The sequence below is a fragment of the Lygodium microphyllum genome, chromosome 12 (genome assembly GCF_053477565.2).
Source record: "Lygodium microphyllum isolate KBCC chromosome 12, Lygodium_microphyllum_v1.1.10, whole genome shotgun sequence".
NCBI lineage: Eukaryota > Viridiplantae > Streptophyta > Polypodiopsida > Schizaeales > Lygodiaceae > Lygodium > Lygodium microphyllum.
Window position 1 is genome coordinate 53,824,577 of NC_141146.1, and position 72,089 is coordinate 53,896,665.

At 41.5% G+C, this 72,089-nt stretch overlaps 1 protein-coding gene and 1 pseudogene across 1 annotated transcript; one reads left to right on the top strand and one right to left on the bottom strand.

Moving 5' to 3' along the window:
• Window positions 1-39,356: 39,356 nt before the first annotated feature.
• LOC148027776 (uncharacterized) lies at window positions 39,357-43,021 on the top strand. The gene is made up of 2 exons (XM_087689479.1): window positions 39,357-39,712; window positions 39,805-43,021. The coding sequence occupies exons 1-2, from the start codon at window positions 39,569-39,571 to the stop codon at window positions 41,749-41,751; spliced, it is 2,091 nt and encodes a 696-aa protein (XP_087545605.1). The 5' UTR covers window positions 39,357-39,568; the 3' UTR covers window positions 41,752-43,021.
• A 29,040-nt stretch (window positions 43,022-72,061) lies between these two features.
• The window catches only part of LOC148027777 (uncharacterized), a 1,339-nt pseudogene continuing 1,311 nt past the window's right edge, over window positions 72,062-72,089 (bottom strand).

Genomic DNA, 72,089 nt, shown 5'->3' on the forward strand with positions numbered 1-72,089 from the left:
TAGGTAAAACACAGCTTGACCCATGTTGTCCACGTCAAAAAGTCATATGAGATTCTCTCTTTCTCTCTATCTCTATCTATCTCTCTTCATCACTCAAGAGTCCAATATCTCATAGGCATTCAAACTTAAAGCTCGATAGTTAGAAGGGAGTCTCGATCCATGTTGCTATGCCAAATGGTGTTATATGCGAAACTTGGTAAATTAGGTTCTCAATTCCATATCATCCATATTTTAACTTTTTAAGGTAACTTGATAGGCACCCTAATGCTTGGATAGGGCATCGAGCACTATCACATATAGTTATACATGCATCATGTGTTGTTGGGACTTAAATACCCATGAACTTGATGTGTTAAGTAATACAATTACATTTCACATGCACACTTGGAAAAAAGGAATAGAGACAAGGTTTTTGGAACTTGCTGATCCTATTACATATCAGTCTTATTTTAATATATTCCAATTCAACTATCATCCAAGTATGTCTTTATTAGGCGATGAAATCTCCCTCTTTTCAATATAGAGTTGGCTTACTATTTTCTTCTGGTTAAATGCAATATATATAGTTTGATCAACATAGATACTTGAGAATCAATGAGCCAAGTTGAAGCTTAGACATGCAAATTGTGAATGTGTGATAATGTATCGACATTCACTCAACAACATGCTTGTAACAATTAAAGTAGATATACTCTTTAAGGTGTGTGTGTGAAAGTGTGAATACATATAGATAATCAGTTGCAAGCGTTGTTTGTATGTGAGCCACATTTGCATATTTGGCAATTTCTAGAAACATTTTTCTCATAGATGTAGCGTACTCAAAAAAGTAACCACCGTTCTAGAACCCTAGAAATAAAACCCGAACTTGAAGCATAAAAGCTTTGAGCTACACACATCATTCTCTCTCTCTCTCTCTCTCTCTCTCTCGCACGCACGCATGAACACACACACACACACACACACACACACACACACACACACACACACACACACACACACACACACACACACACACACACACACACACACACACACACACACACACACACACACACACACACACACACACACACACACACACACACACACACACACACACACACACACACACACACACACTCACTCACTCACTCACTCACTCACTCACTCACTCACTCACTCACTCACTCACGCACGCACGCACGCACGCACGCACGCACACACACACACACACACACAAGCCATCAATTTGTGCTCCCAAATACCAAACATTGACTTAGTACATAAGGAAGTATGATAGTAGAAGGTATGAATAAAAATTAGAGTCAATAACATGCTTAAAAGTCTACCAAATGCTCCATGTTTAAATTAAGCCCTACCTACCCCCTGTGTAAGGCCTCCGAAGAGAATAAACATTCTTCCAATATACAATATAACAAAAAATATAAAGGCCAAGGTTTAGCTAACAAAAATGATGAAATACTTTAGCATAATCACATTAAAAAATGTCATCATGCTTTAAACAAAATTCTCTTTACAGAGAAACTTTGAAACAATCATAATTATGGATTATACCAACCCCTCTCTCTCTCTCTCTCTCTCTCTCTCTCTCTCTCTCTCTCTCTCTCTCTCTCTCTCTCTCTCTCTCTCTCTCTCTCTCTCTCTCTCTCTCTCTCTCTCTCTCTCTCTCTCTCTCTCTCTCTCTCTCTCTCTCTCTCTCTCTCTCTCTCTCTCTCTCTCTCTCTCTCTCTCTCTCTCTCTCTCTCTCTCTTTCCTCTTCCAGAATTTACATAGTATTTAGCCACCATGACCCATTGTTCATAACAATCTTAATTGTTGCATACAAAACCACCTCGAAATTAAGCTAGGTCTCTCTCCTATCTATAGCAAAGTCAATGGGAAGTTGGGCATGAGTATGAGCTAGCAGTATAGGTAGTGGTGGCAATTGGTAAGGGAGAGTGGGATGGTGTTGAAGAGAGCATGTTGGTCCAGTACTACTATTGGTATAGAGCCAACACTCACATGGCGATTGCAGTAGTGGTTATCTTCACGATAATGTTTGGGGTGGCGATTCATGTGGATGACTCTGTGGCAGTCTTCTTGCATGCATAACAAACTCTTAATGACTTACTGTATTGGGAAAAAAAGAGATTTTACTAGTTAGCTTTGAACGTAACTAGAAAGAGTCTAAACTAGGAGAAGTCAAACATTACTAGATAATGAGTCTAGTAAATTTTTTCCTATATAGCAATTTTCTCGACAAATAACTTACTAGGTAGTAACTTTATCAAGTATAGTTCTTATATAGTAATATTGTTTTCACACCATCTCCTGTATAGTCAAATAAAGAATTAGCTAATATTATACATTACATTATACATACATGGAAAAACAACAAGATGTTAAATAAGTATGCAATTCAACGTTAATATTTCAATATGACTTGGAAATAATTAAAAATATATCATTGGTTTTGTAAATAGTCTAAAAACAAGGATAAATTTTGCTCTAATTTCTCTAGCTCTAAAAATGATAATTAAGGTAACTATAGGTGGATGTCGATTTTTGCAAATAATATGCCCTTACAAGGTATCAATTTCCAATTAACCAACCCTCAACAAGCATGAGTTTGAATTTTTGCATCAATATGGTATCAACCAATGAAATGGTGAAAGTGATTGTATATCATAGTTCCAACATCATCACAAGTGCTCTCTACTACTACAAGCACATTATTTAACAATACATGAAAACCCTACATTTTTATTGTTGTTTGAATGCTTTGTTTCCTTAGTAGAAAAAAGGTGCACATCTCATTAGAGTCCTACCTTTTTCCACCCATGTTTTTCTCTCAGATAGTTTCAAGTCTATCCATATCTTGTGTGGCAATATCTGCATAAATGTTACTTGAACACACATAAGCTTCTTCATTTTCTTTTCATTCAATTGCACTATAATCTTCCCAGGTTTAGATTTTCACATTATTTACAACCCATTGGTATTCTATGCCACATAGTAAAGTAGCAGGAAATGGGATCCCCTTCATTATTGTTGCCTTCTCCAGGTGCCCTATGTGGGCAAAGAGGATGACCATGCAAATGTGGTGCTCCATGTCACATTGATCCCATAGTAGGTTCTCAGACTATAAAAATATATGTGTGCCTTATTCGAAGGCCTTTGTACTACAAGCATTGAGCACAATAGTGTAACATAATCAAATCTTGCCTTATCCCTTCCTCTATCATTTCATCATCACAGTAGAAGTTTTCCAAGTAGTGCATATCATAAGCTTATCGTGCATTTTTAAGAAGGCAACATTTGGCACGCATATACCAGTACATGGTTGACAACATTGTAGCAACCCCACTTTTTGAATTGCAATGTTGATTAGTTGTCCCTTGTTTGTAGATATTATGCTACCATAGGCTTTTAAGATATAAGCCAAGGAAAATGTGACAACAAAAAGGCTGTCATCTTGCATCTAGTCAAAGAAGTCAAAGCTCTCACCTTGACCATGCTGGACATATACTGAGATAAGTATGTTTGATATGATTAGGTTATGCATATAGAAAGCTTATTAAACACTTCTTATTTCTTATCCTTTAACTATAGATTCTAAGCTACTACAAACTTCCAATACATCTATTCAAAACACCTTGGTTTCTCTCCATCACCATAATCGATAGATCTTGTTATTGGCACATTCCAAAAGACTAGATTTGAAGCCAGCAGCTTATCAAACACTTATTGTGCTTTTGCAAGTAAGGAAAGTTAGCATACATAATCACCAACACAACGACAAATACTATATCATATGTATTTCTCGACCCTTGTGTGTATGCAACTTCTATGCATCCACACCAAGATGTAACAAAAAATGATTCGATCAATATAAAAATCTTCCAATTTCATCTATTCAAAACCTTCCAAAGCTTGCTTAGTACCATAACCATCTTATACATCTTCTATAATTGGTACATTCACTACAAGATACATGCCTCATACTGACGTTCAAAGCGACGAAAATGTTCATTTAAAAAAAATACGCCCATTGTTGCTAAAAGCGCTAGTATAAACATCTCTACAAAATCGTCGCAGAAACTATCACTATTTGTGACATGCATAGCATCGGTAATAGCGATGCGCATAGAGAAATCATCAATACTAATAGCGACGGTTACAATAAAAAAATAAAAAAAATACTACCTTGCCACATATAGCACCATGTGCTATATAGTATTCTACAAAGAAATTACATATTGGGTATGCAATGGTTGTCAAGACAAGCCCAAAAACTACTTTAACCCACAAGACTCATAATTCATAGAATAAGTACAAGACTAGTGATGAAAACTCATGATATTACATGGAACCATATGGAGAGAGAGGAGAGGCCAAACAAACATGAAATTCTATTAGCAATTATCGCAAGATGCGATTTAATACAACGGATGCTAAGTACATCTAAGGAATAGTACATGGAAGATGCCTACACAGATCACATGACCAAAAAAGAAGAGGGCGTAGATCCTTGCCATCAGAAAGATCCTCCTAACGCAAAGGAGCATCGAATGGACTTTGCAAAATAAATAACTACACATTAGTCCACCATACATAATACATTAAAGAAAAATAGTGACTACGGACAAGAAAGATGATTGTCTTACTAGGCCCCCGTGCGCATACAATCTATTTGAGTGCAGTGAGACTATGTCTCTTTGCATATCGAGTCTCCAAACTTGTGGGATCACGGTTTGTGATGGAGTGCTCCAAAGAAAACAGAATACAATTGTTAGAAACACGATTGTTAATATAAGTGATATTGCAAATAAGAAAACGAGAAGAATAAAAAAAACTTACAAAGTCCTCCAGATAAGTCTTATGGCCGCCACTCCCCAAATGATGCATGACCCCCTACCTCATATCGTGCCCTCACTGCATTTAATCAGCATGTCCCATGTCAATGCAAACTCGCAATTAGACGAAAATACCGATTGTCTATAGAATACATACGATGCTTTGGCGAGTTTCAATCTGAGATCATTGATTAGGCGAACTTGGATTTTCAGCAAACGGTAAGAAAAGTTAATATTAATCATGCATTGTGCTCGCAAGCTAATTGAATACCATATACAAGAAGATTGGGTGTGGCTGGCAAATTTTCTATCCAGGGAGGTGACGTCTCATCCCAAGGAGGAGTGCACCCTTTGCAGCCAATTAGAAGAGTTCGTTTGGACGTGTGATGGATGAAGTGCTTGAGCCAATCCACGACTTGGAAGGTACTACCCAATCTATATTGTCAATACTAGAGGAGACATGCAACCTTCCAGACCTACCTACAATCTTAAAGCCTGAGATGGAGGCAATGATCGATGCATTGATTCCCATGGATGTCGATACTTTTGATCTGCTTAGAGAGGAAGCATCCACACCATTATATGATGGGTGTTGAGTATCTCACCTGAAGACACAGCTTGCACTCCTAAGTGTGCAAGCAAAATACGGGTGGAGCGATGCGAGTGTGACCGAGTTGTTCAGGTACCTGGTACATATGATGAGTTGATTTCTTTTCGATACTATCATTAAAAACATTTGTTCTTTTTCAAGGTGTTTTATGATTTTTTTAGGTTACCGAAATATCATATATTATCACCTGTAAATACCATACCTGAGTCTCGTGATGATACACGATATGTTTTACAAAAGCTTGGCATGGACTACAATAGCATCCATGCATGTATCAATGGTGATTGCATACTGTTTCGAGGAGAATACGAGACTATGGAGACATGTCCAAAGTGTGGTTCCCACAGGTATCGACAGGAGTTGCAAGGGCAAACCATCCCTCAAAAAGTTCTTAGACACTTTTCGCTTATCCCCCGTATAAACCACATGTTTCGTACGTCCGGCATGGCAAGCTTGACAACATGGCATACGTAGAACAGGTCCACAGATGGAGTTCAATGAATATCAGCAGATTCATGTGCATGGATCCACATTGGCTCTACCTTCCCAGGGTTTGCCCGAAAACCAAGGAATCTTTGGCTCGGACTTGCAATGGATGGCGTGAACCCATTCGGTCTGCGCTCAACTTCTTACAGTGTATAGCATATAGTCCTTGTCAACTACAATATCCCTCCATGGCTTTCTACGAAGAAAGGACATCTCATCCTTAGCTTACTCATCCGTGGCCGCTACAAAGTAAAAAATTTGGACATGTATCTTTGTCCATTAGTCGATGAGATTAAGATTTTGTGGAGGGGGTCACTATGTAAGATATGAGCAAGCGCGATGGTCGACGGTCTGCCAATATTCGAGCCATTCTTATGTGGATGATGCATGACTTTCTAGGATTCGAAGAGTGCTCAGGTAAATAGGCTTCCGTTCTCGTTGGTAATATCTATCATAGCTTGTTCAAGTTTGTATTCACTGGATAGAGGTGTTGGGAACATGTCTGGTTACCTCAGGTTATCATGCATGTCCGTTGTGCAGGCCATAGTTAGACTCCTAAAGGTCACGAACCATGAAGAAGATGGTATATCAAGGGCACGCCGCTTTCTTTCCAAAGGGTCATGAACTCAGGAAAGGTTTTCTTGGACGACCTCCAACACATATGAATGCCATAAGATGGTATGAGCTGAAAATGGTCCACGCGGAGTCACATTCAAACGGAATGCGATGGTTCTCAGTTTTCTACGAGTTTCCATATTGGACCCACTTACAGATCAATCACTTGTTGGATCCCATGCATATTTTCAAGAATGTGGGCAGCTTGCTATGGGACCACATCATAGGAAAGAGAGGCACTATAGGGGTACGAATGGATTTGAAGGAGTAGGTAAGATGGAGGCACTTTGGCCGTAGTCGAGTGTTGATGGTCGCGTGCAGCTACCTTACGCTCCTTGGGTTTTTTCCACTAAAGAAGAGTGCATCATGAAGTAAATAGTCAAGTCTATCTGCACTCTGACGAGTATGATGCATTCTCTCAGGTTTGCATTTTCTAAAGACAACCAATTATTAGGGCTAAAATCCCATGACTGGCATAAGATATGTAAGGTTTGTACTACGAATAGATTGTAATTGGCGTGCACATTTTGCTATTTGGAGTGTAGCCATTGTTCATAATGCTTTCTCATTTGTGGAAGTTTGTACTACCAATCGCGATCATAGGATATCTTACTCCAGAAATACGCGGGGCCATTTATAGGTTGTCAAATTTAGTGCAATGGATCTAACAGAAGGAGATTAAGACGTCCTCTATTGAATCTGCGGGGCAGGGAGCAGTGGAGATGGTCTGTCTCTTTAAGAAATACCTGCCTACCAGCATGCTTACGATACAAATCCACCTTCTTGTGCATCTTGTAGATGAAGTGGAGATTGTTGGGCCTGTCCATACACAATAGATGTTCTTCTTGGAGCGCTTCATGAAAACCCTGAAAGGCTTTGTGCGACAATGATTTTGGCCAGAAGGTAGCATGGCTGAAGGTTGGTTGGTGTCTGAAGCACTAGTGCATATTTCACAATGGCTACCAACGGTGGATCCAGACAACAAAATGCTATGGTCGTTGAAGGACGACGATAGACTGAATGGAGATGTGGTGATTGGAAATGGAGTATAAAAAAGAATGGATGCTGCAATGGAGGAGAAGGTGAATCACTTTTGTATGTTGCACCATGCCTCTATGGAGACGTGGCTCACTAGGTACTAGCAGGCTAAGCAATATTGAGAGGAAGTGCGATCTGAATTTCGACGTAGTAAGCGCCATCGACTGATTCGATATCCCGAGGGCATGGAGAAGATGTCACGGTTCATGTCAAGGTGATGGTTACATGGAGCTTTGATTGTAGCGTCTCACGAAGGGGCGGAGGTCTCAATCAAAAAGTGGGAATTCTCGAGGGAATGTAGTTCAAAGGTGATGACATGTTTAGGATTTCTCATATCTATATTTTATATACGACAACTAATTTGAGTGTTTCAATGTACAGTACAAAATATATAGTGCAGCATTGTCGCGTGGAGCATATTCACAAAATGTGCTCCACAACGGACTATGGTATCATGGCAAGGTTCGAGCAAGAGAGCCGACGAAGAGCAACAGATCCAAACACGGTTATAGATGAGATGGAGTATTTTGGGAACTTGCAAAGTATTGTTATGGTGGATTACCGTAACAATACTTTGCAAGAGAGCCGACGACGAGCAACAGATCCAAACACGATTATAGATGAGATGGAGTATTTTGGAAACTTGCAAAGTATTGTTACGGTGGATTACCCTAGCTTCTCCATGATACTATTCGATGTGCAGTGGTTCAAAGTGGTACTTGAAGGAGCTGGAGCAACAGTTCGACTAGGTCAATTTGTATTTCTCGAAATAGATTTTGAAAAAAAATGGATGGATTTGCGTGACACCTTTGTGTTGTTGGCCCATTGTGAACAGGTGCATGAACTCATTTGTTTGTTAAATGTATTACGACATGATACATGTCACAATAGTTTAATCTCTCTTGTACATGTTTATAAACATGTATTCTTCTATCCAAATCCCCGATAACCTTGATGGTGATATGTTATACCTTCAGCTCCCCGAAGTGCGAGAGTATATGATCAAAGCAATGTTCCGAGCATAGATGAGGACAATATGCAAATAGAGGGGTCGATATTGCAAGGGGTGGAGACCACCGAAAGCTTGGAGCATGTAAAGGATCCAACATCGGGTAACAATGATGGAAATACAAGAGTCCAAGAATTCTTTGAGAACGAGGTGGACTCATCCTTTTGTGGTGACATGTCTATCGACCTTCCAGTGTATGCAGAGTTGTGTCAGGAGATTGACATGAGACCATAGGATACTTCATACTTGGAGCATCCACTTACTCAATTTATTGACTAATCACTGATAAGGGTACATAAGATATGCATTTTAAGTGAGATATTTTTTTAGGATTTATATTACCATGCTTTGTATGATTTAAATTAATTATGCTAACATCATTTTTTGTTTGTGAAGGTGACCTTTTTGGATACTTAGATCATCAGGATGAGTCGAGGGATGAGTGATGAGGAGTTATAGGATATCTTCATACGCATGTCTCCAGATCAAATGGCGAGATTTAGAGAAATGGTAGACCAGGAGATGTCTCAGACATCGTCATGCCACTCTATTAGATCTACTTCAGCGCTATCAGATGCTTCAACTTCAAGCAGACGAGATCGACGCTTCAGACTTGGGCCAGAGGGGGGAAGTGCTTCAGGTTCGAGGGGATGCTACAAAGATACGGAGACAGTGAGCCCACAGTTGGAATGTGATACAGGTGCTAATCCTTGCTCTCGTGGCGGTTCCAGGGAGTGTGGCTCAGGTGGTTGCTGTGGAGGCACAGATGCAGTGTCTCCATCTCGTTGTTCTGTTGGAGTTGCGTCATCTCTAGGATTTGTCACACCTGTGGGAACATCTACTCTAGTTACTTCGACTTTTTCTCAGCCGTCAGTACCCCCGCCAGTATCTATTGGTCGAAGTACCCCCGTCAGTATCTATTGGTAGATACTACCCCGGTCAGTACACCAAATGTACAAGGGTCTCCTAGATATGCCCAGGACGCGTAGTCACAGGTGGGAGAGGACCCATATTAGGCATACCCCAAAGGGATATGCCTATCTTGTCGATGATAGGTCAAGAGCCATCATCATGAATGATGAGGGGAGGAGGGTGATGGCTCGCATGAGAGAGTTGTGCCATCAAGTTTTTTGGCACAATGTCTTAGATCATTGGAAAAATATACCATAGGGGAGCAAGGGCTACATAGTAGCATCCTTGTATGAGGAGTTTTCGGTACAAAGCCACAGTAGATAGATTTTCTACGGGCTGGATGATGGACTGCATGCATGCATATATGTCACACAGACAATCGAATGTACGCAAGGCACTCAAGAGTGGGGCTGCAAAGCCCAAGTGGGTAGATGCGGACGACTGGCACCGACTGAGGGAGGAGGCTACAGATTCTCTAAGACATTGGAGTCAACAGCACGAGGCGGCGAGGGCATGACTAGAGACCGTTGTGGTCCATCATCTTGGGAGTGGCGGCCACAGGACATATCTGAAGGACTTTGTAAGTTTTTCTTTTGTTTTGCTTGCTTTTTTTTTGCAATATCCTTTGTACTGACAATCATGTTTCTAACAGTTAGTATTTGTTTTCTTTGCAGCACTCCATTACAAATCGCGATCCCACCGGCCTTGAGACTCGATATGAAAAGAGGCATGGTCTCATCACTGCATTGATTGATCGATTGTATAGACGCGATGGCCCTATAAGTCACTCATCTTTCTTGTCCGTAGTTTCCATGTTTAATTAGAATGCATTATTGTATGGTGGATTGATGTGTAGTTGTTTCTTTTTTTGCAGAGTCCGTTCGATGCTCCTTTACAGCAGGACGAGCTTTCGGATGGCGAGGATATTTAGCTCACCCTTGGATCCCTGAAGCTCACACACCCTTCTTTTTTGGTTGCCTAATCTGTGTAGACATTTTCTATGCAGTAGTGATATCTTGCTATGATTGTACCATTCGCTTTCATTATATGATCATGTATTTATTTCATGTATCAATGTTATGATTTAAGTAAACTTTGTTTTTATTTACACAAGCATTGTACACAATGCAGAAACTATTTTGTATGGCCCAAATAAAGCACACAGTGCTACCCTGCCACAAATTTTTTTCCCCCGTTATCGTCGCTATTAGCATCACAAAATTGCCTGCATGCATCATTATTGGTGTCATTATTAGTGGCGTAGAGCGTCTTATCAGTGTCGTTATTTGCGTCAGTATCAGCGCCGCATTTGTGATGTTGATACCGATGCAAATAGCTGATAACGACGCTAATACCGACTGTTCTATGGTGTTGCCAATGACGACACTTTTTGTAATGATGGAGGTAAATTTCTTTATTTACATTTTCGTCGCTTTTAACGTCTGTATAAGGCCTATATCTTGTAGTATAGCAAGACCTAAGAAAGAACATAACTCATGCACATTTTTAGGGATTGGCCAATTCAGAATTGCTTCTATATTTTTAGGATCAACTTGAATACCATCAGAAGAAAAAATATGTTCTAAATATTCAATTTGGCTTTGAAGAAACTCACTCTTTTCAAGGTTAGCATATAATTGATTCTCTTTCAATAATTTGAAAACCAAAGATAAATGTTCATAATGCTCATTCTCCTTTTTACTGAAAACCAATATGTCATCAAAGAAAACAATTACACAATGCTGATTCTTCAAAAATATTCGATTCATCATACGGCTGAATGTGGATAGAGCATTAGTCACAAACCAAAAGGCATAACAAGGAATTCATAATGACCAAATTGAGTTCTAAATGCAATTTTGAAAATGTCAGGTGTATCCAATCGTACTTGATGATATCTAGATTTGAGATCTATCTTGCTAAAAATAGCGGCTCCTTGTAGTTTATCCATGAGGTCATCTACCCTAGGGATCGAATATCTATTCTTGACAGTGATCTTGTTTAGGACACGATAGTCAATGCACATCCTATAGGTATTATTTTTCTTCGTAACTAATAGAATAGGTGCACCTAAAGGAGAAGTACTGGGCCTATTGAGTCCTTGGGTTAACAGTTCTTCAACTTGGGATTGTATTTCTTTCTGTTCAATCTAATTATGTCTATAAGGTGCTTTACATGGTGGTTGAGAACGTGGAATTTAATCTATTTTATGGTCTTCTAGACGGGTACATGATAAACCAGGGGGTAAATCATCAGCAAAACAATCTTTAAATTGTGAAAGAAATTGTGCGTGCCTAGGATGCATTTGATTTTCCTTAGCTTCAATTTCATTCACCCATATTAAATATGATTTGCTACCTTTTCTCAATGCACATTTAGCCCATGTGTGACTAAGCAATGGAAAATTATCTAAGGTGTGTGTTCTGTTGAGATGACAAGCTCAACACATGTGGACATTGATGATGGACCGCCTGGTTAGATGGGTCCAGACATCTACACTTAGCACGTCGGTGGTCATTATGACTCTCACATGGCCACTGACTCATTACTTATTATATTCAAGTTGTTACACCTATTTACAGGCTGGCATAGTTATAGCACCAGTCGACTAGTGTAGTCAATTATGCATTGTTTGACTTAGTAGGCCACTTTCCTTTATGTTGTATCTTATCTATACTTTGTGTACATTGTAAAGTGTGTGGAAGAAGAAGAAAAAACCAGCAAGAAAATGTTTTGGCATCCATCTCTCTTCTTGTCTCTTAAGTGAGCTTCTCCTTGTGCATTCTGTGTGTGTTCGGTGCAACATCTTGAGCAAGTCCCCCCACCACGCGATTCTTGACATGTTCCATGTAATATGATTTGTTTTTCGTTAGAATGAATTTTCATTGAATGTGTGGAATAATCTATGTTGGGATTATATTTATGACGCAAAGGCATTCCTAAAATAATATCACAAGCTTGCAAAGGCACAACAAAAAAATTTATGCGCTCGACATAATCACCAATTTTAATTTATAAATCATGAACTTCTTGTGTACCATTGTATCTAGTGCCTAAGAATGTAGCTTTTATGCGATAATGAGTTGGAACAGTATGTAAATTCAATTCTTTTACAACTTTGTAGAAATAAAATCATGTGTGCTCCCATCATCATGCAAAATTCGTGGCCATGTACAAGACATTTTATTGTTAATAATGAATGAGGATTTGGCATACCTGGTAAAATATTTGAAGCATCACTGATATCATCATCTTCCGTAAAATCTGGCATATCTTGATGGTATTTGTCTTCAATTGCTCCCAAGTAGTTAATTTGAACAGCTCGCTTCTTGGATTGACAATTCATTGCTAAGTGTCCAGGTCATTGACACTTGTAGCAAGCAAAAGTTAAATCTGATCAGGTCAATTGTACTATTCTTTGGACTAGTTTCAACAAGAACTTGAGAGAGAGAGAGAGAGAGAGAGATAGAGAGAGAGAGAGAGAGAGAAGTTTCTCAAGAATTTTTCATTGAACTTGAGGTTGGGATGGAGCACTCACAAAGGAATGTTATATTAGAAAAGAGCATACAAAAGTGGAGCAACAAGTTTCCACTCTATGATCCATTAATAATTGGATCAAATGAAACAATATGGGGACTTAGATAGAGCTTCCAAAGTCCACTCATGGCTAGTATTCGATGAGTAATAAATTCTCAAAATCATATTCTAATGCCAATAGAAAGTGATGAAACAATGTAACTCTCTTGTATCCATCAATAAATTATGTGTATCTCACACACAAATTGACCATTGCAACCATGGTGTTGTTTCATACAACTGGTGTAGAATCGCTCTTTTCAAGCTCCTACAAGAAGAGAGGAATGTAGTCCTTTATAAAACACAACTTGCTTATAGCAAACCAAGCCGATTAAAATCCTTAATCACACCAAATTTCTCTCATCACAAGACCTCTTCGTTTCCACATGAAGACATCCTAAGACTTATTACACTCCATCATCTTAGAACAAAAAGTATAGAAACATGGTAAAACTCAAAAAGAAGAAAGTGTTGGTTCACAACTATAGGATTCTACCATCTATGATAGATAATTCCACATTAAGATAGAAAGGCTCAAGAAGGAAAGAGAGAGAGGGATATTGACACTCCTATAAAGAATTGTATTTTCACATAGTTGGAAGAGAAAATTCTAATATGAATCCACTCTAGATGGCATAAGTTTCACTCCTAAAAAGGTAGGAGCCATGCTATTAATTTTACTATGAAAGACATGGATGTCAGCCTACAAGGAAGAAATCATAGCTCAGTTTGTGATTAATGGGCAATATCGACCTTTTTCTTTATGAAATTTCACTCCCAAAGATTAAAGTAACATTCACAGTTTTTGAATGAAGTTTTGTTCATTCATATATGCAAGATTGGCACCATATTCACTAGTTGAACCACCATTTGTAGCAACGTAAAGACTATGGGAGAATTTTAGTCCAAATGCTATTTATAAAAGGTTCTTTTGGTCACTGAGTTAAACATCTAGGCTTGAAACATTAAAAAATAGCCCGTACATACAAAAAATTACATATTTTGGTAAAAAATTCACCCAATAACAGCTTTAAAATATGGTTTTCTCATAACATCTGCCCAATTTTCTAAAGTCTTCACCACTGCAATGAGCCAGATATTTTCCCACCTATCTATAAAATAAAATCATGGAGGTCCCTTATTTTTTACCCTAGTTTATATGTGTCTCAGTGAAAGCATAAGCAAGACCAACTGAATCTGTAGCTAGAGTATCAACACTTTGGAAGCTTCATCTTCAAACTCAACCAAAGAAACTATGTAGAGTCCATATTGCAATGCCTTCAAAAAACTGAGTCTACAGCTTGTATTGAACCATTTGTCCCACTATTATTTTCAAACAACAAGAGATAGATTGCAAGTGCAACATCAAGGTCATCATCAAATTACCTTGAGTCGAATTCCTTGTTATTCATCTCAATTGTCTTCTATTGACAAGCCTAGGGGCAACCAATATCTCCTCCTAACTATCATGCATGATATGAATCCAATCAAATGGACATACCATTTTCACTGTTGTTAAAGCACAATCAATTGTGTTGCCAATCACACATGATTGCTACTAGGCACATAGTAAGATTTGTGAGATTTGGGGAGAGAGCAAAGGAATTTCCAATAGGACTTGACATTTATAGAGTGAGTGGGAAGATGAATCACAGAGATAAAGCAATAGATTTACTTAGCTGAATTTTTTATATATCCTATTTACTCTACAAGGATGAGGCATCAATGTTTTTGTGTGCCATTGTGATAAAGAAAATGTGGATGGAGTAGAAAAGATACTAGCTCTTGTAAGGCTTTCATTCTCTCTTTTATTCTCTCTCTATGAAGCCGCTCAGGAATACTATGGGATGATTCTCTTACATAAGGCCTTGTAGTCCTAGAAACAACTGCAACTGCGCCTTGATGCTAAACAACACCTATGTGCCACAAATACGCATGAAAACCCCTTGGCATCCTTGCATCTACTAACTAAGCCATCCGATTGGCTACTTGTCCTAATTGTGATTACTTTTCTTGAGTTCTTGGTAAGATACTACTATAATGACCAATGCTTCAAATAGACCTATGAATAAACCTTTAAGCAGTGCTTTTCAATCAAGCCTAATGTAACTTATGTCACCTCTACAATTATTGAGACAATTTGAGATCTCTTACAAAAACAAGCCTACTTTTAGTCATTTTGCTTTGTAATTCTATTAGACTTTGAACTAAACTCTATAAGAGACAACTAGAGATCCTTTGCTAAGCCCTTTGCTAAGGACATGGTTGATCATTCCAAGGAATAAGACATCATGAATAGTGAGCTATGTCAAATGCAAAAGTTGGAATGGTAAATAGCAATGAGCCCCAACATTGCAAATATTACTCTTTCCAAATTAAATTGAACTTTGGATATTTTGATAGTTTGGTTTGACAAGTAGTGATTTGAAATTGGACCAAATGTTTGGTCATGTATTTTTGGCTTTTGCTTTTAGTTGAATTCTCCATCTCTTTCTTGAAGAGGTAGGTACTATAGTATCTCTCTCGAAGAGATGAAGCTTTTGCACATACCCTCAATATATTCAATGCTTCCTTTATTTCTAGATCAAGTTGTTCTTTATGTGGATCTATTGTGTTTGAAAAAAGAGACAAGTTGTGTGGAAATTTCTAGGCAAGAGTAATAACTGTCCATTACTTTTAACCTCTCTAAGCTATGGTAAGACAATATCTAATCACAAATCAAGGCACCCACAAATAGTTTGAGTCTATTTAGTTATGCTTTGTAGAGTTTACATAGCATGTATACAATAATGTATATTGGGAAAATTGGTGTACTCACAAGCTAGCATGAAGGTTGAGATCTACTTGAAGTTTTGGTTTCTTTACAAGGGAGTCTCTATCAAGAATATTAAAAAACCATCAGGACAAATCTTGTTGAAGAATACTCTTGTAATATTGGCCCTAAATAGCACAGTAAAGGCAACATTATGATGTTATTCTTGGACAATCAAAGTAGTAATATGATGAACAATCTAAGCAAGTTGGTAAAGAGGAGAAGACCACATCATCAATAGAATCAACAATGTTGTTTTCAACTTAAGCAGGAGAACTAATGCAAAGTAAGGGTAGAACAAATAGGGTATACACTACATATGACATGCCACATGAATGCAGTTATGGCTCATAGTTCTAGCTCCCTTTCTCAATCTTGGTTTCAAAGTCACACTAAAATTGATAAAATTGCAACTCTAATTGATAAGATAGTTGCAAATAAAAGGGTGGACTTAGAGGACAAAGCAACACTTCCATTAGATATGGATTTTTATAATCATGTGTATGATTAGTAGCATTATGATTACTTGCAATAGCATTAGCATTCTCATGGGCATTATGAATAGGATGACCATTAGTATAGGTACAATGAACAAAGGCAATAGCATGTATATACTTATGGTCAAAATGCATATGATGGGGATACTTATTATGAGCAACATTATGCATCTAATAAGTATGTAAATTCTCATGGGTAGCAATGCGTGCGTGGGAAACAACATGCAATCATATATGAGTAGCATGGAAATATATATGGACATAATGCAAATATTTATTGATATCATCCTCTTGAATCATTTTTTATGGGCATCAAAGGCATGGTGATAGTACATAATCTCTTGGATAGCTTTATTCTCACCCATATAATCATCATGAGCACATTGGATAATAGTATGATAGATCTGTTGATGAACTAGACAATGATGATGTGGGAAAAATCTTGTCTAATTCTGTTAGAGCTAGACAATTAACTAGTGACCAGACTACTGGATAATTGCATATTCAATGGTTGTATTAAATATGTGATTAACCAATGTCCTCTGGTCACAAATCTCAATGCAAGGAAAAGAACACAAAAACATTGTTGGTTTTCAAATATTCTGATGAAAAGGATAAAGGTAGTCATGTTGAATAAAATCTTGATGCAGGTCACAAGGAAGAAGGGCCTAAACTAGTAGCCTATGAAGCTTTTGAAGATTATGTTGGGAAGTTACTTGAAGATCAACATAAGGAAGATTATGCAAATCATGACTAGCATGAGAAAGACCATGACCATGGGTTTTTATTTGATTCGATTGCTTATGATTTTATGGGTCTAAACGTACATGCATATGAGCCCATGGAAAATGATATCCATGGCTTGGTGGCAAATAATTTAGTATATGGATAGAATGAAACCTTTCATTTTGATCCTTGAGGATAAAGTATTGCATTGGAAAAAGCTCTTTTTAGACCAACAAGCATCTTGGAACTATTTTTATATCTTCAAGTACTCTTTTAAGAGAAGATTATGTCAATTTATGGGCCTCACTATAGCTATCTGTAAGACAATTCTGTAATATACCCCCACTTAATTTTTTAAAAAAATATTAACTTTAATACAATTTTTTTATCCATCTCCCTCTCCCTGCCGACAGTACGTCGGGGAGAGAGAGAGAGGGAGTGAAGTGAAGTGATAGGGGGACATGCAGCCCCCCAAGTGGGAGGGATGGCAACCATACCACCCTCCTCCCGCTCCTATAAAGGGGAGCCTCCCCCCTCCCTCGTCTGGACAACGCACCCCCTGGTCGTCTGCAGGCAGCACCAGCCCCCCGCCATCCTGGTCAGCAGTGCCCCCCCCCTCTAGCTTCATCCGCAGGTAGAAACCCCCGCCCCTCCCTCCTCGATGAACCGAAACCCCCTCGTGATCAGAGAGAGAGAGAGAGAGAGAGAGAGGAGAGACAGAGAGAGAGAAGAGAGAGAAAGAAGAAGAAGAGGAGGAGGAAGAAGGAGGGAGAAGAAGAAGAAGAAGAAGAAGAAGAAGAAGAAGAAGAAGAAGAAGAAGAAGAAGAAGAAGAAGAAGAGATAGACATAGAAGAAGAAGAAGAAGAAGAAGAAGAAGAAGAGGGGGAGAAGAAGAGAAGAAGAAGAAGAAGAAGAAGAAGAAGAAAAAGAAGAAGAAGAAGAGGGAGAGAGAGAGAGGAGAAGAAGAGAAAATAAAGAAGAAGAGGAAGAAGAGAGAGAGAGAAGAAGAGGAGAAGAAGAAGAGAAGAAGAGAAGGAGAAGAAGAAGAGAAGAAGAAGAAGAGGAGGGAGAGAGAGAGTAGGAGAAGGAGAGGAGAAAAGAAGAAGAAGAGGGAGAGAGAGAGAAGGAGAAGAGGAGAAGAAGAAGAAGGAGAGAGAGAGAGAGCGAGAGAGAGAGAGAGAGAGAGAGAGTTGGTGAGTAGAGAAGGTGTCGAGGGCCGTGTTCGAGGAGCTGTGTTCGAGAAGCCACTTTTCAAGCCACCCCCTTATCGACGAAGGTCACCTTACTCACGACCTTTCCTTTCCCAAGCCTGTCATCTTGAAGGCCCGTTAAGGTCCGGACTATCCAAACTCCGTGTGGTAAATGGCTCCCAAAAAGAGAGTTGCGGGAAGCGTAAGTGCCAGAGCTACCAATGGTACCGGTAATGCGGGAGAGGCGAGTGGAGCGACCAACGCAACAAATGCCTCTACAATCACGAATCAAACCCATGTCCTTTTGATATTCTAGGCTTTATAATTAATTTTGGTTAAGCATATTTTGTATTATTTCATGAAGAAGAAATAAAGGGGTAGCTACATGCATGGAACAAGAATGAGCCTTAGGATTTTTGTTTAATCCAAGTGATAGGTTGCATGCATGAAATGGTAGAGCATGGAGTTCGCATAAGTTTAGTGCATAGAATGATAGCTTTTGCACACATAGAATGATAAGGTTTTCGCCACATAAAATAATAGTTTTTAAACCAGTTCTTTGCATGAATAGTCATCTAGAATTCATGCTTTGCAATCATGATTAAAACAAACACATGAAATGTCAGTTTCCGTTTATAGGATGCAATTGTACCGATGGATAGAAACCTAGACTTTCATATACGCAAGTCACATGAGATCCGGTGCATTAGGATTAAGTATTCGTTGCCAAGTATGAATAGAGTTAAAGGTATTTTAGGATGTACTAATATATTAAATGCACCATGTGCATCATGGGTAAGTTTGATTGGAAAATTCTACATAGTACCACACTAAGAGGGATGGAAGGGATGCATGCATCTAGACTGTATCCTGAAGGCCTAGATGAAGAGTCTTGCGTTGCCTAGTGTGTTAACTGAACTCGGTTGGAGGGAGATGAGTAAAGAATTGGAAGAATAAAAGACCCTTCGTTGGGTTGTGAATAAGGCATGTTTGTTGCCTTGGTTGACCAATTAATGCTTTGAGTTAGGGTTCCGATACCATAAGGTAAAACCCAAGGGGAAGAGCAAGTCAAAATAAGTTAACTTACCAAGAACATTTGCTTACATGATCTTGTTTGAGATTATTGGGATCTCGCCAAGTCGCGAACGATCCAAGATCAAATGCTGGGAGCATCCAAGAAAAAGGAGTCACACCTTAGCAATTGGTTGTACAAATGGCCTCCGAAATGTTCGTGATTGTACACTTAGGTACATTATTTGAACTCCTTTTCTCAAGGAACTAATTCAAGAAAAAACACTTAATGCTTCATGTTAAAAGCCTGGAGGGAGAGGCAGAAACAGTTACCTCGACTGTCTGCCTGGCCCTATCCAAGGGGGTTGCTAGCTGCGCCGAGTATATGGACCTAACCCGTCACGAGAGGTCTCTCCATGGGTGTTTCTTGGAGCGGGAGGACGCTTGGCTGCCAGGGGAGGCTCTGGCTATGAATTCCTTGCCTCCGGATCCCGCACAAGAGGCCGATGTGACTCGAGATGGGATCTCGAGGCCCGTGTACTAGTCTACGGGTGAAACTTGGAGCAACAATTCTATAGATTTCTAGGATAGCCTTTGGGCATGATACTTGATGTACTCCATGATTATGATAAATAAAGATCAGATATTTGAAAAAGGAACTTACTTGACATTGTTTTTGTGTCAGTGCCTAAGTTACGTGAAGGAACCAGTGATTAAATTGATTAATTAAGGAAGCTTCTTTCACATGTCAAACATAATGTGGTAGGTAATTAGATAAGTAAGCAAACCGAGGAAAGTGTGGTGGATGTGACTTAGGTACGTCCTACGGAAGGGTGGTCTCGGTTAGCTGGGACCTTTTCTCAAAAGACAAGATAACGAGATTATGAAGACCTAGCATCAGTAGAGTCAGAATCCCGATTTATGATGTTTTAGGGGAAAGGAATGGGACTATGCCTTATGGCAGAGAGGTTGAGCTTCGCATCCCTCTCGTTTTTCATTCTCCATGAACCAAGTGTAGCATGAATCCGCTTCGACTCTATTATCCCTATGCAAAGTGGTTCATCTGGAGCTCGATACTAGCTACTTCCTAGAGACCTTGCTGATAGTAAAGGAACCCTTCAGGTCGATCCTAAGTGGGAATGGCCGGAAACTTCCACTCGGGGGCAGACTCAGGAAGTCCTAGATTGCAAACCCTGTGATATTCCTTGAGAGTACCAGTCGGAGCTTTGTAGACCCTCTTCCCGATGGGCTACTAAGACGTGCCCCACAAGCGGACACGTTACACTTGGTATCAGAACAAACCAACGAGATCCAAGGATTACAAGGGGAGTTAATGGAGAAAAATAAAGGGAGTAAGGGGATAGTCAGGGGAAGATGAGTGGAATAGAGTAGTGTTTTCTGTTGAAAACATTTCTTTACTCACTTATGGATGTTGGATTGCAGAGTCACGAAGCATGGAGCAAGTTCTTGGTGTTCCAGGTTATGTTCATGACTGCAATGCGTGCTTCGAATTATCGTCAGAGGCTAGGCATGATGAATATTCTGGACCGCATCTATAATACTTCACCCATGTATGCGGAACGGAGATGGACGTGAGTCTCAAGAATATACTACATAGCAGCCCACCGACTTGCGTACCTTCAGACCAACTTGAAGAGAATCAAGTGGATGGAGGATTCAAAGATCGTAAAGTTGTTCATCTTTGTTGAAGCTCACGTAAACGCAACTTTGCATGTTAGCGGTCAGCAAGTCAAGCAGAACAAGTATGTCTATGAAGAGTGACCTAGGTGATCTCTACCAACAGGATCAAAGTGTTAGGGCACTATGAGAAGAACAGGTATCAAAGGAAGGGATACCCCAAGCTTCCTATGACTTACCGTTTCCTGAAAATTCATGACCCCACTCCATACTATTATTCCGTCCCTATAGCCGATTATAACACAATCCTATTTTCCCCAATCTGATGTATCAATCAGCTTATCCTACTTATCCAAAATAAATGTACTCAAAGGGCTATGCCCTCATGAATGAATAAAACTTTTTACAATTGTCTATCTTGATCATAAATGTAGCTAAGGTGTTAAGTGATTAAATCACTTGGAACCACCATTATGGCCAGAGGGTGAACCTCTAGTGTTTCCAACAAGGAGCTGGACGATAAAGAAGATCCATCCATGGATGCTGATATTGAGAGGGCAACGATTCACGCCGCTCTTCACAAGAAGGGTCCAAATCGCCAATTCTCGGTGATTCAAACTCCATCAGATTATCAAGGTAAAAGCTTCAAAACCCTGATTGACTATGGTAGTACACATTCCTTCATCTCACCAATCTGTGCAAAAAGATTAGGGATAGCCATAATAGATGCCCCTACTTTACTTGTGGAATTAGCACATGGTCACGAGGTCACTTGTACTAGGCAAACTGCTAAGGTGAAATTCCTACTAGGTGGGAAGCCAACTTCGGTGAGATTCAGGGTAATGAACCTAGGTGTCCACAAATGTTTACTCAAAATGGATTGGCTAATACCCAATGATGCCCACATCAACTATGGGAAGGGCCAAGTCTCCTTCTGAAATTTTGAAGAGGAACTAGTCACGACTCAAGGAGAGGCTGGTAAGCCAAAAATACAATTGGAAAAAGCAATACGAATAATAAAAGGTGTTAGAAAGGGCCTACTTGTCTATTTGATTAAACTGAATAAGTTAGATTAGAATCAAGAATTTGGGGAGGAACCTTCATGGTTAAAGGAATACGCAGACGTATTTCCTGAAGATTTGACAGAACTTCCTCCTCAAAGGGAAGTCGACCACAAAATCAAACTTGTGTCAGGTGCTGCACCAGTCACGTAAGAGAGGCCGTATAAGATGTCCATTCTAGAAGCTATCGAACTGAAAGAGCAACTCAAGCAACTGTTAGACCAAGGCTACATCCATCCTAGCAATTCACCATGGGAAGCTCCAGTGCTATTCCAAAAGAAGAAAGATGGAATGCTTCGTCTATGCATCGACTACAGAGGGTTGAATCAATGAACCATAAAAAATAAATACCCCATTCCAAGAATAGATGAATTACTTGACCGCCTTCAAGGAGCAAAGATTTTCTCTAAGATAGATCTTAGATCTGGATATTATCAGATAAGGATCAAGGAAGAAGATATCCCGAAGATTGCATTCAATACAAGGTATGGACACTTCGAATTCCTAGTAATGTCATTTGGGCTAACGAATGCTCTTGCTACAACATATCTTCAGGCCCTATCTTGATGACTTTGTACTTGTCTTTTTTGACGATACCCTAGTCTACTCTAAATAAGAAAAAGATCATGAACCCCAGCTTTGCATTGTTCTTGAAACAATGAGAGCACACAAGCTTTATGCCAAGAAGAAGAAGTGCACATTTTTCAAGCGACAGATTGAATATCTGGGATTCATTGTATCAGCGGAAGGAATTTTAGTAGATCTAGCTAAGGTCAAAGATATTCTGGAATGGCCAGCACCAACTTCTGTCAAAGAAATACGTAGTTTTCTTGGATTGACAGGATGGTACAGGATTTTCATCAAAGATTATGCTTTGATTGCAGCACCTCTGGATTGATCTACTAAATAAGCAAGTAGCAATTGTATGGTCACCTGCCGAACAGACCAGCTTTGACAAACTAAAGCAAAGCTTTGTATCAGCACCCATCTTGAAACTTTCTGATCTTAGTAAGGAGTTTGAAGTGGTATCTGATGCTAGCGCACTTGCTTTAGGATGTGTACTTATGCAAGAAGGTCATCCCGTAGCATATTCTTCAAGAAAATTGAAGAGCCATGAATGGAATTATGCTACCCACGATCTGGAGCTGTTAGCTATCATCCATGCCCTCAAAATTTGAAGGCATTACTTGCTAGGTAACAAATTTTCCTTAGTGATGGACCACAAGAGTCTTAAATGGATCTTCACCCAGAATGAGCTCAATATGAGGCAACATCGATGGATCGAAGTACTGGAAGACTATGATTTTGAAATCAAATATAGGCCTGGAAAAGAGAATGTAGTTGCCGATGTACTCAGTCGTAAGGCATTTCTAAACTCTCTTATTTTGCAAGATCCATCAATGGCAAGGTCTCTAGCCACAAAGGTATCAATGCCAAACAACTCGATTCTTGAGCTAGCAAAAGAAGGGGCATACTTGGTGCGTTTGGGTCTAGGGTCTAGAGCTTGGCGTGAGACCTTAGTGTCCTTCTGTGTAGACTTGAGTGTAAGTGCGGTCGTAGTGATTTCTACCAGTGGCTTCACAATGTTGAAAGGGTCAGAACAGCCCTTTGCTGAAAGTCGTCACTATGTGCACATTGCCTATAGCAAGATGGATGCGATCTAGATTATAATCCACATTACAATTTGTCTGCTTCTTAAAAGTGCGACCTAATAGTGACATATTACCGGCCCCTTTTGTGTTAGGCAACACGTGAAAGAAAGCTGGTATACGGTTAGACTCGATAGAAATGACCACTTTGCACTTCCCTAAGAGCGTGTAAGCATTGCCCCCAAATGGGGTGAGTTTGGTGTTGGTGGGCTGCAGTTTAGGTTGACCAATGCATGTCCAATGGTCATGCATCAAGATATTGTAATCGGCACCTTCGTTAATCAAAGCATCAAAAGAATAGGTCTTTTTCGCAGTGACGGTGATTCGTAAGTAGGTAGGTGCCACTGCTTCTTCATCTTGATCTGTTATTTCCATAATAGTAGCCACGCAGACGTTGACAAGGGCTTCCAACATAGGTGGCTCATGCAATGGGTGGGAAGGAGGATAGTATTTTTTAATGCGGCTGCCATTGAAAAAGATGATTCCTTTGCCTTCAAGCATCTCTAATTCAACGTTGCCCGTTCGACTAATTGCACGTACTCGGAAAGGTCCCAGTCCACGAAATTTCATTTTCTATTTGTGACCCTTCACAGAGTATAGCAGAACGAGATCCCCCTGATCAAAGTCGCGTTGTTTGACATGCTTGTCAAACCACATTTTCCTCCGTGCTTTCTCACAAATCAACGCATGGGTGGCCAAGAGCCGGGTTTCCATGAGACGTTCTAGCTCTACCAAGCGATCTGTCCAAGCATCTCTTCCCTCCCAGCGCTCCTGCATTGCTATCCTTAAGCTAGGGACAAAAAACTCTAAGGGCAGTATGGCCTCCATTCCATAAGTCAACCTAAAGGGCGTCTGACCTATAGCCGTTTTATAAGCCGTACGATAGGCCCACAAGGCCGCCATTAACTTGTTGTCCTAGTCACTCCGAGATGTAGATACCACTTTTGTGAGTACATTGACTAGGATTTTATTGGTGGATTCTGCTTGTCCGTTAGCTTGAGGATAATAGGGCGAGGATTTTCTGTGAATGATTAGAAAAGTAGAGAGCAGATGCGATATCACCTCATTAATGAAGTGTGTGCCCTGATCACTGACTAATTCTATTGGACACCAAATCGTGAAATGACCTGCTCCCACAAGAACTTTCCAGTGGTTCTAGCGTCATCCTTCCTTGTAGCTCTTGCCTCTGCCCACTTTGTTAGGTAATCACCACTATGATGTAGCAAGCCTGAGAGTACTGTGCCGCGGGACTGATAGGTCTAATGAAGTCGATGCCCCATTTTTCAAAGGGTTGTCGGGCTATGACAAGGGTCAACTCCATTTTATCTTTGCGCACGGGCACCTTGGTTCTTTGGCATTCGTCGCAATGCTTCACAAATTTAGCAGCATCATAGAATAGGGTGGGCCACCATAGTTGGGATTGTAGCACCTTTCGAGTTGTATCCCCGCTAAAGTGTCCTCCAGCAATTCTGCCATGTGCTTCTTTCAATGCATCGTGCATCTCTTGCTCACACACGTATCTGCGCAACAAACCGTCTTGTCCTAACCTATAGAGTTGGCCGGCTATCAATTGGTATGGTTGGATTTTCAAAATAAGTCTCCTCAGTCTGGCCTTCTCAATTGGTCTCTCAGGTAATCCGTTCTCCAGCACTTGAACTACATCATCGGCCCAATACCGGGTCAGATCAGCTTTAAACAATTCTCTCTCACTATAGTAGACAGGCTAAAGAGATGAGCATCCGGTAAATTGTCAGGTATGCCTTGTCCAACGGCTTCTCCTGTGGGTATGCGGGGCATATGGTCAGCCATGTAATGCTGCTTCCTTTGCGTACAACCACAGAGAAGTCAAATTCCAATAGGAGAAGTAACCATCTAGCTATGCATCTTGTAGCACAAGGCTTGTTCACAAGATAGAGCAAGGCTTGATGGTCAATAAAGAAGACAAAGGGAGTGGCCAACAGATTATGTCTAAATTTCTTTACAGCAAATACCATGGCCAACCCCTCCCTTTCTGTGGTGGAATAATTCATCTCGGTCTTTATGAGCTGCCTGCTGGCAAAACTCACTGGATAGTCTAAGTTATGTTCACTAGGCTGGCATAGCACGGCCCCAATAGCAAACTTAGAGGCGTCTATGTGCACATGAAACGTTATGTTCCAGTCTGGGGCTCGTAAGATTGGTGCAATGGTAAGAGCCTTCTTCAACTCTTCATATGCATGCTGGCATTCCTCAGTCCACTCGAACACGATCAACAGCTTGTACAATGGTCTAGCAATCAGTGCATAATTTAGTACAAAGCAGCGATAGTATCCAATATGTCCTAAGAAACACTGAACTCCCTTGTAGTTATTGGGTGGCGGAAGGTCGACAATGACTCTGACTTTTGAAAAGTCCGTGGCGATGCCGTTCTTTGACACCACGTGCCCTAGGATACATCCGTGTTTTGTCCAGAACTGGCACTTCAAGGGGTTCAACGAGAGGTTGTATAACCGACACCGTTCAAAGACAGCTCTCAATTTCTCTAAGTGTTCGGCCCAACTAGAGTGTAGGCATAAGTCGTCTACAAACACCTCTAGTTCGCGCCTAAGCATACCTTTGAAGATAGTGCACATTAAGCGTTGGAAAGTCGCAACCGCATTCATCAGTCCAAAGGGCATGACAATGTAGGCGAATACACGCCATTCCGTGGCAAAGGCAGTCTTGTGCCTATCATCGGGGTGCACTTGCACTTGATTGTAGCCTGAGTTGCCGTCCAGAAAACTGTAGGCCTCTTTACCTACTATCCTCTCAAGCATGTGCTTGGTGTATGGTAAAGTGTAGTTATCCCTCTTCGTAGCAGCATTAACTTTCTTGTAATTAACGCACACTCGGATTTTTCTGTTCTTCTTCATCACGATCACAATCGGTGATACCGAGTCCGTGTGCTCAATCTCATATATGAATCCCACCTTCATGAGCTTACCAATCTCCTCTTTTACTGCATGGGCATGTTTGGGATTCATGGGGTAAGGTCGTTGCTTTGTTGGCACTGCATTAGGGACCATTGGGATATTATAAGTCACAACCCTAGGGTCGACCCCTTTAAGTTCTTCCAATGTCCAGGCAAATACATCAATATACTCTTACAAGACTGCAACAAGTTTGGCCTCCTCATCCTCGGTCAAATCGTCTGCAATGAATACAGGTCTTGGCTTTTCGCCCACCCCAGCCAAGTTGATTTCCTTGACTTTGGAGGGTCCTTCAATCGGTTCACTAATTTGGCCCTACCTCTTCGCACCTAGCAGAATCACTACTCTGTCACCCTTTTTAAATTTTGTAAATCGTTTGGATAGATCCTGCGGTTTCTTTTGCCTCTCTGCTTCTGAGTCCTTTGCTCGCGTCCTGGCCTCCTCCTTTAATCTCCTGCGCCTTAGGTGGACTGGCAAGTCCCCTTTTGTGCGTTTGACCTTAGAGGGTTGGGGTATCTTGAGATCACTCTCAGTGCTGACTTCCAACTCTGAGTTAAACTTGCATCCCTTGCTCGAGGAAGGAGTTTCCCCAGGGGGTCGTAGTTCAGTAGGTGCATCCGTCTTGAGCACTGGGATTACCCATGGTCATGCTACTCTGGCTTGCTCGTAATCCATGGCTTCTATGTGTTCTAGCCAAGATCTATCGCACTCCATCCGCATGACTCCTTTTATCTTTTTCTTCCTGGGTCTCGAGTCTACCTTGATTTGTTCTATCGTTCTCCCTTCTGTGTCATATTCTACTGTATCTATCTCTTCCTCACTTTCATCTCCTGTAGAGCGGCATTCCTCATATTCCTCGTCGTTAGAGTCTTGCTCTTCAGACCGTTCATCATCGCCTAAGCTTTCCTCTTCAGTCTCCTTGTCGTTAGTAACTAAATCCCAATTGTATAACAAATTCAAATCGTGGATTTTGGTCCATTTCCATTCTGGCTTAGTCAACAGATCACGTAGAGACTTTAGATTGGCAGCCAAGTTGCCCTTCAGTGTGTCTGTCAGATACTCTACGATTTCCTGAAGCTCTAGCTTATTGCTGGGGATATGGAACGAGACAGGTTTCCTTGGGTTGAGTGAGCTTCCTACCATCATGCAGAGTGGCACAGTTGGCTTCTCTATTGGCATGGTTGCGGCTTTAGCAGCCTGCCGATATAGTTCTTCCTCATCTGAGAATGGTAGGTCAATGTTTGCCAAGACATGCATCCAATCCCACTCATCCTCAGGGCAGGGAATATATTTAGTGAGTGATCCATAGAGTTTGGTCATTTGAGTATCGCCTTTCAGCATGGCTGAGCTGGCATTTAGGTCAACGGGGGTCGTTTTCCAAGTGTCCATCTCTACCCTTACTGCTTCAGTTCTGCTCCCTAGGAAGATCAAACCATTCCCCCAATCTTCAATGACTCGAGCATTTCTCATCCAAGGTCGGCCTAGCAGTATGTCGTAGTCCACTCCCTTCATGACAATGAAGTTCACGGAAAACTGCACACCTGCAATCTTTACTGGCCAGTTCTTTAAGACTCCGAATGGCCTTACCTTCATTCCATTTGCTAATGTGACATTGAACCTAGCAGTCTCTACAGGAGGGTTTCCCCATGCCTCTAAAACTGCATGGCTCAGTACGCTAACACCGGCGCCTGTGTCTATAATTCCTTTCCGCGTCATATCTCCTAAGGCTAGAACAGGTAGGACTGCATGCATTTCAGTGCCTTCCCAGAAAGCATTGATGTGCAATGACTTAGGAGTTGAGTGTAGAGTTAGACTTGGGATTTGCGTAACTGCATCATGATCTTGCTGATCAACACTCGTAAGTCCTTTGTGTCCCTCCACCAAATCTTTTAACTCCTGCCATAAAGAGGATTCTGCCTAAGCAGGTCTTCTACGCTTAGAGTTACTGGGGTGGACAGCAAGGTTGCAAGGAGACTGTTGGGCTCTTGTCTTCCCCTAAGGCTAGCACTCCTGGGCCATGCATTCTGTCTGCCCTGGTAAGTCCCCCTTTGGCCTTGCTCCTGAGTTGCCCCCTGTGGTAAGGATACAATTTTAGTTTGTGGTTTTGTGGGTGAGACTGGTGTGCTCACGCTGGAAAAATTGTCCATTGGATCTAGTATGGGTTCAGCATCCTTGAGGTGCTCCTAGGCATCCTTGACCCACTCCTTGACTTTGGCTATAGCTTCTAGTTGCCGTTTGGGATGGGGATATTCCCCTACTTTGGCACTCCCTAGCTTAGCTGTCTTCGGGGCTGAGGTCTCTGCCTCTGCATCCGTGACTTTCTTTCCTATCACTAACGTCGTGGCTTCCTTGGTTTTAAGGGTTATCTTTGTGTCTGTTCTCTTTTTCCTTCTCCTTTGGCTTTTCTTTCCTATTGAGGCTGCGTCAAGGTTACTTGGTCCAGGCAAGGAGATACATGCCTGCCTTGTTTGAGCTCGCGTCATAACCTGTAGCGGGATAGGTGTGTCCTCACTATCAAAGGTTTCCACTCCAAACAACCCCAGAGGTACTGACGGTACGTTGGCAGAGCTAATTGATGGTTTCCGCCTAGGACAATCAGGAAACAGGTGAGTGATCCCACATTCTGTGCATCGGAGATCTGCTTTGTCCTTGTTAGCCTGTTCCTTCTCTAGGCAATGTGATGAAATGTGGCCTAGATGGCCGCCGCAGGTCCAGCATGTGATCGGATCTTGGCTGGCCCTCCAAAGCCTCTGCCTCTTCCTCTACCTAATGCCATCACTGGCACCCGGCCAATAGTCCATTAGGACTGGGTTGCCCTCCTCGTCATAGGATATGTACGGGTTGACATATGTCTCCTCTTCATTAGGCTCTTCCACATAGTGAACTGGAGCATTGCTCGGTGGGTGGGTTACAAAAGGCCCTGGTGGTCTTGGTATACCTGTTGGGTTGGGTTCATCTCCAGCCTAGGTACGGCAAGTCTTGAGTCATTTGGTGCAGGGAGTGCCAATTGGGCTCCCCTCCCAAAGAAATTGGGTGGTCTATTACCTAAGTACGGAGGATTGTACTGTTGTGTGTATGGGAATCTCCTTGGCATCCTGCAATGCAATGCATCATGCCCGAATCTACCACAATTTGAGCATGGCCTAGATCTAGGATCTTGGCATTCAGTGGGGAGGTGATTGCCACCACAGTATATACATTGTACATGCGATCGCGGAGGCTTCCTTATCAGTTCCTACAATCATGCAATCTCCATTCTCATCTCCGCCATCTCCTGGCCTTGGTCCATACTCTTTCCCTTTTCCTGCACACTAGCGGTTGCTTTTTCTCCCGAAATAGTTGATCTCCTTGGATCCCTCTAATTTGCACTTTCTCGGTTGGTAGTCCTCATGCTTCGTTCCCTAAGCTGATCATCTACACGTATTGCCTCTTCGAAAACTCTAGCTAGCACGTCTCGTTGTAAGGTAGAGTTACTGGCCAAAGCCTTGTAGAGCTCCTCACTCCAAATTCCGTTCATGAATATTGTAGACACTATCCTCTCAGTAGGTCGTTCATTGGCAAGGATCCTTTTGAAGAGGCTACGCACATGAATGACATAGTCCCTAACGTCTTCCTTCTCCCTTTGGCTGATATTCATCAACAGGACGATGAGGTTGTTAGAATACCCTGCCTCCGAGAATCTCTTGATGAAGAGGCCATTAAGGCAAGCAAAGTTTGTACGTTCTGCGTCATCAAGGCTAGAATACCAGATTCTCCCCTTATCGCCTAAGCACATGCCAAAAGCTTGAGAGTGTTGCACAAGGTCAGTAAGACCGTTTGCTTCGCATACTTGCTTGAACTGCTCCATGAAGCTGTATGGGTCATTGCTAGGCTCATACTTCGCTAGCTGTTTTGCTACGATAGGGATTCTAGCCTACCCTTTAGCCCCTTGCGTGACTCCCAATCCCGAGAGTAGTGCGGTGGCTAGGGTTGTAGCACTCTGCTCAACGGACGTATTGTCCATGAGTCGCTTGGCTACAAGTTTGCTCAATGTCATGTCAGCCTTTGCTGCCCGTTCCCTCTCTTCATTCGTTCCAAATTTGGCTGCCCCAGCTAGGTCTAGCACCCTTCTAGCCTCGTACATATCTACGTCTTGATGTAGCTTTCTAGCCCTTTGCTCGTGGTTGTAGGCAATTATGCCTTCTAGCGCTCTCCTGATTGCTATTCTCTCTTCTTTGAGGCTTGCTACCACTTCTTCTACAGGTCTGCCCTGGATCACGGTCCTAGTAAGTAAATCGTAGTCATGGACTAGTTCTTGTACTGAGACTGGGAATTCTCTTAGGTCTAGCCGGTCCTCTCCTCGGTCGCCTCTTGATCCTGACATTGTTTCTGCCTCCAATTCCACAAGGCCTTCGATCAGTTCGAGTAGTTCTGGCAGCGCCCGATCCTCTATGTTGTCCTCTTCTGGATCCTCGCGTCCACTTAACGTCCTCCTGGGTCCTAACCCTGTTTGTCTGCTAAGTCTGAGGGGTTCACTCCTATTGGTGGGTTCCTTGAATGATTATGTTCGAGTGTATTCCTTGTTATTACAACCAATCCTCAAATTATGTACACTCAGTGTGGTGTCTGTGCGTTCGGTGCGAAATCAGGCTTTCTGCTCTTATAGTGCACAACCAATGTGGCCTACTGTGTGTGCGGGATTATGGCACTCAAGTGCGATGTCAATGCTACCTTCAGCTCTTGGCCACTGGGTATGAGGTCAGCACACGGCTGCCTGGTTAAAATCTAGGTCTCTGCTGCGTCTCTCAGGTATGCGGGGGTCTGATATCTGGTCTGCTGTTGCGACTAGGCTGCGACAACACACTCTGCTAGGTTTCCTAGACACACGGCCAAGTTTTCTATGATTTTCTAGCACCTACAGGGTCGCACTAGTGTCGGCAACGCGGGTCTGGGCTTAAATTATTAAAATAATGTTAAAAAATGCATTCGGCTAAAATTGGCCCAAATGGCAGGGTCCGAATCCTAGAATCAGCGTCCGAACCGTCGAAGTCTGAATGTCTCGTTTGGTCGGGCCGAAGGCTGAATGGCTGAGTCCGAGGGCCGAAGTCCGAATGGCCGAGTCCGAGGGCCAAACTCGAGTTGGGCCGAATGGTCGGGTTCAAGCGGGCTGATTCGGCCGTTCGAACACCGAATGGCCGAATCCCGAATTCGGAGGGGCCGAACCGCCGAAGCCCGAACGATAAGGTCCAAATGGCTAGATGGCCTGGAGGCCGAACGCCGAAGCCTAAAGGCCTTCGTTTAGGCAGCCGAAGCTCGAAACCCAAACGGCACGTGGCCAAATGCTCGAAGGCCGAACACCGAACCCTAGGTTCGAGGCAGCCAACTGCCCAATTCTAGGGTTCGGACGTCTGAATGCGTCGGGGTGGCGCACTTCCGACAATGAAAATGGTGACGAATCTAGTGTTATGTTAATGATTAGCTATTCTAGGCTGTTAAATACACACAAGGGCATGCCGGGGAAGAGATTTGTATACCTATAGCACCCCGGAAGTGTGATCGAAGGGCGTCCGCTCCTCTCCTGTGCCTGTAGCTCTCTCACTCTCTCTTACTCTCTCTCAACTGAGTCAGAATGCAAATGAGCTCTTCTCCCCTTACCCCAGCCTTACATAGCATTGCCCAACCACTCTCTAACCTTAGAGCCTTTCCCCGTTGCGATTTCCCCCTTAAAAAACACAAATTTTGCCTTCTTTTTCTTATTGCAACCAGATTTACAGCAGCAAAAACCCTACCATTTCAGTTTCAAATCTTAATCCTATCCTACCTAATGCTAACAAAAAATCGCAAAACCAAGCATGGGTTGTATTTACCTACTCAAGCACTCATCAAAAAACTCAAAATACTTACTTGTTCCAACGATTAAACCTCCTAAATCTCCTATCTATCTCAAGCACTGTTTCGGGCAAAGGCCCTACTCCTATGCTCGATTTGATGCGCATGGCACTCAATGCTTGATTCTGTCGGTCCCAGCAATGGAACCAAAATGAAGGGGAGCTACAAGCTCTACCCCGAGACCTACTGACCGCTTATTGATCAAGCGTTTCAAGCCGAGTGGCCATGGCTACCTCTCACATAGCCGACGCGCCATGCCTACCTTACGAGTGTAGTGAGCGTACCTTGATGCTCGATCGAGTACCCTCCTCTCTCTTGCATACCAATAGCTCCACGATCTTTGTGGCAAGCTCAAGCAACCTCACTCCCTCTCCCATGAGCTCCATCCTCCATAGCCACGCGCGAGACAAGGGAAGAGAAGAGAAGAGAAGAAGATGGAGAGAGGGGATGGAGAGCTTCTTCTCCACGATCCCTCACTCTCACACACTCACTCCCTCACCCTCTCACACTCCCTCACTCCCTTTCTCAAGCACAAGCAAGAAGGCAAGAAACAAGAGAAGAAGAAGAAGAAGCTTTAGCCACACACAAGAATGAGCTTCTCATTCACTTTTGAACTTTATATACATGCCCTCCCTTCTTTGGGCGGTCATCCCCTTTTTTACATGGCCGGCCATTGGCCTAAGCCCATTTCTCATTTCCCACCATTCTAATTTATCCTATTCCCAACTAATGCATACAATTTGCACAGGAGCGAGCCTGGCACTCTTTTACAAGGATTCGGGAGCGTTTCCACATTTAATGGTGCGCTTTTTACTCTTTTGCTTTCTCGGGGCGACACTGAGACTTTCTGGGGGTCGTGCCCGAACATTTAAATTTTTCAGGGTCTGGGCACTGGTCAAGGTGCCTTTTCCTTCTTTTATCCTACGCCTTTTTCGCTATTTCCTTTTTTCCATTTTCCCACTCCTCTGTGCTGCAGTAAACACGGTAAACATCATTGCATCCAAATGTGATTTACATGGTCTTTGCATAAATTGGCTAATCAAACTAACTGCATAACTCAAATCTGACCTTGTAATGGTTAAGTAGATAATACTACCAATCATCTTTCTAAACATAGTCACATCTTCCACATATTGCCCGCCATCAATCATTTTGATGTTTTGATCCAAGGGAGTATCCACACTGGCTTACATCTTGTCATGCCATACTTCTCCAACATCTCCAAAGAATAATGTATTTGTACCAACCAAATACCATGAGGTGTATCAATGACCTCAATGCCCAAAAAGTATCTCAACAAACCAAGTTCCTTTATATAAAATTATTTATGAAGACCATGCTTAAATCTCCCTCTTAAGTGTACCTGTAATAATGAGGTCATCAACATAGATGATAACCACAACCATGCCATCCTATGTATGTCTCACAGAGAGTGAGTAATCAATCATACTCTACTGAAACCTCACGTTGCACAAGAATCTACCAATCCTCTCATACCAAGCTCTTGGCACTTGCTTCAATCCATACAATGCCTTGTTCAACTTGCATACATAATGCGGGTATTTAGGATTCACGTACCCTTCAGATTGATCCATGTACACTTCCTCTTCTAAAATCCCATTCAAGAATGCATTTTTCACATCCATTTGATACAATTTCCAGCCATACATAGAAGCCAAAGCAATCAATAAACTAAATGTAGTCATCTTTGCTATTGGACTAAATGTCTCCTCATAATCTAATCCATATGTTTGTGCATAACCCTTTGCAACTAGCCTTACTTTATACCTTTCTAGAGAACCATCCGATTTGCACTTGACTTTGTATACCCATTTGCAACCAATTGATTTCTTTCTATGAGGTAAATGCACTAAATCCCATGTCTTGTTTTTCTTCAATGCATCCATCTCCTTATCCATAGCTTGTCTCCATTCTTTCCTTTCCACTGCTTCCTCAAAGCAAGTAGGTTCCACATGCACATAAGAAACCATATAAGCATAATGCATCTTCATGAACCCATTATATGTCAATCTATCAACAAGTTATCTAACCCTTTCTTATCTCCTCAATTGAGGTGCACTACTTGGTGTCTCAACTTCTGTAGCATGTGGTGGCACATATTTTTCTGCACTTCTAGTACCCGGTGTTTTTACATGAGAAATGCCATACTCATCATTGATAGATTCATCCTCTGAACTTTCAGTCATAGGCCTCTTGCCTTTTGCAATTTCCACACTCTTTTGTGAACTCCTCAACCTACCACTCCATGGACTATAGCTACCATTGCTTTCTACATTGTCTTGAGGTCCAGACATACCTTCTAAGTGCTAATTTCCAAGCTTACCATTTGCTAAAATTTTCTTTCCATGAGCATCATCATCACTACTCTCATAGGAATCCAAGTCCACTGCAATCTTGGGCTTGTGCCATGATTCATACTCATTGAATCTGACATCCCTACTAATGTAAACTTCCTTAGTCACTAGATCGTAGCATTTGTAATCCTTCTTCTCATCAGGGTATCCAAGAAAGATGCACTTTATAGCCTTTGGCTCCATCTTCTTCCTCAAATCATCAGGAACATGAACATAACAAACACATCCAAAAACCTTGAAGTAGGCAACAGTGGGTGTCCTACTACCATACATCTTCTCATACGGTGATACATGATGAGTCAATGTTGTAGGTGTCATGTTCATGATATGTACTGCAATATGCACTGCCTCTGCCCAATATGTCAATGTTATTTTCATTTGGTTCATCATTGCCCTAGCAATCTTTGCAATGATACAGTTCTTCCTTTCTCCCACACCATTGTGTTGAGGTGTATACATGCATGTCACCTATCTTTTGATTCCATGATCTCTCAAAAAATCTAAAAATTCATATGACATGTACTCTCCTCCATTATCAGACCTCAAGCATTTTATGTAACAACCAAACTGTTTTTCAGCCCCATAGCTTTAAACTCTAAAAATCTTTCAAATGCTTCACTTTTATGCTGCATGAAATATACCCAAGTCATTCTGCTAAAGTCATCAATAAAGATGATATAGAACCTGCATTTCCCACTCAATGAAACATTTTGACATGGACCCCAAATATCAGAATGCACCATTTCCAAAGGATAACTGCTGATTCTCCCCCTCTTTGGAAATGGTAATCTAGCTTGCTTGCCAAACTGACAAGCCTCACATACATGATCATAATCAACATAACCAAAATGGGGCAAACCATGAACCACCTGTTTAGTTTGCATTTGTTTCAGTCTTTGTAGGTTTACATGTCCAATTCTCCTATGCCATAATTCAACATCCTTATCTTGACCATGCCCACTTTCAACATACATAGAATTATGAATGATGGAAGTACCTGCATCCAAGGCAAATAACCTACCTTTCTTCTTCCCTTTTGCAATCAATCTGCCAAGCCTTCCATTTCGAAATTCCTCAATGAAACATCCATATCTATTGAATCTCACTTGCATTCCTTGGTCAACCGACCAATTGATGCTACGTTCTTAGTGATTATAGGTACATAAAGTACATCCCCAAGATTATTTTCAACTCCATCTCTAGTGACAAGTGGCACACTACCAATATGAGTACTTTTATGCAAAGTGTCATCCCCAGTAGTCACATATTCTTCATTCTGCATTTGCTACTTTGTGTCAAACCACTCAACATGATGAGTCATGTGATTTGTAGCCCCTAAGTCCAAAAACCAATCATCTTCACTAGGAGGGTGTGTCATGCTCCCTAGTACATGTTTCATGGCAAATCAATGGCCTCTAGCTGAGGCACCTCTAGATCCATAACCTACACTCCATAACCACTTGCATAATGGTTATATTGAGTCCTTCCTCGACCCCTAGAGATGGCATTTTGCTTGTGATAACATTCTCTTTCAAAATGTATATAATGTTGAGAAACCCTTCACCCTTCACCCGCAGTTTGCATTTTTGTGTTTCTACGTTTTGCGTTTAGGGTTTCCAGCCCCAAAAAGGGGTGCCATCCTAGATTGACTGTGCCTATTTATAGGCCACTCTCTCATTCATTCCTTACGGCTAATTCATTCAGTCCATCACCTCTTCTCTCCAGCCTCTCCACTACCCTCACACCCCTTTAGGAGGACATTGTGGTTCGTGGTTTGTGGCTATCTTCATCATCTTCCCTATGCTACGGCACCCTTATTCCCTTGTATCACATTCACTCCATTCTTTTAGGGAAGAATTCATTGGGTAGGCCATCTAGCCAGGTGATTTTCCCTTAGCCAAGGACTTAATGGTGTCCACTATTTTGAAGTCTTGTAGATCAACATCCAAAAGATGAGCTAGTTTTTGTGGCACCACTTTCTTCTTGCACTTGGATACTTTAGCCATAGCCTTAGTTTGCAGGGGTGTGGAAGGATTCACCACACTAAAGATATTGAAGAAATGTTCATGACAATTGCAAGGTTCTTCTCTTGTGATTATAGGCCAAGGTCCTATCTACTTTTCTTAGGAAAGGGATATGCTCTTAACTTTGTTTTTGCTTGAGTAACCTAAAGTTTTCCTTAGTTGGCATGTTGGCCTTATCAAACCACATCTTTTGAAAAATTTATGGCAGCTCTCTATTGCAATTAGTTCTTCCATTTGTAGAGAGGCTTTGGAAAAAATGAGTTTTTCTTAGAGATGTCCTTCCCCTAGATCAACCCTAGCTTCTAGCTAGATAACCTCATGGTAGGTTTGAGCTCTTCTCTTTTGCCTTATGTAGATTAGGGTATGCTTAGCTCTCCTTAGGAACTCTTGAGAGTCCTTAATGGCTACCATCCATGCTTGTGAAGGGCTCCTTGTTGAAGGAAAATGATGCTTCTAGATTGCAATAATAGGTTTAGTTATGTAATGAAATTCAAATATGGTGGGGAATTCATGAAACCAACCAGCTCTTACAGTAGGATTACATGTCTAGCTTACGGTGGTGAGGATGGGCTTGTGGTTTGAGAGTGTAATTGTTTGGAATATCTTTTGCCGATTTTTCTAAGTAGGTCCCAATAACCTAGCGGAGATGTAGTAGTGATCAAGTTGGGCTTTGCACATATGAGGAGGTTTCTGATTTTTGGCCCATGTGGATCCTACCTATGTAGGGGGAGGCATCTACTAGAGCATGGTAGCCCTTTGGGTTGGTCTAGGCCTTTGATTCTTGTCCCCCTAAAGCCACACCTCGTCCCTCAAAGTGATCACGGAGAGATGCTTGAATACCTTAGAGCTCTAACTAAGTTTACCAAAGAACATGGCGGTGAACTATTGCACATGCTAGGAGAATTGACATACATGTATTAAACATACATATACATACGTAGACACATACTTACACATATACTCACGTATGTGCTTGTGTACACACAAAGCATAGGAAAAACAAGAATAGACAAAAACAAAAAAAAAGTATGTATGCCATTTGTATACATACACACACACACGTGTGTGTATATGTGAGAGAAAAATTGGAGAGAGAGAGAGAGAGAGAGAGAGAGAGAGAGAGAGAGAGAGAGAGAGAGAGAGAGAGAGAGAGAGAGAGAGAGAGAGAGAGAGAGAGAGAGAGAGAGAGAGAGAGAGAGAGAGAGAGAGAGAGAGAGAGAGAGAGAGAGAGAGAGAGAGAGAGAGAGAGAGAGGTGGATACATACTTATGAAACATAGACTTACATACATGCACACACACATTCCACACACAAATATATATATGTAATGTGCACAAGCACACACGCACACACGCACGCACACGCACACGCACACGCACACACACACACAGAGTATGTGTAGATGCATACACATGAGGTGAAGAAAGATGAGAGATGGGAGGAAGAAAGAAAAAAGAGATAATAAAAATGATGAGAGGAAGAGAGAGGACACACCTTTATGAGACTACATAAATAGATACACATATTAAACATATATATACATATTTATAAGTCCACATAAAAATATGTACCTATTGAACACACATAGATACATATATATGTGCATGTACACACATATATACAAAGCATATGAAAAATAAGAAGATGCAAAATTGAAAAAATGTATGTGTGTATATGTATACACACACATATAAACATGTACATATGAGAGTGAGAGAGAGGGGGGGAGAAAGGAGAGAGAAAAAGAAAGAGATAAGAGAAAATTAATGAGAGAAGAGTATGCATACTCATGAAATCACATAAACACATGTACACTCGCATACATCTAAACATATATATGAGTGAGAAGAAATGGAGAGAGAAATCATAAAGGAGAGAGAATGAAAACACAAGTAAAAATACACACTTATAAACATGCACACACCCCACATATATAGATACATACATCCACACAATAATATTTACATGTACATATATGCAATGCATACACGCATGTGTATACACATACACACATGCATACATAACATGCACACGTATGAGATGAAGAATGATGATAGATATGAGAAAGAAAAAGAAAGGAGAACAAATAAAAATGATGAGAGCAAGAAAGATGACACACATTTATGAGACCGCACAAATAGACACGCGTATTCAACACACACACACACACACACACACACACACACACACACACACACATATACACATATATATGCACAAGCATACATACACGCATATATATGTGTATATGTGTGCCAAAGATTTCGAAGTTTGGATTATGTTCCTTTTATCAACCTCCCATGAACCCTCTTGCCACATGAAACACGCTTTTGAACCCCAGTGCAAAGCATCGGATGAACATTAGCGTGAAACGGCAGTAGAATCTAGGTGTGTAGAGTGCCAAGTGTATATAAATCACACATACATAGACAATTGGCCTTTTTGTAACTCAGCCACCTGCGAACCTTCTTGCTACATGAAATGTGCATTAGGCTGCAAAGTCCCACGATTATTAAGACCGGTCCTTCCAACCCCCGGAAACCTCAAAAGAACATAGTGACACTAGGTAGAATTACACAAGTTAGTATGATCCCTCTAAGGTTCTCTGAACGTACATGGTGCAGGTGGTGCAAAAACCTGTGTGATTTAGGGTTTTGGGAGTCTTGGTGAAGCTCTGAGGATCGGGGAGATGCAGCTGCGCAGGCCTGTCGGGCGTCTATTACTGCTGCTGGGACGCCGTAACTGCAAGGGCAACGTGCTGCTTGGAGAATGCATGGTGGCAAAGTTTATCTCCTCTCACATGCCTCGTACTGTGCCGTCCTTCCACATAAAGGTGAGAACAACATCTTCCATAGCAATACACTCTGTTCCTCATTTCCTTATCTTCTTAACATTGCGAAAACATTATGAACTTCCTGCTTCTAGCAAGCGGGGCTTTCTATCTCCCATAGAGCTCTCAGCAGCTTGGGGAATGAGGTCCCTGACACCGTTGACATGGAAGACTCGAGTGAGAATGCTGTAACAGTGGATGGAAGGCCGTCTGCTTCGGATTTTCATAGTATCGTTCGAGTGTGTGAAATTTTAGAGGGAAATGCCTGGGGAGACGAGGTGATCGCACGCCTGAAAGCTCTAGATTTCCCTTTCAATTCTTCCGTTGTTGTTAATGTCTTAAGAGCGCTCTCCTCTCCTTTGGTTGCTGTGGAGTTCTTCAACTGGCTGACGCTCACAGGCTTCGAGCAAGATGTACACACATACGGAACTGCCATTAATGTGCTGGGAGCTGCAGGGCTTCTGGAAAAGATGCAAGGACTGGCTGAGGAGATGCGGAGATCAGCACTAATGCTGGATGCTGATTTGTATGAGAAAATGGTGTTTTGGTCTTCTAAACATGGCGATGCATCTCGGGCATCTTTTTTCTGTGATAAGATGAAGGAGGATGGGTATTCTATGTCTGTTTCTACTTATACCAGTATGTTTGATCTTCAAGTGAGAGAAGAGAAATACGAGGAAGCTGTGACTGTGTACCTCCAAATGGTTGAGGAAGGTATTTCGCCAAATTCTCAAACTCTTGCTTCGCTTACACACAGTCTGTTAGATGCAGGTAAGCTAGAAGCAGCAACATCTGTCTTCACTTATTTAACAAGGCTGAAGATCAAACCCTCCAAGGAAACGTTGGCTTCTCTGATGGCAGCCTGTGCCAAGGTTGGTAATCTGGCCATGCTTCATGAATTTGGAGAGAATGTGCGAAAATTCTATGCATATCCTGGCCGAGTTTTCTGCAATATGCTGGCTTCCTTACACAGAGAACGTCGTAAAGAGGCAGAAGTTTTAGCAGCAGAGCTATGGCCCGACTTGTCTGCTGAAGAGAGGTTGCTCAGGATTGACAATTCTGGTAATGTTTCAGTTTGTCAACCAGCTGTTAAGACTGATCTCTTGGAAGAACTCGGACACTTAGAGTTATCTGACACGAAAGTCCGCATCTCTCTTCCACAAGTTGCACATTTTCTTGAAACAGAAGGTTTCAAGGAGTTTGATCAGCTAAATGTGCACTGGACCAGTGGCAATGTACATTCTATCTTGGAGCTGCTTGAAAGTCCTGGGGTAGCATGGGAACTTTTCCGACATTTGAAGGCTAAATCTGAATTCAAGCACGACCTGCGTAATGAGATCTATATGCTGCATAGACTGGCAAGAGCTTCCCAATTTTCTGCATTCAAAGAGCTTCTTTGTGACATCCAGTCCAGAGGTCAGCAGCTATCATTGGAGACATTGAATGCTTTCATTAAGGACTTTGGAGTGACCAAAAACTCCAAAGCTGCATTGTGGATCTTTAATTACCTTAAGAAATCAAATTTACAAGCTGATGAGGTGACCTTCAATAATTTAGTTCAAGCTTTGGCAAGGGACGGGAATCCAGATAAGGCACTTGATTTGTCTATTGTGATGCAAGATCTAGATATTGTTCCAGACATTGAGACTTATACGTCAGTTATTCACTCCCTGGGGCTAGCAGGAAGATCTGATGATACTTGGCCTGTTTATCAAAGAATGCTTTCTGCTGGTTGCAAACCGAATACAAATACCTATACTGTTTTACTGAGTGTCATGGATGTTGTTGGTGATACTGGCTTTGCTGCCAAGTTGTTCAAGGAGATGACTCAAAATGGAGTGGAACCTTCAGAAGCTACTTTAGGCATTATGGCAAATCTATGGCAAAAAGCTGGCAATCTTGTAGAAGCCCAGAAGCTCGAAACACAGAGGAAGTTTTTATTCTCCAAGAAGCGGGAAGAGTTTTCGCAGAAGATTTATGAAGTTCTTATTGAAGGCCTGATAGAGCAAGACAGGTCTCCTTCACTTCTGTGTTTAGCTTGAATGAAACGCTGTAGGGCCAAGTTCCTCATTGGATGCCCCAGGTGTACTGCCTGAAAGTTTCATAAGCTGCAGGTCCAGAGCATGCAATGTTCTTCTTGAGAGAGCATTACAGTTATTTATCATTTTTGTCCAACTTGAGAAGCACCATGCTGGATCTAGCCTTGCACAACTTTTGGAGTTCCAAGAAGCGCAGTCAAGTTTTCAACTGTTGTCAGTTGTTTAGGAAGACATACACTGGCGCTTATGAACCAGACTGATATAGATGAGCAGAATGCATTGCTCTTGCATAGCGAATTTCAAGTGTATTCAAAGGTTTGAAATTTTTTTTTTCGCTTGGATTAAAAATGGTTGAAATTAAAGAAATTATCATTGTGGGTTTTATTGTACAGGCTGGGGCCAGGTTACAGGTAGTCCGTCTTAGTTTCCTTAGAAAACATGAATGCTGCTTGAGAATACTTTTTTTGGCATCTCTTTGATATGAATTAATGGGAGAGTACTATTCGCTTTCAACCATGGAAGCCATGATTATTGATTTACTATAGTCCATGAAGCTGCTATTTGATGGTTATGCTCAAAGTCTGGCTAATGTGCATGTGAAGTGGATACCAATGTGGTTGCAGGAATTAGTACTTGGATAAATCTCTACAATAGTCGGTAATACAAGTTAGGGTCTAAATCAACTGGGACCCTTGTGATTTGGCTTATCGAGGTGGTAAATAATGCCTAGATAAGCACAAGCACAGCTAAACCAACTTATAGCTGCCATTTCAAGTTGAATTGGCTGTATTTCTAATGTATAAAGAGTGTTGGCTCTACAAGGGTGCAAGAAAATGTGGCATATGAGCAAGGAGCACATGGTCATCATTTTATGCAGTGAGGATTATATCAAGCTTTTCAGTATTTCAGATTAAAAATTTGGACATCTTCAATGATGGCAATATTGAGGTCAAGCCCCTCTCGACAACTTTAGTAGGTGGAGAATTTTTGTTGAAGGTGCAGGTTTCAATGCATGATACCTTGGCTTTGACAGAGGCAACAAATTATCTTGAACTAAAATGGCTTAGGGTCCCCATAGAATATCTAATATTGCTATAGGCATATTGATTAATGGTTCTGTGTAGTTGTAGATTTTTGGTCTGCACCCAAAGCTAGGACATTACCGATAGTATTGGGATTTCCTCAGTTTTTGTTAAGTGCAAGGTATTTTCTGCACCTGTAATTGATTTAATGATTCTATTGGGCCTTTCTGTGAAATGGTTCAATGCTTGCCTTTCAAATATTTGTGTAGACAATATTTAGCTTCATTTCTTTGCAAATGACGATGCAACATGCTGGAGGAAGATGGTGTTGAGATTTAAGTTTGGCTGTCAACATTTGAGAGGGAAAATGCACCAGTGGTCTTCATGCAGGCTGAGTGGTAAGGTGGTGGTAACCAAGTACAAGATTTAATCAATGATAGTTTCTAATGCTTTAAACTTCTTGGTCTCCCAAAAAGCTTGGGACACATGCACGTGTGTGCTCTCTTGCTACATCTCTCTACTTAATAATAATCGTGCCTCGGCCTGCATTGCTAGGTCTCAAAGCTCACTAAATTAATTTTTCTTGCATGCCTTGTTGCAATTTGATTTATACCAATGAACCACATTCCCCTCCTAGTGCCCCTTTATTTCCCCCACCAAAACCATCCAAAAAAAACTTGCTCTTTTTCTCTCTCTCTCTCTCTAGCCCTTTGTTTTCAAAGAATTGTGAAGAATACATGAGAAGTCAACTCGTCACATTATTCAGTTCATTGTTTCCAAAGAATTGTGAAAAATGCACAAGTAAACTTTGCCACAAAATACATTAAATTGTAAATTATCTATACATTGCTAGTTGAGGAGAGGGAATAGTTAGTCTATTTGATGCTTGTCTTGTACATTTATGTCATTATGGGAATGTATCTTTTGGAAAGACAATGAGAAATATACACGTATACATTTGCTCATTATTATTCATATTGGTACATGAATTTTGTATCATTTTCTTGAAGTTTATTTACTATTTACTATCATTTTTTGATTTAGTAAAATGGGGCTTGAACTATGGATTCTTATGAGAATTCACCCTATTTTGTATTGGTAGTGGTTCTTATTTGTGCTATATGTTAAAAAAGCCTATACACCTTGGCGATCCTACCATGTCAGTACAATGGAAGCTTTGGTCAATACACCTTAGCGATCCCAACATGTTAGTACAATCGAAGTTTTTGGTCAATATTTAATAAGGTTTTAGTCGTGTCTAGATCATTCAAGTTTCATCTTCAATTGTGAAGTATTTGTTCATGAAAGAAGTAATGGCAATAGAAGGGACGTAGTTTGTTGAGGAGCAATAGGAGATGGGAGTGAAGCAGAGAGGAATTCTATAAGCAACTAGAGAGAATTAGAATAAATAAGAGAAGGCATCCCGTCATATATTGCGTTAAGACATAGAGGCAATCATATATTGTGTTAAGACATAGAGGCAATCACCACCAACCATCTTGCTATGTTAAAAAAAGCCTATACACCTTGGCGATCCTACCATGTCAGTACAATGGAAGCTTTGGTCAATACACCTTAGCGATCCCAACATGTTAGTACAATCGAAGTTTTTGGTCAATATTTAATAAGGTTTTAGTCGTGTCTAGATCATTCAAGTTTCATCTTCAATTGTGAAGTATTTGTTCATGAAAGAAGTAATGGCAATAGAAGGGACGTAGTTTGTTGAGGAGCAATAGGAGATGGGAGTGAAGCAGAGAGGAATTCTATAAGCAACTAGAGAGAATTAGAATAAATAAGAGAAGGCATCCCGTCATATATTGCGTTAAGACATAGAGGCAATCATATATTGTGTTAAGACATAGAGGCAATCACCACCAACCATCTTGCTAGCATCATGCGATAGCCTTGGAAATAAATAAACATAAACAATAGAGTAGCAGCCCACATTGCAATGTTCTCCTTGGCCAACTAACACATCTCCTTTAGCACCTATATTGTAGCATCATGGCCAGTAAAAAGACGTGAGAGGAGGTAACAACCCTTTGGTCCATTGTAGTATGCTAGAGTGCATACTATAGATCAATCATATAGTTTGCAATAGTAGCATCTCTTACGGTACATCAAACAAATAAAAGCTATAATTTGGGGAGGGAATCCCAATAAATGACATGCAATTCCATCTGACAGAGAACATGAGCATTAATTGCTAACACAGTTTCCAAGATTAAGTTCATGCATGCTCTCTTATGTTCTAGATATCTATGCATGCCCTCTTATGTTCTAGATATCTTTGGGCATCCATAAAGACACCACCAAAAGGAATCTATGCAATAGAAAGCTACCATTTTTCATCTTCTCTTAGTAGTGAATCACTTTTTTGTACTCGAATTAGAGTTTGGCCAATGTATTAGAATTTGGTGTGTTTGAAACTAATAGGATCATCTTGGGTAAGATAAAACAATACTAAGAGATTAATAATACTGAATAATCTTTAGCATGGGAACACTTGAAGAGTGCATGTGAGACATGAGAGCAACCAATCATACAATTAACACAATACCTAACACAAGGCTCTCTACCTCTTCTTATAGAGACTTATTACATGTAAGCATTGCGTGTGACACTTGTTGCATTGTGCTTGGTAGATAGATGGTAGGGAACTAATCTATTTAGTGTTATAGTGAGTAGATTATTAGGTGGAATTCGGCAAATTACTATTTTTTGATGAATTATTGAGTGTAAATAATTACAAGTTTAAGATCTTTAGTGGTAACTAAATCATTGGTATTTGATATTATTAATTTATTTAATCTATTTAGTATAAACAATATTAAAGTATTATATTTAAGATATGCTTTTGTCAAAATTAGTTTTCTTTATGGAATACTTTGCTATTTTCTTTACATAGTTCGGGCTTTCTTAGCTGTCTTTGCAAAAACAACATGATTGCATACAAAACGAGAGAAAATGGTAAAAAACTAGTTTTTTTTTTGTTTCTCCCTCATCTGGAGTCGAAATCGAGAGCTTTTAGAGTTGTTTTGGGGGGTTTTGTGATTTTAAACATGATAGTGATATCAAAACATCATGATTCTGTATCTAGAATTTTCTACATCACCTAAAGCATGCTATAGGAAACCTCGCCATATGGAAAACTCTATAATTTGATTGCTATTTGTATTTTCTTTATGTCAGGACCTAAAATGGGCCCGACATTGGCTCTCTAGCACTAGCCAAAACCTCTAAGACACACAAGACACCCCACACAGCCTCGCGGCCAAGAGCGTCTAAGACTCGCACTACACTAAACTCTAATATCGATTTTGCGTTTGTAATAGGAGACACAACGTTTGCCCTCCCCTACTCCTCAGAGGGAGATCCCATATACATTGGTATAATATACCACGTATCACATACATAGGAGGCAACCTCTTAGTTGAACCATCACGGCCCCATTATTGTAGCTCTCCTATATCTCGGGGATTGGCCCCTTGATGCGCTGCTCCAATATAAAGAACAAATGTACAAGCTCCACTCTTTGATTTATCGAATGATCCATGAGTTGATATTTCCTCACTGAACTTACCCCAAGGAACCTCTTGTCTAATCCTACAACAAGGACTTCCTCACACTCTCAGCGTTAGTCAATGTTTGGCATATAGGTGCTATGCATCCAAACAAATGCAAATGTGGATGCCTGTTGTGCACAAACATTTTATTCTAAAACAAATCAACAAAGTGGAGTGTTAAAATCAGCCATTTAATGATTTTCAATCTATGCGTTGTTGCTGCGCTGTTAGAGACTAGCACTGAGTTTTCTCGTGCTACTAGTTTCTTTACACTTAAATGATTATCGCCCTATATGACATGCACAAACAAAATATCAGACTTTACTTCATTTTCAGCACTTAAACACTTCCACCACTACTCTTTTTCCCCTATCGTTTATATGTTGTATTGTTGCATAGGTGTAGGGTTTTGTTTTTTGTCATTTTCAATGTATAAAGAGAAAAAAAAGCACTAAAACACAAAGAAAATGATGAGTTGAGGCTATACCTCATACGTCAACCTTGCAAAACATTCACGAATATTAATCATATTTTTTCTTAATTTTTAAAACACAAAAACCCATTTTTATCACAATTTTTCTATTTATTTATTCATAAAATATGCTATTTTTTATCTATGATTATTGAATGATTATGATAGTTGAAAGATGGTTTTTATCAAAAAAATTTCCCACATGAATCTCCTTTCCCCACACGAAACCAACAAAATCTTCATTTGTACTCTAAAAAGGCGCTTTTCGGGTTGGAATGTAATTATTACAACTATGCATCATTACGGTTATGCATTTTTTTTATACATAGCCCTCAATCATGATGCAAACAAGATTCAATTTTTTTTTTGTTCCATATGAATTTCATTTAGACCATTAAACATAAAAAAGAAGCAAATTTCCTTTGTAAAAATGAGACATACCGCTTATGCACGTGTTGCGGGTTTTTTGATAAATAATTCAGACAGCCCACAGACCAACCAATGATCATTCTTTAGTACTAAACACCTTCTCTCAGCCTCCTCTTGATGTTGGAGCGATTCGATAGTGTCCTTCAGCCCCTCTTCTTCTTGATTCCATTCGTGTGAACCACCATTTGGAAGAGAGAGAGGGAGGAGAGAGGAAGACTAGATTTGGATCTTAGCAACCGGGCAACCAATTTCGAAGGTGAGAGTGGCGATGGAGAGCATAGAGATCCTTCATCTTGATGTTGTGATCTCTTTATATGAGCGTATTGACCCTGGGTTATGGTTTATAGTCCCCCCCCTCCATTTTTTCTTGTCGCGCTGCTGCCATGGCTTTTTTTTTTCTACCTTTAAAAAAACACCCCTCCCCCCTGGTCGCGTGAATTTTTGGGGGGTGGGAGGCCCCAAGGGTTACCCCCCTTTACCCATTAATATCTTTTACATTGACAAAACCTTTGTCCTTCGCCTCGGGCACTACCTCTTCCATGTCCAACGTCTGATCGATTAGCTGAAAATTTTTTCCTAACCAACTTGAGGTCCCCCACTGCGGCCACTTCCAAAAGTTTGATTTGACACTCAAAAAAATTATGAAAATTCTACAACCATCACTTGGTAGGTCTTTAAAGCACTTTTGAAACTCGTATGTTGCTTGCCGCTTAAAATCGACCCAATTGCCTCTGCCACCTTCAATGGGATTCAAATTTCCCTTGAAATTTAGATTTTTTGGCAAATTTTGAGCACTTTTCTGGGGCAAAAATTTACCGCTCATTGGCAACCACGAGATAGGGCGACTCAACCTATCGAATCCCACAAACAAATCTGCACAACAACACAACCACAAAGAGCATCAAACTGATATAGAAAATACACAACAAAACACATCATAGCTCTCACCCTACCCCTTGATAAAACCAAGGCATACTCTGACCAGAAAGCCCAAAACTAGTCACTAACCAACTGCTCCAACACGGCCAAGCTAAAAAGAGCTATCAGAGAGGTCATCCTAAGTGGTTGTTTGAACTACCTACGTATATGAGGACAACTCAACTAGGAGTTCCTAATAGGCAGAAACTTATATAGCCTGATCAAGAAATATTATCTTTTAGCGCATTATCCTTTTAGGCTTTTATTTTCCATACTCGGGCATGTAAAAAGGAGGGAGCTAAGCATAGTGACCCAAGGAGAACATAGCATCGGCCTCGGGTCCTATCTCAGTGCCCAAGAACCTACCAAGCCCTTGCAAGGTGACACTTAATCCTTTTTTGATGCTCACTTTTATTTTCGCTCCAACCTTCCTTATTCTTATTTTTTCAGCTAGATGCCACCTTGAGGAAGACAAGGCATCGGCTGAATCGTCCCTAGGAACCTACCAGGCCTTCGCAAGGTGATAAACAACTGCTCAAGGATTTTTCTTTCTTTCCTTTTCTATTTTTATAGGGGTTAGAACTCCTTTTTACACACATTTGTATATTTTTTATTCGTCAACTATTCATGGCTTGACTTATTGGCATATATTTATTCTAACAGGCTTTTCTAACTGCCTCATGACTAATAGAAACTCCTAGAATGGCCGCCTATTAGGCTAGCAGAACAGGGTCACTAGGATTGCTGTCTAAAACATGTCTTTCAGTGCCTAACAATGCCTTTACAAGAGGCAATGCCTGCTTTGACATCCCATAGACATACCTAACCTAAATCTCGGACTTCATGCCTTGATTGTCGGTCCCCAACAAGAAAAGAGAGTAACCTCAACGTACAGATATATCATTATCTACTTAAGGGAAAACTCAAAAAAGGGGGACAAAACCATCTGGAATGGCCACGAGAAAAGGCTCCCTCCAGTGACTTCGTCAACCTATATGATGCAATCACTAAAACAAAAAACCATTAAACGTACTTGCACCAAATAGACATATGGCCCTCTTGGCCTAAGGAAATCAAGCATTAAAGCCCTTAAAGCAACCGGCCCTCTTGGCCTAAGGAAATCAAGCATTAAAACCCTTAAAGCAACCAGCCCTCTTGGCCTAAGGAAAGAAAACATGTAAGCTCATATATATCCCCCCTTTGGAAATCTTATTAATAGACAACCAGGTGCTCCATTCGAAGGAGGAAATATGGCTCCTGCCCTAAACTAAATGCATCAAATTGTGACCCATACCTCCTACATAAATAGCAAGAGGTGTACGCATAACATGTCGTCTAACCAACCTATGGGTCCAAGATAACAAAGGTAAATGGGTATCGCCCACCCTTTGCATTACCCATACTAACCATCGCCAGCCATATAGGGCATGTTCTGATAAAAGCCCCCATAATCGATCGGGTCCTATCTCATCATCCATAGAGATATCCAAACTAGGACCACAGTTAAAGAAAAGGTCTTCTTCATAAGCGAAGTTCGCTAATGAATCCGCAAATTGATTCCAATAACGTGGAACCAGTTGAAGAGACATTCTCTCAAACTTGTAGAGCAGGGTCATAATAGTGCGATAATACATAGAGAGAATAGGATTTCGAACTGTGTATGTCCCATTTAGTTGGTTCAATACTAACCGGGAATCCCCTTTTACTAACAATTGATGGATACCACCTTTCTTAGCAATATTTAATCCCATGATTAAAGCTTTGTATTCCGCCATGTTATTGGTAAATCCAACCCCGAGATAAACTGCTAATTTCATTACGACTCTATGTCGGGGGTCTTTAATAACTACCCCTATACTCCCTTTCTTGTTGGGACCCCTAGATGCTCAATCGAAGTACATTGTATATGTCCACAATGGGTTCATACACCCAGCTATCGCCAATTCTACTCGTAGTTATGACAATCAAAATTGAACATGTTTAGAGGGTGTACTGAAGGCTCCATCCCACCCTCTTCATTGAATGGAACATGGATGCTTGTTAAGATTTGTAAGCAGTCAAGAACTAACTGCCCCTTCTTAAAAGTATATTTCTTTGCTTTTAAATCATGCATCTGCTTTATCTGACACTTAGCCACTTCTTGGTGCAATAGGCTCTGCAATTTGAGCTTATCCAAGTGGGCCAAAGTCGTAAAACGCTCGAAGAGGGCATCCTCATCACCCAAAGAATTATTGATTGCGAATCTTATGGTCGGCAACTCAATCTCTAAGGGCAAGACACACTCTTCCCCATAAACTAATTTGAATGAGGTGTGGCCACTGGCTTATTTAAATGTCGTATTATACGTCCACACCGCCACATATGGTTTTTTATCCCAATCACGTTTCTTCTCATACACTATTTTTGATAGAATACCCACAAGCTGCTTGTTAGTACTTTCAACTTGCTCGTTTACCCATGGGTTATAAGGATTCGTCTTGTTATGCTTAAATTTCCATGCTTTAGTCAAGCTTTCGATCACCTTGTTTAGGAAATGGGTTCCATGGTCTGATATTAATTCTCTTGGCAGACCAAATCGGCATATAATATGCTCTAATAGGAAGCTGACAGTCACTTTTGCATCGTCCTTCCTTGTCGCTTGTGCGTCTGACTAATTTGTAAAGTAGTCAGTCACCACAATAATTAATGCTTTTGCGTAGTGGATGACGAAGTAATAGGACCCACAAAGTCGATGCCCCACTTTTGAAATGGAAGTATAGCCATAATCGGGGTAAGTGGTCGCTTCCTATTCTCCCTATTGTCATGCTGTTGACAAGTATCACATCTCTTAACATACTCAAATGAATCTTGGAAGATGGACAGCCACCAATATCCAGCTCTTAAGGCCTTCTGTGCCGTCAACCACCCAACAAAGTGCTCTCCACAAGCGGAGTCATGGCACCCCTCCAAGATGAATGGAACCTCGTTAGGCATCACACATTGGGGATAGATATCATCAACACCCTACATATATAGTGTTCCTACGATTAATACGAATTTTAAAGTCTGCTGTTTAATTTTTCTCTTCTAAGATTTTCATAGAGTAGCTCCAATCTCTCGTGTAGATAGAAAGTGCGTTATAGCAGCATACCAAGAGGGAATAGAAGCTGTATCAATCTTAAACAATGTTTCCATGTTGCTTCCTTCAACCAAGACCTCTTTTGGCTCTCTGAAATCCACAAGACATTCTACAATGCCCTGTAGCTTTGGTGGCTTGCTCTTAATCTCGTAATCAAATTCCTATAAAGTGATTAACCACTTTGCTAAACAATCAAGCAGCTGTAACTTGTTCACCAACAATCGAAGCCCTTCTGCCTTCATATAAAAAACCACCTTCTCATAAAGAATGTAGTGCATGAACTTTTTGGTCGCAAATACCATCGCAAGGCACAACTTCTCCATATAGATATAGTTAATTTTTGATATGCCCAACTTCTGACTAGCAAAGGCTATCGAATGGTACCATTTTTCCTCCTAAATTTGGGCCAAAAAGCAGCTAATACTATACATTGTTGCTATTGAAAATATATAAAACATTTTGTTCATTTTAGGTGCTTTTAAAACAGATGCTTTGGCAAGCTCTTGCTTCACATAATCAAAAGGTACTTCGCAAGCATCACTCCATGCAAATAGATAGTTAAAGGACAATAGGTTTGTTAGTGGCAATGTTCTTTCTGCCAGGGCATTGATGAACCTCCGATAATAACCTACTGATGACAGAAAGATATGTGCCTCCTTTGGAGTACGTGGCAGAGTCATGGTAACTACGGCCTTTATCTTTTTAGGGTCAGTCTCGCTATCCCTACTGAACTGACCACATAACCTAGCAATAGTCCATAAGCCACTCCAAAGACGCACTTCTATGGGTTAAGAGCTATGCAAAATTGTATACAATGCTCAAAATGCTTTTGCAAAATAATCAATTGCCTTTCTCTTATGGTGGCTGCCCCTAGGTCATCGATAAATACTTTCAACTCCTCTAGGAAGATGTCAACAAAGGTCTTATCAGCTGTTCTTTGCCACGATAGGTCCATTGCATAAACCAAAGGCCATCACATGGTACGCAAAGGTACCGAAGACAGTAATACATGTCATTTTTAGCTTGTCTTGCTCAACAATTTCTATTTGATTATACCCTGCAAAGTAATCCATGAATGAATATATTTCCCTACCTGCTAGTTAATCCAAAATTTGGTCAATGAAGGGCAGCGGGTAGTAGTCCTTAACATTCTGCTTATTCAGCTCTCTAAAGTCTACACAAAGCTGGATTTGATTATTTTTCTTCTTTCTGATCACAACTGGTGAACAACGTTTAGTATGTCGAACAAGGAAGATCAAACCTGCTTTTTGCAACTTTTGTAGCTCCTTGAACAGCCCGTCCCTTAGGCATGTGCTTACTTTCTGACGTACAAGCTGACTTTCTTCCTTTAGAGGAATGGTATGCACAACCAAGCTAGGAGGAATGCCTCTAAGTTTGTCATAACTCCAAGCGAAGATGTCACGGAATTCTTGAATTAAGGACACATAGTCCTCCCTTTTTTTCAAACTGAGCATGGAACCTAATTTAATTGGCCGTAATTGGCCGCTGTTGTGCCAATATGCGGTCACGGTGTGAAAAACTCTGGTGTTAACCTCAATTCGAGATGACAGAAAAATGAAGGAAAAAGCGGAAAAAGGATGGAAAAAGAGCAAAGGCGTAGAGGCGGCGGCCCCTAAAGCTAAGCTGAGGCAAAAAGCACAATTTTAAATGAAAGGCATCTCAAAAAACTCTAAACACTCTTGTAAAAGAGCGCTAGGCTCCCTCCTGTGCCATTTGTAAAAGAATCGACGAGTATAGGCTTAGGGCATGAAGTAAGAAGAGGGAATTAGAAAAAGGAACCTTGCCACAATGACCGGTCACGTAAAAAGGGATGGGTGCCCATGGGATTTTAGGGTTTTGTATATAAAGTTGAAAAGTGAATGAGAAGCTCATTCTTTGGTGTGTGGCTAACAAGAGTCCTCTCTTCTTCCCTTCTTCTCTTCACCTTTCTTGTGTGTGTGCTCTTGAGAGAGGGAGTGTGAGAGTGTGAGGGAGTGAGTGAGTGTGTGGGAGTGAGGGATCAAGAGGGTGAAGCTCTTCACCATCTCCTCTTCTCGAGAGGAGGCAACTCATTTTGGCATCAAGGTAAGCTCACTACACCTTAAGAGAATCGACAGCGCGTCGGCTAGGTGAGAGATAGCCATGAGAGCTCACTTGAAACGCTTAAAACAATAAGCGGTCCGTGGGTCTTGGCGGTTGAGCGTGAGCTCCCACTACATTTTGGTTCCGTTGCTAGGACCAACAGATTTAAGCTTGAGCACTTGCACATCTTATATCAAGTATTGAAGTAAGGGATTCATCCCTGAAACGAAGCTTGAGATAGGTAGGAAGTTTGGGTTTTTTGATTTTCGAAACAAGTAAGTATTTTGGGTTATTTTGTTGGTTTGATGATTGGAAAAGATGGATAAAAAATTTCAGTTTTTTTGCCTTTGATCTTTGTTGCATTTAGCGTAGGTTAGGATTAGGAATTCAGATCAGAAAAGCGTAGGGTTTGCTACTGTAAAACATGACAAAACAAGGCACAAATCATGCAAAAATGGAAAAAAAGAGTGCTTGGGATGTTTAATGTCGGCAAGTCAGTGATTGGGGACACCAAAACCTTACTCGGGAAGGGGTTTAAGAGCCAACAGGTCAAGGAAGAGCTCATTTCATACCCTGACATAGAGGGAGAGAGAGAGAGAGAGAGAGAGAGAGAGAGAGAGAGAGAGAGAGAGAGAGAGAGAGAGAGAGAGAGAGAGAGAGAGAGAGAGAGAGAGAGAGAGAGAGAGAGAGAGAGAGAGAGAGAGAGAGAGAGAGAGAGAGAGAGAGAGAGAGAGAGAGAGAGAGAGAGAGCTCTTGGAGATTCGATTCGATCTTGCCACCAGGGAGTCTACCGTGCGTTCCATGTATATAAAGCCCTTTCTCTTATGCCTTGTACTGATCTGGAAGCTCTTGTGTGATATGATTAAATGTGTCACAAGATTTGAACAAATTAGTGCCTTGTGTGATATATAATGCGCAGAACTCGATTTTGGTGTAGGGAAGAGGCAAATTTGTAGGACGCAGCCACTTAGCAGCTTGAGTAGGCTATTGTGAGACACAAAGTCCTAGCAATAGCCAGTTGAGCGCCAAAGGCCCTGAACAAACCTAAAATGGGTAAGACAATGCAACGAGAAACCCTAAAACTTGACAAGACGGCCAAAAGTGGGTCAATAAGCTTATCAGGCCTAAAACGAAGCAAGAGTGCGTAAGCCGCTTAGATACTTATTTTTCGCACTCACCCTGAATTTCCACACTTGAAGTACACTTAAGGTCAGTTGAAAGCCTGATTGAGTACAAGTGCACGAGAAAGAACACACACACACTGAGTAGAGATAAATTGAGGATTGGATGCAATAAGTCAAGGAACTCACTCAGATAAACATGTCAAGGAACCCACCAATAGGAGAAGATCCCAAGACATATATGGATGACCAAAACACAGAGTAGGACCAAGCAAGCGGCGCTAGAGAAGTGGATATGACCAACTTGCTCAACCTGATCGATAGCTTGGTGGAGCATGAGAACATGATCATGACAGAGGAAAACTTAGACCGCAGGCCGAACGAGGAACTCAACTTAGGAGTTTTTCCAAAGGTAATTCAACAGCTAGTGAGCAGCTACGATACACACACTTGGTATGAGCATTGCGGCGGCAGAATGGCCGAGGCCATCATAACAGACTTGGAAGAGGAACATAAGCTAGCCCACAAGGTGCTACAAGGCATAGTGAAATACAACTAAGACCAGCAACTAGGAGCTTAAGGCAAAACACATAATTGCACAAGGCACATGAGGTGTTGAACCTAGCAGGTGGAAATTGGACCGAATGATGAGAGAGCCCTGGAAGGAGACTTGACATTGAGTGAGCTTCTACAATACAACAGTGGAGCAGAGTGTTGCAGCACTAGCGACATCATTACTAGCAGGATTAGGAGCAAACCAAGGCTCTAAGGGCTAGTCTAAAATCCCAATTGTTGCAAAGTAACTCGACAAGTACCAACCCCACGATGATCCATATAGCTTTGCATAGCAATTCGAGCAAGTCTACGAGGCCAACGACCTCATCGACTTGACTCAACACTCTCAAGCATTCGAGCTTTGCTTAGGCGACAAGGGTAGGACTTGGTGCACAAGTCTAGATGTCGGAGATTGAGCAGACTTTAACGGCCTCAAAAACCTCTTCATCAAGAGATTCTTGGAGCTCGGATACTCTGACAATTTGCTAGTAAGACTGATGAATGTCAAGCAGAAAGAGAAAGAGGACATTCGCAACTATGTCACCCACATGAGGAGCCTCTTCAAGAAAATCCCCATGGGCGAACGACCTACCGAAAGAGCGGTGTCCACAGTGTTATCAGTGGAATACAGAGTGAGGAGCTGCATAAGGCCTTGGCAGGCAACTCGAGCTTGCAGCGAGACTTGCTAGCTACGGTGTTTGAAGAGGCCATTCGAGTAGACGACCAACTAAAAGAGCGGAGCTCTAGGAGCTCAAATTCAGAAGAGACCAACTTGTGGAGTTTAGAGAGAGCGTTAGCCTCTAGTGAACGATCAGGTCCAATGGCCTAGGACAAAGGGAAAGCCATTGAGACAAACCAAGACTTGGCTAAGGTAAAAATGGAGATAGCCAAACTACAGGATATGTTGAGATGACCAACGCGCCCACACGTCCAATGCGTGTACTGTGGCGGAAACCACTTGCCAGCTGAATGTCAAGACCCTAGGTCATGACCTTGCGCTAATTGTGGTAGATTTGATCACAAGGTCACGCATTGTAGATTACCAAGAATACTTCCATACTCATAACCATACGGCTAGCCATATCTAGCAAGCAGACCCCAACAATTCTTTGAAAGGGGAGCCCCATTGGCCCTTTCTACACCTAACGACGTTAAACTGACTATTCGTAGAATGGACATAAACCCTACAAGCATACCTAGACCGCTTGGTCCCTACGTGACCCATCCATCGAGTGACGCTCCAGTCCACTACGTGGAGGAGCCAAATGAGGAAGAGACTTATGTATACCCATACGTCTCACACGACGACGAGAGGGCAACACAATCCTTATGGACTATCGACCAGTACCGGTGATGGTGTTAGGAAGAGGCCGAGGTAGAGGCCTAGAAGGGCAGATGCAGGATCCAATCATATGTTGGACTTGTGGTCATCCAAGGCACATCTCATCACGTTGTCCTGAAAGGGAGCAACCAAATAGAGACAAGGCAGACGTAAGGTGCCCTAAGTGTGGAATCACTCATCTCTTCATTGATTGTCCCAAGTGAAAACCATCCTCAAGTTTAGCCAACGTTGGGATAGGTGTCGAGAACCTCGATGGGGAGGCCACACCTATCCCATTGCATGTCATGACTCGAGCATAGATGAAGCAGGCCGGCATATCGTTGCCAGGTCCTAGTAACCTCGATCAGGAAGAAGAGCCGTAGACAGAGAAAGAAGAAACCCGAAGCTAAGATCATGCTGAAAATTGAGAGTGCCACGACTCTGCCTGTTGGAAGGAGGGTCATTGATGCAGAGGCAGAAACCTCAGCTCCTAAGACGGCCGAAAAGAGAAGTGCTAAGGTAGAGGAATACCTACATCCGAAGCGTCAACTAGAGGCTATCGAGAAAGTGAAGGAATGGGTAAAAGAGGCCCAAGAGCACCTAAAAGATGTTGAGCCCATCCTAGAGGATGAGATCAAAGATCTCTCGAACATGAGCACGCTAGTCTCACCCCACCTCGACCAAAATTGAGAGATGCGACTGTGCTGCAAGCGGTACTGCTTAGGCAAAGCCTTGACGCTATAAGGCGGCAAATTAGTCATCTCACGGCCATTGGCCATGACAATTCAGAATAGGAGAAAGATGAGTAGCCAACGACCTCCTTACCATGCTAATGACCACCCCTGTGATGCTAAGCTTGGGAGATGTGCTTAGGCAACATTTCACCCTATGGCAAGACCTGAAGCAGTGGGTTGAAGGATCATGAGAGCAAGTTGCTATAGACATGTACAACCATGATGCAGAGACACAAATACCGAGTCTCATACTGCACTCTGTGCCTAAGTCCTTGCATGTTAATGCTTTTTGGGAAGGCACCGAGATGCATGCAGTCTTACTTGTCTTAGCCCTAGGAGACACAACGAGAAAGGGGATTGTAGACGTAGGATGGGGGTTAGTGTACTGAGCCACATAGTGCTTTAGACTTGGGAAAACCTGCCTGTCAAGCTTGCCAGGTTCAATTGTCACACTAGCAAACGGTATGAGAGTGAAACCATTTGAGATACTTAAAAACTGGCCGGTGAAAATTGCAGGCATCCAGTTCTCGGTTGACTTTATAGTCATGAAGGAAGTGGACTACGATATCCTATTAGGCCGACCCTAGATGCACAATGCCAGAGTCATCGAAGATTGGGGTAACAGCTTAATCTTCCTTGGCAATAGAACGAAAGCTGTGAGGGTAGAGATGGACACTTGGAAGACCTCACCAATCGACTTGGATGCCATCTCCGCGATGCTTAAAGGTAACACTCAAGTCAAGAAGTCCTATGGGCCCTTGACCAGGTATATCCCATGCTCGGAGGATGAGCGAGACTGGATACATGTCCTTGATACGATCGACTTGCCATTCTCAGATCATGAGGCATATGAGCAAGCCATCAAGACAGTTGGCAAGTCAAAAGACACACCCTTCGTACCAGTGTGCATGATGGCAGGAACCCTTCGTGGGCGACCTAAACCTCTCACATTCCAAGTGCCAAATAATAAGAGGGGACTTCAAGAGATTCTTGAGTATTTGACTGGCAAGCTAGCTGGCAATCCAGTAGCAAACTTCAAGCCACTCCAAGATTTGTTAAACAAACCAAGGTGGCAATGGACCAGGGTGCATGACTTAAATCTCATGTATAATTGGGCCCTAGTCCTCGATTAGAGACAAGAGATATACCAAAACCTAGGAGACGATGAGCAGTCGGACGAAGATGACTCCAATGACGAGTACGAAGACTGTCGTTCTTTCAATGACGAAAGTGAGGGTGAGATAGACATGGTGGAATACGACACTGAGGGACGAGAAATAGAACAGGTACAAGCGGACTCCAAGCCACAGAAAAAGAGTATCTCTAAGATAGAGCGAGGGGTCATGCGCATGGATTGTGACCGTGCTTGGTTGAAACACATAGGAGCCATAGATTTTAAACAAGTAGGCCTAACCCAACTAGGTACGACACCAGTGCTTAGAACAGAGTCACCCTTTGAGCTGCGACCGCTAGGAGAAAACACCTCTTCTAGCAAAAACGGTGAGTTTGATTCTGAGTTGGAAGTAAGCTCAGATAGTGACCCAGAAATACCTAGACCAGATGCACCAAGGGGGACCTACCAGTCCACCTAAGGCGTAGACGGTTGAAGGAAGAAAGGGCAAAACAGCCTAGGGACACTCAAACGGAAGAGCAAAGAAAGCCGCAGGATCTCCCGAAGAGATTTACGAAATTCAAGAAGGGTGACATGTCAGTAATCCTATTGGGTGCCAAATGCCAAGGGCAAACGAGTGAACCCATCGAGGGACCAGCCAAGGTCAAGGAGGCGAACCTAGCACATGAAGGGGAGACACCCTGATTGGTCTTTATTTGCCGATGACTTGATTGAGGAAGAGGAGACGAGTCTTATTGCTCTCTTGCGAGAGTATATAGACGTGTTCGCTTGGTCCTTCGAAGAGCTTAAGGGGATAGATCCGAGTGTACATAACATACCCATGACACCAGACGCAATGCCGATCAAGCAGCAACCGTACTCAATGAATCCAAAACATGCTCATGCAGTCAAAGAGGAGATTGACAAGCTGATGAGAGCAGGATTCATTTACGAAATTGAGCACACAGACTGGGTGTCACCCATAGTCATAGTGATGAAGAAAAACTGAAAGATTAGAGTGTGCGTCAATTACAAGAAGGTGAACGTTGCCACTAAGAGAGACAACTACCCATTGTCGTACATCGAGCACATGCTCGAAAGAGTGGCGGGCAAAGAAGCCTACAACTTTCTGGACGGCTTCTTTGGATACAATCAGGTGCAAGTGCATCCTGCTGTCAACATGCATAAGACTGCCTTCGCCACTGAGTGGGGCATCTTTGCTTACATAGTCATGCCCTTCGGGTTGACTAATGCCCTAGCCACCTTTCAACACCTCATGTGCACCATATTTAAGGACATGCTTTGCAAGGAATTGGAAGTCTTCGTGGATGACTTGTATGTTCACTTGACGTGGAGAGAACACTTACACAAACTCCGAGCAGTCTTTGAGTGGTGTTGCCTGAACCCCTTAAAGTGCAAGTTTTGGGTGAAACATGGATGCATCCTAGGGCACGTGGTGTCGAAGGACGGCATTGTCACTGACTTATCGAAAGTTAGGGTTATTGTTGATCTTCTGTCCCCAATCAACTATAAGGGAGTTCAATGCTTCTTAGGCCATACTACGGGATACTATCAACGGTTTGTGCTGAACTATGCATTGATTGACAGACCTTTGTACAAGCTGTTGATCATCTTTGAGTGGACTGAAGCATGCCAACAGGCGTATGAGGAATTAAAAAGGCTCCGATTACTGCACCGATTCTACGAGCCCTTGATTGGACCATTACCTTCCACGTGCATATTGATGCTTCGAAATTCACCGTGGGGGCAATATTGTGCCAACCTAGCAAAAACAACCTCGACTATCCAGTGAGCTTTGCTAGTAGACAACTCACTGAGATTGAAATGAATTAATTGACGACTAAGAGAGAGGGTTTAGCCATGGTATTTGTTGCAAAGAAGTTTTGGCATTATTTGTTGGCTACGCCTTTTACTTTCTTTGTGGACCATTAAGCCTTGTTATATCTAGTAAACAAACCCAGTGCTACAGGATGCATAGCTCGATGGCTCCTTCCGCTTTTAGAATTCGACTTCTCCGTGGTTGTACGAAAGGGAAAACAACACTACGTGGCTGACCACATGTCATGTATCCCCACAGGAGAGGCTGTTGGATAAGGCATTGCTGATGAATTGCCAGACACTCATCTGTTTAACCTTTCTAGCGAGAGAGATTTATTCAAGGCTGATCTAATGCCATATTGGGCAGATGACATCGTCCAAGTGCTGGAGCACGAACTGCCTAAGCAATCGATAGAAAAAGCTTGACTTAGGTGACTTATCCTCAAAATCCAACCCTATCAGTTGATAGCAGGCCAACTATATAGGCTAGGGCAAGATGGGTTGTTGCGTAGATGCGTATGCGAGCATGAGATGCACGATGTGCTTGCAGAGGCTCACAACAGAATTGCTAGAGGGCACTTTAGTGGAGCCGTGACAGCCCACAAGGTGCTGCAATCTCAATTGTGGTGGCCCACACTTTTTCGCAATGCGACACAGTTCATCAAGCATTGGAATGAGTGTCAGCGGAAAAAGGTCCCGATTTGCAAGGATCAAATGGAGTTGACCCCGATCATTACATGACAACCCTTCAAAAAATGGGGGATCGACTTCATAGGACCCATCAGTCATGCGGCACAGAATTGGCAGGCCAAATATATCATTGTGGCCACAGACTACCTAACAACATGGGCAGAAGTGAGAGCGACACGAAAGAATGACGCTAGAATGACTACCAAGGTCTTATGGGAGCAGGTGATCTCACGATTTAGCTGCCCCATCTAACTAGTCATTGACCAGGGCATGCACTTCATCAATGAAGTGATAGTGCATGTTCTATCCACCTTTCTAATTATCCATCGAAAATCCTCTCCATACTACCCTCAAGCAAACAGGCAGGCATAATCCACAAATAAGATCCTTGTAAACGTCCTGACCAAAGTAGTCTTTGCTTCGTGCAGCGACTCGGATAACAAATTGATGGCAGCCTTGTGGGCTTACCATACAACTTATAAAATGGCTGTCGGGCTAGACTCCCTTTAGGTTGACCTATGGAACTGAGGCAATTCTACCAGTAGAATTCTTCATTTCTAGACTGAGATTAACACTTCAAGAACGATGGAAAGGGAAGGAGGCATGGACACCATGCCTGGTTGAACTTGAGCGCCTCTCGAAAACTTGCCTTCTAGCTACTCATGCACTCACATGCGAGAATGCACAACGTAAGAGCTGGTTTGACAAGCATGTCAAGCAGTGTGACTTTGAATAGGGCAACTTAATGCTCCTATACTCAGTTAAAGGACACAAGAAGAAAATGAAGTTTAGAGGTCTTGGGCCTTTCAAAGTTTGTGCAATCAGTCGAACTGGCAACATTGAGCTCGAGGCTCTAGACAGCGAGGGTATAGGCTTCTTCAATGGAAGTCGCATTAAGAAGTACTACCCTCCCACACATCCGCTGCATGAGCCACCAATGTTAGAACCCCTGTCAAAGTGCGAGTCGCCACAATCAAGAAAATTGATGATGAGGATGAGGAAGCTCTAGAACTTGCATACCTCCACATCACGGTCATTGCCAAGCAAACATGCACTTTCAATGCCTTGATCGACGAGGGAGTAGACTTCAATGTCTTAACTCATGATCATTGGACCCAACTTTGTAAACCACCACTACAGCCCAGTAATGCCAAATTAAGCCCATATGGGGGCCACTCAGACAGCGTCTCAGCAAGTGCAGGGCCGTTGTTGCTATCGAGTCTGAGACTGTACCAATGATCTTTTACGTGTTGCCAAACACTAAAGATGTAGGCACGGTATGGATGAAACATCCCATGTGGTAGGGCATCGTGCCAAAATTTTAGGTATCACAAGGATGTTAGAAGCCCTAGCGTTGCTTAAAAGGCATGGTCCCCAGGTCCTAAGTGCTAAGGATAAGTTTGCTTTTGATGAGGGGCAGAAGCTCCTAGATAAAGCCATCATGGAATTGCCTAGGAAGGGGCAATATATGGAAGATCCTCTAAGAAAGGATCAAAATGACATGCTAGGAGCTATATGCCTCCCTAAACCACTTTATGAGTTGGCAAAAAGGAAAGTTCATGGAGGCAATGACCTTTCAACACCGGTAAAGGTGGAAGTGGATGAAATTAAAGACCCTAATATGTTGGTACTAGGTCAAGAGGAATACGAGGATTTTAATGGCCCAATGCTAATCCCGAAGGAAAGGACTAAATGCCCTCCTCCTTATAGGGATCTCTTAGTGTTAAATGGGTTGGTTAATGAGAATCTGATAGTGCATTTATGAGAATACGGCCTAACTTTCCTTGCAAGTGGGTATGATGATATTCATCGGATTCTCGTATTCTCAAGTACCTAAAGGGAGAGGCTAGAAAATGGTACTGTAGCCTCCCAAGGGGGTATATTAAATCCTTTGAAGAGTTGAGTGATCGATTTTTAGATGAATATGAGAAGAAGTTACCTATGACCCAAGTTTTAGGGCAGCTGATGCAGATTAGGCAGCAAGAGTCCTATCCTTTTGTTAAAGAATATGCTAGAGCCTTTGATGATATTTTGAGGCTTTGGCCAAGAAGAGCTACTACATTGCCGGGTGATGTGCTATGTGAGCTCTTTTTGAGTGGCTTAGAGATTAACATGCAAATCCAAGTGGGAATGCAGAATCCTAAGTCATTAAGGGAAGCAAAGATGCATGCCATTGATTATGAGGAAAATATTCAGAGATGTTGGGAAAAATTTTGGAGTTTTCCCCACTCAGTATACGTGCATTCTAGCTTCCAACCAATTCTACAAGGAGACAACTCGGTTGTTGATACCAAGGTAGCCTATGAGGGGAACCTTGGTAGCCAAAATCTCCAAGCAGAAAATGGCAATAGCAGGGATAATATACCCCATGGATATAAAAATATTCCAAGCCCAGTAAGTCCCATCAAGGCTTGCAATGCTCCCATGAGAGGTAGTTGCGATGGTGGCATTGATAGGACCATAGAGCCTATGAGTATGGATAAGTGTGCTATGAGTGGTTCTAGTTGTGCTACTAGTAAGGCTCTTGAGAAGCCTTTTCAATTTAGTGATGAATCATGCTTTCGAGTAGATGCTATTCTTTTTAGTAAAAGCATGGTTCCTATGGCTAAGCAATTGCAGAGTGGACAAAGGAAAGGGAAGACATCTCATATGAAGAAGATGCAGCATGCCCAAGGTCCACTTGTGCTCGATGGAAGTCATAAGGATGTGAGGTCATCTGGCTATAGCAATAAGTCCGCTTTGAGTCCATTAAACTAATGTGGAAAAATGGGGTAGTCTAAGCATATGAAAGGGAATATGAGATGGGTTTGGAGACCCAAAATTTCTAAATGTATGGTTGGTGTGTCAGATGAAGGGCTAGGAATTGCATGTGGACATGCTTTGATGGATTTCCATGTAGGTGTGATAAAAGGCCATAATGCTACATCTGATAATAGGGACCGCCCTGAGATGCATCTATGTGATGGGTATAGGCTTGAAGCTCTACCTAGTTTGGGTTGTACCATTGATACATGTAATGTTCCAAATAGGGAAGGGTTGAATGCTCATAAATCCTTGATTCTCCATGTAGGAGGAGTTTTTGGAAAGTTGGGACGACCGATCCGTTTGAATGACAACCAAGGAGATGAGATATATAGGCCCAATGAGGTCATTCATTTAGCTCATAGTACCCAAGAAGAGATGGCCATTATTATTGAGATATCAATAGAAAGGCTTGGGCTAGTGGATCTACAAAGGGCGTAGATCAAGCTTTTAGCTGACTCGCATGAATAGCATGGGGCTAGCCACCCTATTGTATGCTATCCTTGGTATCCTGGTTAGTTTGATAGAATGTGGTGTATATGCTAAGAAAACCATATATTGCATGGATTAGAATGATCTATCCATTTTAGGCCAAGAGGGCCAGTTAGTTTTTAGTACAAATGTGCTATTCCTTTAGGCCAAGAGGGCCCTATGTCTGTTTGGTGTAGGTACGTTTAATGGTTTGTTGTTTTAGTGATTGCATCATACAAGTTGATGAAGTTGCTGGAGGGAGCCTTTGTTGTGGAGGAGCTTCTTGTGGCCATTCCAGGTGGTTTCGTCCCCTTTTCGAGTTTTTTTGCCTTAAGAAAATAACGATACATATGTGAGGTGCTTTCTTCTTATTTGATTGGGGATCGACGATCAAGGCATGAAGTCCCATCGGTATGTTTGTGGGAGGTCTGAGTAGTCCTTGCCTCCTGCAAAGGCATTGTCAGGCACTGAAAGATTTGTTTTCAATGGGAGTTCTAGTGACCCTGTTCTGCTAACCTGCTAGGCGGCTGATCTAGGAGGTCCTGTCAGTGTGAGGTAGTTAGAGAAGCCTACTAAAAATACCCAAAAGGAAAAACCCTAAATATCTGAAAGAAAATATATGAATATACGGAGGTGTGTAAAAAGGGGTTCTAACCCTTATATCAGTAAAGAAGAAAGAAAAATCTTTGAGCAGTTGTTTATTGCCTTGCGAAGGCTTGGTAGGTTCCTAGGGACGAGACAAGACCTAGGACCGATGCCTTGTTTTCCTAGGGGTGGCAACTAGCTGAAAAGCAAAGAATAAAAGAAGGTTGGAGAGAAAATAAAAGTGAGCATTAGAAAAAGGATTAAGTGTTGCCTTGCGAGGGGTTGGTAGGTTCTTGGGTACCAAGATAGGACCTGAGGCCGATGCCTTATTCTCCTTAGGTCACTACACTCAGCTCCATCCTTTTTACATGCCTGAGTATGGAAAATAAGAGGCTAGAAGGACAATGTGCTAAAAGAAAATATTTCTTGATTAGGCTATAGGAGTCCTCGCCTTGTAGGACGCCTCGTAGGAGCTCCTAGTTGAGTTGTCCTCAGTTAGAAAGGTAGTTCAGACCACCACTTAGGATGACCTCTTTGATAGTTCTTTTTAGCTTGGCCATGTTGGAGCAACACGTTAGTGACTAGCTTTAGCCTCTTATCAGTTTGTGCTAGGCCTACTCCTTGTGGATTTCATGTCTTGGTTTTGTCAAGGGGTAGGGTGAGAGCTGTGACGTGTTTTGTTGTGTATCTATTTTGTATCAGCTTGATGCTCATTGTGGTTGTGTTTATGTGCAGATTCGTTCATGGGATACGACGGGCTGAGTCACCCTATCCCATGGTCTCCAATGAGAGTTGGATTTTAAGACCTGATTTGGACTCGTTCTTGAAGCATTGAAGCTCGTTCTGGAGCCGAAAAGTGCCTGAGAAGCTTTAAAGATCAAATTTTCATGAAAAATCAAACGGTGCAGATAGATGAGCTAGAGTTTTCCTAGATGCATTTTGACATTAGGAATCCAACACAAGTCTCAATTCGTCAATCGGAGGTCATTTGACCCTCCATTTAATCCCCCTAAGGTTTGGTGTTATAAAGCAGCTACCGGATCAAGAAGCTGTAAAGTGCATGGGAGAGACTAGCTTGATGGAGTTCGACGCCACGAAGCCATCTGTCTAGTCAGATTACAAATCGGAGTTCGTTTGGGCCTTCAAAATTGAAAAGTCCACTTGCGAGATAGTGTAAACACAAAAATATGAACCGATTATTTTAATGTTTTAAACCTTAGGCTTAATAAAAGCCTTGAAACTAATGCAAAAATTGTCAAACAGAGGTAAGCGTCCATGCACCTCCTAATTTTTGCTCGATGCCTCTCCGATTCAAACCGGTTGTCAAACAGAGGGAAGTGTCATGCGCCTCCTCATTTTTGCTCGATGCCTCTCCGATTCAAACCCGTTTGGAGAGAGATACGGAGATTCTTGATCAGGGTAGGGAGAGGAACAGGATCACTGCAAGCTTGCCCATTTTAATGGAGGATTTAAAAATCTCATTTTTTAGTGTTTCTCTCTCTTGCCTCTCTCTCCCCTTAAGAGGTAGTTCATGCCCATGAAGAAGAATGAAGACCGGTTGAAGGATGATTGTCCGGTATGGTATCGGATCACTCCCGGATCAATGGAGGGCTAGAATTGGCTATTCGAAAGTGGGCTAAGCCTTGAATGAGGGTTGATCTACAGTCCCGCATCAAATTTTAAAACCGCAAAGAAGGAAAAAAATCGGTAATTCTATTTTACAAAAGAAAATTGCTTGTTTTTAATATTTGATTGAGTCAATGTTGTTCTTATGGAGTGAAAATTGGTAGACATGCTGTTTACTGTTTGTTCTATACTTGCATGATGAAAAAATTAGAAAACAAAAAGTCAAAATGCTGGAAATAATTTTTAGAAACCCGTAAAACACGGTTTTTATGAGAAAAATGGGGGTTTTTGGTGTTTTCGGATGGGATAAACCAATACACATGGGATAAAATGCTAATAAAATCTATATTTTTGGTGTTCTAAGAATCAAGAGCCACATCTCTAAATATATATCAAATTTTTATTGAAAAAATAGAGAAAAATGGAGAAAAATAAGAATATGCCTTAGAAAAATACGAAAAAATATAATAAGTGGTTCTGGATGTATGATGGGGCAAAACATGAGGTTTGGCCTCAGTGTGTGATTTATTACTTTTTATACACTAAATCATGACAAAACAACTTGTATACACCTATGCAACGAAGCAAAACTTAAACTATGAGGGGGAATAGAATTTTGTGCAACAGTTTGAGGGATGAAATGATAAAAATTTTGATAGTTTTTTCTATGCATAGCATTTAGGAAGTGGCCTATTTGGAAATTAGGAATCTAGTAGCACAAGGTTTGCCTTGGTGCTAGATTCTTGCAATGAAGCATATACATATTAGTTGGAATTCATGAAAAGACTATTTGCGTACTAGCACATAGGCTGATTTTGAAATATAATTGTTTGTGCACGATGAGACATCCACTATTGCATTGATCATACATGTGGTATCAACTCTTGGAAATGCAGAGCAATTGTTTGAATTATAGTTGAACTACGCTTGAGAGGGTGAGATTCCCCTTGTCGTAGGTTAGCCTTTCGTTTCTTGGGGGAGATTATTAGTGAGGAAACATGGTATCTCCTGGATCTTGCTGACAAAGAGGAGTCTTGTGCGAATGTATTTATATGTAAAAATAGTGCATCGAGGGGCCAATCCCCAATATGTAGAAGAGCTCCAGTGGGTCCACGAAAATCAGTTGATGGGGTGCCTCCTGTGTCTGCGATACGTGGCACTTATTGCCAATATGTGTGGGATACCCCTTTGAGGGGTTTTGGAAAAGGTGTGGTTGGACTCTTATTCAGCTACAAATGCAATATTAGATGTATCTAGTGTGCAGTTAGTTATTATAGATGCTCTTGGACCGCGAGGCCGTGTGGTGGTGGAGTTGTCTATTGTATGCATGTCCGGCTAGTGCCATAGTGAGTGCCGGCTCATTTTTGGTCCCATCACAAACTCAGTGGCACACATGATAAATGCTATGAATAGTGTACTCAGGGAATTTATACCATTATACCACAATTGACAACGCCCTTCTTTGATGGTGTTCCAATCAAAGTATGGACGGTGGATGAAAAGAATGAAGAGATGGATGCTTATGGATGCAGATAGTTTGTTACAGACCATATTGTGGATTGTCAGAGGAGTTTGACGTGTCTAGAAGAGATGCATATAACTCTTTCTGTAAAACTGTCTTTGGAGTTGAAGAGGTTTTGATTATTGGTCATATGTGTGGGCCCTATGGGCGAAGACCATCACTAGCAAAAATAGATGGCATTTATAGAATGCAAGATGTATGCACGAATGTATCAGAGGTGCATAGATTCTTGGGAGCATGTGTGTTATATTTATGGATTCCTCACTTTGCACATGTAGCTGATACTCTATATCAGCTTTTGAGGAAAGGTTAGAGATTTCATTGGGAAAGGAAGCATTAGAAAGCAATGAAGAAATTGAAGCAGCTCTTAAAATTTGCTCCTACATTGAGAAAGGCTGACTATTCACATGGAAAGCCTATCATTATTACTCTTGATACAAGCCCGATCGAGATTGGATGGGAAATTGGGCAAGATGATGATGAAGGGAAAATATTAATGCCTATGAGTTGCCACAATTGGAATAAAAGAGTGGCCATGATACAGGGGGTAGCCAAGAAGATATGGAAGATGAAGAAGCAAAGGATATGGTTACAGATGATGAGGAGGACTCAAAATTTGATGACAACTAGGATTTTGGCACATATCCGAGGATGTGTAGATTTAGAGGGGGTGGATGTCATGCCACTACATGCAGACACAGTGTGAAAAAATCTGGAGTGTATCATCATCTGACTTATTTATTGATGTACAAAGTCATTGTGATCTAAGTCATTGGTGCTAGTGTCCGTGGCATAGACGGTCTGAAAATACTAGATTTTTGGACAATTTTAGCCTATTTTAGATATATTGGATATTATTCATTGTAAATATCCAAAAAAGCTAGGTAAACTTCTAGATTAGGATGGCATACAAAAAGCAAGTTTCTTTTTCAACCAATTATTGGATTTTTCTTAAAAAAGAAAGAGGGACGAAATCGTGTGCATCACGATCACTGTTGACAGGTTGAAAATTGCACTTTGAATTGGAAGAAGAAAAATGAGTGAATTAGGAGATTCTGGAGCAAGTGTCCTGTAGTTTTACCCCCCTTCCAAAGCCAACGGAGCCAACAGATTTGGGTTCTGAGCAACAGAGAAGGAGCTGTTATTTTGACACACGTTTTTGTTCTACGAAGAAGCTCCAGGAGATCTAATACCTAGAGATTATTTTTGAGTAGTGCCAGACAAAGGATTTCAGGATCTATCAATACATATTGATTCAATTCATTGTGCTTTGTCTTTGTCGTGTTTACCTCTTGTCTATTATTTTTCTTCTCTTCCATCTCCTATCTCTACTTCCTTCTACCTCTGATCCTCGGTAGATTCGACCTTTCGACAAAAACCCCTTCGACACCCTGAATCGTTTGGCGTACCAAGGTGCAACTCAATTACATCCGTGTCTCTTGTCCTATCCTGCAACTTTATCAGCTTATTCAAAGTTATCTGATAAATGTCCTTTGTAGTGGATCCTTCTTTAGATCCATCACTACCAAATGGATCGTCTACTGTTTCTAGTTCAGTAGAGGATAAATGAGCTCTCTCACTTTGAGAAGACTCAGGGTAAGCATCCACTATTACACGATTGGCACCTCTACCTAGAATCACTCGACGAAACTCGATAACTAGGACATCCTGCAAACCTTATCACCCTAAAGTCCAAGTTCCATGCTTGTGGTGGTAACGTGGACTTGAGTGATGCAACCTTCTGATTGCCTCAGACTGCCATTAGCCATCCTAAGAAGTGTGAAGCCATCTTTTTGGATTTCTAGACCTAGCCTCTCCATCAAGTCTGAACTCATGATATTGACAGAGGACCTAGTGTCCATGATAGTATGCTCCACTAATATTCCATCCACATATACTGGAACCCTGGGACAATGCTTTTTAGCATGCTCAAACCAATCTTCTCCTACTCGTGATATGCCCAAAGGTTCTACAATATACCCAATATGCATGATTTTCTTAATTCCTCGCGTACTCTTGGAGACTATTTAATCAATTACAGGAGGTTCATGTCTAGTTTAACGCAAAGAGAACTTGCTAAATCAAAGTCGTGGTAGTTAGCCAAAGCTCTCTTCTCTCGCCAAATCATTCTCTCCTTTGGTCTTTGAACCGGCTTTGGTGTCTCTTTGTTAACTTTTACATTTTTTCTTGGCAAGTATTTATCCTTCTTAGGATTAACTTTACTATCAACAGGCCTTAGAGGTCTCCATATCAGGATTCAGGACTTGATTTTCCCTAGCATCTTGCTTAGGGTTTCCTTGGATAGATTTTACATTTTCTTTGTCACCCTCTCTAGCCTTTTGACCTCTTGTTACGGCTCGTAGATTAGAAGTTTCAATGCCATTGACAAATATAGCCTCAATAAGGCTGACTCCATTGCCATGAAGCAACTCCTCTACAGTAGCCTTTCCTCTTTGTAGTATTTGTCTTGGTCCATCATCTTGCTGGAGATTATTCCCATGTGTGCAATGATTGAATGGACCTGGCTATTTCCTCCTTGTTGGAGAGAACTGATCTTACTCCAATAGGTAGCAGTTAAGTGGCCAAACTTTCCAAAAATATCACATTTGACATTTGGACAGTTCCTAGGGAAGTGTTGGCCACCACACCACTTATAGCTAAATCCTGAGTGGGCACCCTCTTTAAGGCATCGACTCCCTATAAAATTATGTTGTTTCTTAAGGAAATTGACATCAACATCTATTTGTCTATATTGTTCAGTAATCATGTTAGTGTAGTGCTTCATCATATCCTTAACTTCACTAAGGACATTCGAGGCGCTTGACTCGTAACCGCGATTGTCTATCTGTCGCCCCATTGGCCTAACCACTTGATTGGGAATCGGCCATTGAAGTACTAGGAATATATTACGGTTCATTGTTTGGCCTCCAACATTTAGTGGAGCCATCTGACTAGCCATAGGCATAGTCACACTGGGAGGAGCTGGTAACATAGGCAAATTTGGCATGATACTCCCTCTTCCATTTGCATTTGACATGGGGTCCCCTTGACTCCCATTGGTCAGTGCCAAATTATTTCCATTCTAATTTACCCTTGCTGCATAAGCCACTTGCAAGCACGACTCTACTCCTTCTGCTTGGGTAATAGAAGTGTCAATGTCAGCCAAAGCGACACTACTCAGCTGCACCTGGATATTGAAATCTAATCCATGTAGGAAATATTGCCATTGTGCAGTCGGTGGAATGGGAATATAAGTATCAAGTTTGCAAAGAACTTACTTTAGTTTCTTGGCATAGGCCTGGACATTCTCATTTGGCTCCTGGAGTGTTACATTCAAGACACGCAACCAATACTGTCCACCCTGTTGGAAACTACGAGGAAGACGAAAGATGAAAGGAAGAGAGGAGAGAAGAGAGATATGAGACACGGAAGTGGAACCCCAGAAGTGTGTCAACTGATCACACATGATAGGAATATATAGAGGGGACCGGGGCACTATATATAAACAAACTATATATAGATAACACTATATATAGCTAACACCCCCGCTCAAATAAAAGCCCCTTACTATGGATGAAAAAACCCTTGGGGGCTCAAGGGAAAAACCCACAGCTCTATATAGGCCTACCGTTATATTAATATTCAAAATATAAAATTACAAAGTTGAACTTACAAGAGCCTATTCATAGGCATCAAAGGAGCTATATCACTCTTGAATTACAATAGCCTATTCAGAGGCATCAAAAGAGCTTTATCACTCCTAAATATACAACATGTAAAATAAGGATAAGCGACATCATTGCAAAAGATAAAATCTCCAAGAAATTCCTTCAATTGAACTTGGGATGTAAGCAGTATATCTGTCACATCAAAACTTAAAGAAAAAATGTTACAGTGATGACATTAGAACAACACAAGGTCTATAGAGACGGTTCACGACGCCGCTCTATAGACAACATAACACATGTAGGACCCCATGAATAAAATATAAATGAAACAATTTGTCATCAGCTGGAAAGAATATAAATGAAACAATTTGTCATCAGCTGGAATATAGACGCTCATCAGTTGGAAAGAATATAAACAAAATAATGTGTCATCAGCTGGAATATAGACCCTCATCAGCTGGAATAACGAACGAGGATGATCATCATGAATCTTAAACTATTCCTTCCATGTGTTTAGTGGTAAGTAACTATTAGCGTTTTTGAACAAGACAAAACAATGAAAGCATATGCATAGATGTGCACTTCAACCTCTCCATTGTTCATTGATCATTTGCTCTATATGCTCGCGGAGGTCCTGACGGCGTGCGCACTTCAACCTCTCCGTTGGTCACTAATCATCTGCTCTTTCC

Bases quoted from the DNA above. Each gene is read 5' to 3' on its own strand.
- LOC148027776 (XM_087689479.1), top strand. From the start codon at position 39,569: ATGCAGCTGCGCAGGCCTGTCGGGCGTCTATTACTGCTGCTGGGACGC. The intron at 39,713-39,804 runs GTGAGAACAACA...TCCTGCTTCTAG, and splicing joins TGCCGTCCTTCCACATAAAG to CAAGCGGGGCTTTCTATCTC.